This window comes from Marmota monax, unplaced genomic scaffold, assembly GCF_021218885.2.
Source record: "Marmota monax isolate L192 unplaced genomic scaffold, Marmota_monax_Labrador192_F-V1.1 WCK01_AAM20220418_F8-fsc00072, whole genome shotgun sequence".
In the NCBI taxonomy this organism is placed as follows: domain Eukaryota; kingdom Metazoa; phylum Chordata; class Mammalia; order Rodentia; family Sciuridae; genus Marmota; species Marmota monax.
The window spans coordinates 8,893,651-8,965,739 of NW_026692356.1; positions in this window are offsets into that span (position 1 = coordinate 8,893,651).

Consider the following 72,089-nt stretch of genomic DNA (forward strand, 5'->3'; position numbering starts at 1 on the left):
TTGGGGACCATTTTATGTACGGGACCTAGTGCTGGGTACAATTATAGTTCTTAAGTTTGATACTGACTACAGCATCAAATGTCAATTTTTAGCCTTGTTCTTCTGAAAGTGTCTCTTCCTAGCTTTCCAGTGGTCTGGGTTTAGCAGGAAGGAAAAAAAAAACTTAAAAATGTGTGTTATGTAGCATTTTCCCCTTCCTTTGGTATTTTTAAATTTCCATTTATTTAAGTGTAATCTGATATGTGCATAAACACATATTAACTCATCAAAATGAAGGCAATAAGAGAAGTCAGTTATTTCCAAGATGTTTTGCCAAAATTTTCCTTTCCTCTCCCCAGGGAGGCAGAACTGGGCTGTCTATTGGTATTCAGAATTCAGGTGACACTTTACAAACCCTGCCCCATCCATTTTTAATGAATTATGGCACCAAAGGAAGGACTGTGGAACACAGCTGTACCCTAAAAATAAAAGACACATAATAATCAAAATACATCTAATTAGTAGGATTTCTACATGTTGCTGTGTTTCAATCTGTTGACATCTTTACTCTTTAAGCAGCTCCAATTGACCCATCTTCAGCTAGGGGAGTCCCAAAGGCATTTTTCTATTTCTCAGTCGCCTTTAATAGCTTCCTTGCTGGTTTTATGAGATGATCTTAACTCCTCCTGTGCAGTTCCTCATTCCAGTATGAACCAACAATTTCTGCTATTTCTCCAAGGTTACCTGTCCTCTTGTACATTCTTCTTCACCTGTGGTTTCAATGTCCAGAGTCTCTAATCTGAAACACCTCTGATTTTTCTCCCACACAACAGATGTGTGTACTTACAGATAACTGAGTGTTATCATCTCTACATCCACACAACATCCCAAACTCAACTTTTTGCACATGAGGCCATCATCTCTGCCCCCAAAACTGCTCCTTATTATTCCCTGCATAGATAACGGAACCTGCAATCGGGTCAGAGCAAGACTGTTGGAACATGGAATCCAGCTACACCATCAAGAAAATGTCTTATGTATGTTCTGGCCGGGGCAGCCTTCTAACAGGACAGCATGATACTGGGCTTTGCAACATTCATGAATAGTTTAAAGACTCTGAAACAGATGCCCAGGCACATCCCTTAATTTGCATGAGCCAGTGAGACAAAAAAAAAAAAATACAAGAAGCCCAGCTGTCTCAGCAGACAGATGCAGAAAATGGAAGAGAAGATGGTTTCCTGAAAGATGAGGCTGAGCTGGTTCATATTTTGATACCATCCCTGGAAGAAGAGATTGGTATAAAAGCCAAATCAGCTCTGAACATTCCTTCTGGGCAAGCTGGCCAAGAGACATGGAAGAAATTTCTCAGCTGAATAAGAAGGCACTAGAAGGATTAAGGCTTGTAGGTGAGCATAGAAGGGGCAGCAGACATTAACCTGGGCAGGAGAGGAGCTAGAGAAGAGAGCAAAAGCGGTATAAGATAGAGAAGACCACCTTGTGCCAACACCACCTTCTACCATCAGACAACTCCAGGGGGGAGCCTGGGAGTGAGTCCCAGAAAGAGAGGGGACATCTTGCTGTCTATCATAGTAGGCCTCAGAGCACTGACTGCACTCATAGTCACTCGTGATGAAGTCCTGGGGCAGTCGAGGCCCTGCCCTCCCACCCTAGACCCACACCCCAGGGGGGACCCACTCAGACTCTCTGACTCTCAGCTGTCTCACAAGCCTTTCTCCCTCTCCACAGCTAGGCTCCTCCCTCGGTAAGGATTTCTCTGCTGGACAACTCGAGGCCTCCTGACTGGCCCTTCTGAATTTGGCCTCTCTCTCCTTCAAGACCTCATCTATTTCAGACCACTCCAAACTTTTTTTTTTGTACCCAAAATATAAAGATTAAAAACTTACACTCACCTCTAATATATTTTATTTATGTACACATTTAAAATGCTCTTTTGAACCAGAAATTATGTAAATTATGTACATTTTAGGACATGCACAAAAGAAAAACTAAAACGAGAAAAATAAACAAATGGATACACTCACTCTTTCACTACCCCAGTGAATTCTCATCCATGTCACCTGAAGACTGCCTGCAAAGTTACTGAAGGAGCTTCGGATTGGATATGCTGTTAGTGTTTTATTAGACTGGAATAGATTATTTAACCCCATAGTGAGCCTTAATTACCTAAAAAGACTATTCTACCCCATAGTGAGCCTTCATCACCTAAAAAGATTATTCTTTGGGGTGAATGCAAGAGAAAAGTGATGAATTAAAGAATCTGTTCAAGATGTCTTCTTGGATAGTGGAGAGTGAAGATAAATTAAGTTTATTTCCTGATTCTGACTCTATTAAAGTCCCTCTATTAAATATACTCTTTTGCCCACAACTAAATCCAATCTTTCTGGCTGACTTTGAAAGTTCTCATCCAGTCCTAGGATAAACACAGAATCGAGAGGTAATAAAATTGCTAGTGCTGCTCCCAAGGTGACTCTTCAAATCACACATGAATATTGGAGGTACAGAAGCACAGAACAGAGGAACTTCTTGAGCTGGGGACAGCAGTCCCACCCGATCACAGCTGTTAACTGGTAAGGAGGATGCTGATGTTTCTCCATTTCTTGCAAGATCGAAACCAACTTAGTTGACCTCGAACCTGGCTGAAAATAGGTCTAGCAAGCATAATTTAAGGCGTCTTATTGTTTTTCCATCAACGCAAATTAGCCTTAAAAATAGCATTCCACGTGGCCAAAGGTTAGAAAATTGTCCTGCGAGTGCTTTGAATTCTTTGTCACCCCCAATTTCTTTTTGCGACAGAGAGAAGTTCACTAGGGAGGGTATTGGCGAGGGGGTTAACAGCTTGAATGGCAAAACAGGATGTGTTGCCATGAGGTCCCCTCGCCTTGAAGCAATCTACTGGAATTAATTGGTCTTGGGGTTTTTTTGTTGGTGGTGGCGACAGTGGTGGTTTTTTTCCTTTTTTATTTGAGAGTCTCAAACGGGCAGACACTGAAACCACTTATTTGCATACAGCTTGGCCCGAGCAAGGGTGAACTAAGGACACGCCAGGCTCCTTCTTGCCTGGCAGAGGCAGGAAGTCTGCTGCAAGAAGCACGGCTCCTCAAGCCTGAGTGGCTTTCTTTTCTCTCTGTGTTATTCATTTTGGAAGAAAATCTAAGTTTACTTTCAAACGGGAACACAAAAGCTTAGAAAGGGGAGGAGAAGTGAAGGCAGCCCCCCACTTTCTTTTTTCTTTATTTAATTGGAGGTTCTCAAGCCATTCAACTGGAAAGGAGGTAGGAGCAGGTTGAAGGCTCAGGCCCAGAGGACAGATCTTGGTGAAGATCAAGAGTGGAAGGCAATGCCCCCAGCACCCACCACCACATGTGGGAGTCATGGAGGGGAGCCACATCCTCTCCAAGCACCCAGGGCAAAACCAAATCTACATTACTGTCATTCCACCTAGAAATGTCCCTCTTCTGTGGGCAGGAATGGTGAGAGGTTTGGGCAGAATGAGCAAACTCGGAGAGACATGGCTACATCATCTCAAAGCAATGTGGTCCTTCCTCACTGGTGACTGGATACAGTTCTACTCTCACCAACATCTTTTCTTGGGATTTGAATCTCTTTCTCAGATGACCACTTCCTTCCAGCTGGGCCGGGTAGTTTGCAACCTGCAGTCTGGTGCCAGACATCTCATGTTAAATGAGTCCAGAGACACCAATAGGTGAGTTTGCTCAGGTGTAGATGATAGGAAAGCACCAGGGAAACTATTTCTGGGCAGTATCTGGCCAGCATTCATGTCGTCTCTGTCATTTGAAACCACAAACTTCCACAGAAGCAGCAAAACTTTATAATACAGTGTATTTATAGTTTCCCTGTTCCAAGAAACAAAATGGGTAGGAAATTACAAGAGTAATAAAGTATGTGCTAATGTTTAGATATGCAAGTAAACGTCACTTTATGAGAATGCTTCATCATTTTTATGGCCATCCTGAGTTATTGTTTTCCCACATCAGAGCACAGTGGACCTTGGGCCCTGGTAGCAAATCTCTTCCCAGACCTGTAGAGAACAAAGCTCTAAATGATGGAATAGCGCTTCTGCAGGCTCCAGGCTCTTCCTACAGCTAAATGTCCACAGAGTCACCAGTCCTGTAAAAATCCCCACCCAACAAAGTAATTTTCTTTCCAAATTTTATCAATATTTTCTCCCATACCAAAGTGCTACCTCTATTTTAAACAAAAGGAGATATATTTTATCACCTGAGGAATTGTACATGGATTGCTAACCCCTTCAGTCCCTCATGAGCTAAGTGTCTCATCCCAGCAAGCATGGTGTAACAAAGCATGTGACTCAAAATTGTGCTTCTACAAAACTAAATACCTAAGTATTGTGAAAGTCAGCTGTTGATTTGAAGGTCGACACAAAAATACGACATCCTTTGAAAGGCTAGAAGTACATGCTACCCTGGGGAGCAGAGCAAATTTACAACACAGAAGTCTGGAGAAGGGACACCCTAGAAGGCACGTGCCCACCTGGCTTTCTTCCGTGTGGCTCTAAGATCTTGGCAAGAGGTGTTTTGTAAGGTAGAGACACTGAAGAACTGGAACCAGCCATAATCTAGCAAAGTTCCATTCTAAAGACCATAGAGGGTTTCATTTCATTAATCTTTGCCTCTGAAATGGTTTTCTCTTTTCTAATTTACCCAATGACTTTTAGCCTCAGACCTCTTTTCCTGGATTTTTAATCAAGCCAAGGTAAATCATGATAAGTTGTACACAAAGTCTTTTCCATCTAAGGCCATGAAATGAACGTTTTCATTGTGGTGAGCCGCTTCTGCCGTTTCTGCAGATTATGGTCGCCATTACAAGATGACGCTGGCTCCGCTGTGGTCTGTGACAAACAACTCCTTATCTGGGAAAGTTGGCACATGATTTTTCACCACCCTGTGAGAAAGCTCCACGCGGCAGCTTTGCATTGGGGCTTGGGATGCTTTATTAAGGCTGGGAGGGGCATCCGAGAGAGAGAAGAAGAAATATCCAGGGACCTGAATAAACTGTTGAAAGAAGATTCTCGAGTTGCGTCTTCCTTGCGGGCAAGGGGTCGCGACAAGTGGTGCCGAAACCCGGGAACCAGAACTTTCAACAGTCAGGGGTGGTGCACCGGTTAGTCCCAGGTAAGTGGGATCCGCGATCAAAGCGGGGTTAGTCCCAGGTAAGTGGGATCCGCGATCAAAGCGGGGTTAGTCCCTAGTAAGTGGGATCCGCGACCAAAGTGGGACAGCTCCTCTGTAATGAAAGAGAGAGCATTACATTTTATTGCAGCTGCACTGTGTACTTTCGCTTTCTTTTTTTTGTGCTTTCTTTGTTGTTGTGTCATGGGTGCCGCATCTTCAAGTCCGCTTCTCCTGGCCCTAGATGGCCTGTTACGTTCCAAGGGACTGGAAGTGAAACATAGTACTTTACAGAGATTTTTACAGAAGATAGATATCGCTGCACCGTGGTTTGCATTTTCGGGCAGCCTTACTGTGCCTAGTTGGGATAAATTAGGCAAAGATCTTGACTTTGCTTCTGAGCAGGGCATATTAGAGGGTGGGGTGATACCCCTTTGGAAAATGGTCCGTGGTTGCCTTACAGATGGTAAATGCCAGGAAGCTGTGAGTGAGGGTCAAGCTATTCTTGAGCAATTGCATGAGGAAAAATCTGAAGGATCATGTAGTGAAGTGGCAGAGAGTATTAAAAGTAACAGTAGTGAGAAGGCAAAAGAGCCTGAAGATAAAAATAGGAGAAGGTTCTACCCAGACTTGACCGAATTAAAAACGCCTGAGAACACAAGCGACTCAGAGAGTTCTGAGGACCTTGATATATTGTTACAACAACTACATAAGATAAAAATGAAAAAGAAGAAAAAGGAGACACAGGGCACGCAGGCCTACTGTAAGAAGGGGAAGGGAGTTAACATCGGTCAACAAAACTCTGAGGAGGAGGAGGTAGAATATCTAGAAGAAGATATGGTGCCGATTGCCCCACCTCCGTATGTGGGGGGGAGCCAAGGTTCCGGGAGATCTTTTCATGCACAAGTTTGGAGGACAGTTAATACAGATATGGGACTTGCATACCCTGTATTTCAGGACAATAACAGGGGAAGATATCATGAGCCTTTAGACTTTAAGATAATTAAAACCTTGGCAGAATCTGTCCGCACTTATGGCATAGATGCCGCTTTCACTCTCACTCAGGTGGAGGGACTTACTAGATTTTGCATGACTCCCTCAGATTGGGCTAGTCTAGTCCGCGCTTGTGTTTCCCCAGGGAAATATTAGGAGTCCAAAGTTGGCTGTTTAATGTTTCTGGAAGTACCCAAGACTCGGAGCGAGGTAGGAGGCTTAAAATTTCTGCAAATAATTCACAATTATCTAATGCTACATTACCCTCCGCAGCAGTCCGTCTCCAATCTCCGTTCCTGTTTCTTTTGGCTAATGTTACATTACAGGGGATGCTTAATTGTTCTAATATTACCTGTTATTTGTCTGCGTGTTGGAATGGCTCCTGGACTACGGCAGTGATTATGAAAATTCCAACTTTTGTCCCGATCCCGGTTACTGCAGATCCAGAGTCTTTTCCTATTGTTGAACTGATTAGAGCCCGTAGAGATTTTGGAATTACGGCAGCTATAGTGACAGCTGTGGCGGTGTCTGCTGCTGCAGCAGTTATAGCTGGAGTAGCCATGGCCAGCCAGGTACAAACTGCTGCCACTATTAATCAGGTTATTCAACAAACATCCACCATACTTGAATCTCAAAGTAGAATTAATCAACACACTTTATCTGGGATTCTAGCTGCTAATCAAAGGATAGATCTGCTTCAAGCTCAAGTTGAGGAATTGTCTGACCTAGTACATTTGGGTTGTATTGATCAACGTGCACATTTATGTATAACCTCTGTCAGATTTAATAATTCCAGAAATGCCTCCCGCATCATCGGAGAATATTCATCCGGAACCTGGTCCATGGAAGCAGAAAACATGATCCAGTCTCAACTAACCCAGATAGCTGTCTTGAACAGTACCCGTGTCGATCCCGTGACTTTGGGTCAATTCACCGATTGAATAAGGAAAAAGCAGAAGATATCCAAAGAGTGGGTGGGAGTAGGCATTTTTGGTGCAATGTGTTGCTTCGGTGTTGTACTTTGTTTGTGGCTTCTCTGTCGCCTTAAAACTCGCCATGCACAAGAAAAGGCTATGATCATACAAGCTCTTGCAGCTTTAGAAAATGGCAACTCGCCTCAAGTCTGGCTTGCGCATCTTAAGCAGTAAACCTTTGTCATGGTCGTTACACCCCAAGTTATTATAACATTGCACTGGGATCGACATGACTTTCCTTGTTATTCTCTTAGTGTTGGAAAGCCCTTGCACTCTGCCGGTATTACTGCCATTGCACGCAGATGGGTTTCCACACTAGTGCTTTTCTATCGCCTTAAAGTCCGTGCCTTTCTTTCAGGGTGCTGTCAACTTGTTTGTCATTATAAACAGCCACAGTTCAGCCTCAGCTATCCCCCTTCGTCCACCATCGTCACGATACAGGATGCGAGGCAAGGCACTGCACTTGAGTGATCCTTGACATGGACCTCAAGGAGAGCATGTCCTATTGCATGCGGGTTAGACGCGTTCACGCCCCGCCCCACGAAAAAAGGCGTCGGCTGATATGGCCTCAGATCTGGGGAAGGGCCCTCCTTAGGACTGAGCCATACTATGCAGCCACTTCTGCACAGTGGGATAGGACCTCTACTCTTGCCTGTATTGTTTTAAGAAAACAGAAAGGGGGAACTGTGGTGAGCCGCTTCTGCCGTTTCTGCAGATTATGGTCGCCATTACAAGATGACGCTGGCTCCGCTGTGGTCTGTGACAAACAACTCCTTATCTGGGAAAGTTGGCACATGATTTTTCACCACCCTGTGAGAAAGCTCCACGCGGCAGCTTTGCATTGGGGCTTGGGATGCTTTATTAAGGCTGGGAGGGGCATCCGAGAGAGAGAAGAAGAAATATCCAGGGACCTGAATAAACTGTTGAAAGAAGATTCTCGAGTTGCGTCTTCCTTGCGGGCAAGGGGTCGCGACATTTCATAGCATCTGTTTTGTGTCAATGTGATCAGTGTGCATTGGCTGAGATGAATTCTCTTTTTGTCTTGGGAAATATAAGCCACTACAAGCTAGCCTGGAAATATGGTTCAGTGTATAGACTTTCTTGAACCATATAGACACACCCAAATCTTATTCTGCATTTAGGTCTCTGACCGTAGGCAAAATTTATGGAATATGAATACCAGTGCTTATTGGGTTATTATAAAAATTACCTAGTTAAAGCAAATTCCTGAAACAATAAGTAATTGGATAGATGGACAGAGAGATGGACCAACAGATGGATGGATGGATGGATAGATGAATAGATTTCTAAAGATGAGTTTATTCCTCAGAGATTCTTCATGGGACAAATTATCCAATTGCCCAAATGATAAAATAATCAGTTCCCAATGTTTTTATAATAATACTATAAGGTATTTTCAATCTTCAGATCCAATTGATCATCTCTATTTTTTAATAAGACTTCCATTCATTATTTTTTTTCTGGCTGTTCTTGGTCATATCCTTTCTCCTCCATAATTCAGTTCTGTTATGATTTGAGGAAATTACATTTGTGGGAGACAATAAAGGGGCCAAAATTTTATTCCTCTCTTTGCTACTCAACTTCAGGTCACTTAGTTTATTCATCCAAATGCCTTTAGTTATTTTCTAAGAAAATGACATTGTTTGTCTAATTCAGTTAGGATAAGGGTAAAGAAAAATTAAGTAATTTTTGCACAGGGCTATTAGCTCTTAAAAATAAAAGATGTTTGTTTCACAGCATAGTCGTTACCAATGAGCCTCACAGCATTTACAACTGCTTGTACGGGTCTGTGCTCCCCTGGTCTTCTCCCTACACCGCAAAATTTATCATTGAATCAAACTCTACCTGCTTTCATTAGCATCAGTAAAGGAAGAGTTGCTGCTACTTCTGGGATATGACTCTTCATCTCCTACCAATTGCACAGGGTCACATAAGATTATGGGACCACCACTGTGTTTATGCATATGAATAAGAAGAAGTTGGCTGGGAGTTAAACAAATGAGATGACATAGAAGGTCATCTTCAACCCCTTACTATGATATTTTTTTAAATGCCCCTACAAACTACAAATTTGTGCAGCCACTATGGAAAGCTGCATGGAGATACCTCATAAAACTTGGAATGGATCCATCACTTGACCCAGCTATCCTACTCCTTGGTTTACACCCAAAAGACTTAAAATGAGCATACTACAGTGACACAGCCACATCAAAATTTATAGCAGTTCAATTCATAATAGCTAAACTATGGAACCAACGTAGATGCCCTTCAATAGATGAATGGATTAAGAAAATGTAATGGAATATTACTCAGCCTTAAAGAAGAAGGAAATTATGGCATTTGCAGGTAAATGGATGGAACTAGAGAATACCATGCTAAGTGAAATAAGATAATCCCCCCAAACTAAAAGCCAAATGTTTTCTCTGATAAGTAGATGCTGAGGCATAGTGGGGTGGGGGATGGGGAAGAATGAAGGAACTTTGGTTTATGTAGAAGGGAGTAAGGGGAGGAGTGGGACTGTGGAGATGGGAAGTACGGTAGAATGAGAAAGACATTATTACCCCATATACTTGTATGATTACACTACTGGAGTGACTCTGCACCAGAGGAATGAGAAGTTCTGCTCCATTTGTATACAATATATTGAAATGCATTCTACTGTAAAATAAAAAAAATATTTTAAAAAATTCCCCTTCAGTATTTGAGCACGTTGAAGAAGGGCATTTTATTAAACACACTCCTATGTTTATTTGTAATGAGTTATATTTCACCAAAATATAACCTTCTTATCTAGATTCTTCTTTGCCTTGAGTTTTTTTTTTATAGTCTAACCCTTTTAATTAGGTCCCATGCAAAGACCTAAGCCCAACTAAGAAAACTTGTCTGGTAGGTAGGAAAGATGGGGGAGAGACAGTAAGCTAGTATCCGAACTAGCCTGCAATGTTTTTGTCTCCTCTAAGGAGAAACTCAGAATAAAAGTGGCTTCCTCACATCAGGGGATGACTTTCTTTCACATTAATGACCAGGGATTATTGCAGGATGACTCCATGACTCCATCAGGAACCAGGTCCCTTCTATCTCTCTGCTTTACCATCTAACTCTATGGGACTTTTTGTCCTCCTGAGTACACTTCATTGTCACCAGATGGCTGCTAAAGCAACAATCATCCTCCTACATTGTAGACAGGGAAGAGAAGATAGAGGTACAAATGGCCTTTTTTTTTTTTAAGCAGGTGACAGATCTATTCAAATGGTCACTTTTACTCTCCCTTCCAAAAGACTTTCCAGAAGCCAGTCCAAAGACTTCCACTTACATCTCCTTGACCACACTTCCAGCAAAGGAGGCTGAAATATAGACTTTAGATTGGCACATTTCCCCTTCCAATTATAGTAAAAGAACAAAGAGTGGATATTGAATAAGCAAGGAACCGCCTCTTCGCCCAGTTCCTTCCCTAAAAGCTCTCTTGAAAGACCAGGTGACCTGCAATGGAGTCCTCTACTGTACTCGCAAGCACCTTGCATCTCTGCCAATCTCCTTTCCACCTTCCTTTTCTCCCATTTGGGGCTTTAAAAGCATTAATGGTTCCTTGGAGGCTGCCCTCTAGCAGGGTTTCCTTTCAGAAGTTTCACTTTAGATCCCACCCAGCTCTGTTTCACCTGGTGGAAAGGTTCATCCCCAAACTCTGAGCAAATGTGTGGTGGACCTGGAGTCAGAACAGAGGCAAAGGAAAGGGAGCAGAAACCGTCTCTGTTCATGCTCCAAGGATGGCATTCTTACCACTGCCCTTGTAATCAAACCAGGCATCTTGTTGCAATTTCCTCTCCTTGGACCACCTCAGTCCTATTGACCTTTCATAATTAGGAGGGAAAAACCACATCCCCACCAGGAAGGAAGAAGGGACTGCTCCCTCCAATCGTTTCTTCTCCCTCCTACACATGAGATCATGATATATTGGGGAATCACAAAGTAAACAAAATCCTGTCCCACCATCATTAGACCCATCTCTTATGTCTTGGCTTCATTAAAGGAAGGGCACATGCTTGTTAAGGACCCCAGTGAAGAAACGCCACTGGTGTCATTCCAATGCAGCAACCTGAAGCCTGACATGGATGGGATGGAACCAGGCCAGGCATCCATCACCTGCAAGCTTGACCCTGAAGCCACGGCTGTAAGGAGATCAGGACTCCACAGCTCGGGAGGTCCTCATTTCATCCTTCACCCCAAAGCATTCTCTGCAGAGCCACAAGTTCACTTTAAATGAAGCCTCGCTGAGAGCAGCAGCCCAGGTCTTCCCCATCCAGTCTCTCTGATGCTCCCTGCCTCCAGACACCAGCTCCTCAGCTTTGGTGCCAATGGAGATTACTATAAACCTGTCCCAACCCAAGTGTGTGACTGGTAAATTCTCCCCATCCCAAAATCCCAATTTTTAGTAGTGTTTGCTCTAAAAGAAGTTCTTACACATTTGGAAAAATCTTATCTGTTTATTCCCAAAGTAGATCCTCACTGCGCCCCATCTCCGAGCCAGACTGGAGCATGTCCAGGAAATGCAAACTAATGTAAGATCCAAAATAAGTCTCCTGCATTGGGAGAGAGAGAATTCACACCGAATACATGTGCATGTGATAGTAACTGATATTTTTATGACTCTTCTAATTTGAGACTGGCTTGATTCTCTTAAAGAGAAGAATGTTTGCAACTTTTGGCGATAGATCACTCTCATGCCTGCTACTATCAAAGCTTCAGATTAGGTGCAGGGAAAAGGGAGATTCCTCTATATCACAAATACACTGGAATTCAAAAAGCCTTCACATTTCCGGGGGATAGTGAACAGCCTAGCTGCTCCCAGTCATCATGGTTTATTCTTCTTCTGCCTTCTCCTGTTCAGTCTCTCCATGGGAAGATTTGACAGAGTAAGCTTAATAAGACCCCCCCCAGCTCAAGCCCTGACCCTGTCACTGTCACCAAAATTGCTGATCTTCTCACTTTTGCAACTTGGAGAACCAGTGTCCCTGTGACTGGCCAGTTCTTCTGAGCTCCAGTGTATGCCCAAGACCCTTGGTTTCCGTGTGTTTTGTCATATCCAGGCACTGACAACTCTTATTCAAATGCTCATGTCTCTGGTTGAAGAGAAAAACAAGCTAATTTGCTGAAATTGAAGGTTGACCTGCCAGATCTGGTATAGGCTTGTCTTATTTCTCGGACAGCAATTTTCCTCACTGGTCTGCACCCTCTGGTTGAGCAATCTCATGTATTCCTGTGGTTTCAATCACATCTCCATCCTATCATCTCCCATCTCCTCCCTAGTATGTCCTCCTGGGCTCCAGACCTGTATATACAACACCCTGTTTGACATCTGCCCTTGGTTCTTTCTTAGTCATCCTCAGGGGAATGTGTCTCCAGCCTGAACCTTTGAACTCCCCACCTGTCCACCCACCCTGCCTCCTAATGTGTTTTCCCTCCAGCATTTCGCCACTGCAATCAATGGTAATTTTATTCTTTCATGGCTTGTGCCAACAGGGAGCAGTCTGTCGCCCCTGACGCTTGGCTCTCCATCTCTCACCACCCTCCCCTTCTGGTCCATTACCAAGCCCTGGGGAGCCACCTCAACAATGAACAGGGAACTCGCTCATGTCTGCTCATCTCCACTGCTCCTTCTGCTCCAGCCAGCTGGTCTCTCTCCAGGGCAACAGCGAGAGCCTGAGGCTGATCTCCCGCATCCTGGTTTCCCTTCACAGTGTTCTCCACCCCAGTTCCCTATACAGCAACTACAACAAATGGCTTATTAGGGTAAAATATGCATAACATTTGCCATTTTAACCATATTTAAATGGTATTAAGAACATGCACATTTTTGTGCAGCCATCCTGACCGTCCACCTTCAGAACTTTTTCATCTGGCAAAACAGAAACTCGGCACTCACTAGACCATCACTTCTCAACCCCTGATACCCAAGAGTAAATCTGTCCCTAGGACCTTACATGTTCTAGGCATCTCTTCTAGAAGCATTTATGGAGTAACTGTCCTTTTCTATTTCACTTAGCATAACATCCTCAATGTTTCAATGTGCATGTTAGATCCTGTGTCAGAATTTGCTTTTCTTTTTTTTTAATTACAGCTGAATAATATTTCACTGTATGCATACATCACAGTTTGTTTATGTCTTTCTGTGTCGATGGACACCTGGATTGCTTCTACTTCTTGGCTATTATGAATAATGCTTCTGCGAACATAAGTATATAAGCATCTGAGTCCCTCCTTTTAATGGTCTCAGCTACATACCCAGGACTGCTGGATCACATGGAAATTCCATGTTCACTTTTTTAAGGAAACATAACTAACCTTTTAAAAAGATTAGCCAGTCTTTCCTCTCCTTAAAGCCTTTCTGGTGACTTCCCATTGCACCTGGACAGCAGGCGTTGGGATTCCTGATCCTCCCTGACCCTTCCATCTTGCCCCGCTTCACTCAGTCCCTTGCTCTCCTGGTTCCAGCCTCTCGGGCCTCCTTCCCACAGTCCAAGGCTCAAAGTTCTTCTGTGCATCACCTTCACACAGGCATTGTCTATGCCTGGAACTCTGTTTCTTCTACGCTTCTACTCTCCTTCACTTCTCAAATTAAATGTCACATTCTCAGGAAAGTCTGGCCTTTCCCCACCCTCCAACCCCTAAATTTGGTGCCCTAAAACAGCCTTGCCTTCCCCCCGATGGGCACAGGCTCATGCAGACAGGGGCTCTTGCCCTCCCATCTCACTCCCGTCCCCAGTATCAATTGCATAGTTGAATGAGTGAAGGGCTCCGCTTTTTAGAACTGGAATGTCCCACGATGGCTCATGTATTGAAGTCTTGGTGCCTAATCCAGCAATGTTCAGAGGTGAAGCCTTGGGGAAATGATTGGATCAGGAAGGCTCTGACCTCACCAATGGATTCACCCTTTGAGGGATACATAGTTGAATGGACTACTTGGAGATGGTGAAACTGCAGGAGGCAGGACACAGTTGGAGGGAGTGGTTCCTCGGGGATGTAACCTTGGGGACTATATTTTGTTCCCAGTTCCTTGCTCTCTCTGCTTCCTGGTTACCATGAGGTGAACAGCTTCTCTCCACAATGCCCATCCACCATGATGTTCTTCCTTAGGTCAGGACCAAAGCAATGGAGCCAGCTGACCATGAACTGAGATCTCTGAAATTGTGAGCCTAAATAAATCTTTCTTGCCTTAAGTTGATTTTATCAGTTATTTTGTTCCAGTGACAGAAAGCTGACAAGCACGGGTGGATGGTGCCTGCTGTTCTTGCTGTTGCTTTGGAGCATAAGAAAAGCTTATCATATGACAGCAAGATAGACTTGCTTCATGAAATGAAGGTCCAATTAGTGCTTGTGCATTTTTATTTGTCATGTCATCAACCTCAAACCCTTCAAGTCACACTCAACCCTTCATGTCACTTAAGGAGACTTAAAACTAGTTATAGGTGGCAATATATATTTTGGTCTCTCCTCTTATTAACCTAGTCCAGAGGAGAGTAAGCAGGCATGGTTTCAAAAAGTTGACTGAAATGATTTGCTGGCTTGGTTTGGATATATCTCTCAACATTTTATAGTTTATGAACATAAACTATTTCTAAAAGCAGTTTCAAATCAACTCAGTTTCTCCAATGTTAGATAATGGTCAAACATCTTAAATTGCTGTCTAGCCATATTGCAATTAGAGCAAACATGATATATCAGACATGCCAAGTGATCAGTATTTCAGAGGATCACATTTCATGTTCAGCATTTGGACTGTGTACTTAGATATTTAAGTGCCTGCTTGTGTATATAGATGAATATTAATAAGAACTACCATGTGTTCAATTCTTCTACCTGGAAAATCTGGAGTATTGGGTTCTTATACTATATTAAAAGTTTTATATGTAATCTTCTTGTAATCTGTAATATAAGTGTCCTTATCCTCAGTTTATGGAAAGGAAACCTGATTTTCAGAAAGACTGAAAAACCCTCTTTTTTTTGACTGAAAAACCCTCTTAAGAGTATACATAGTAGGTCTGACTCCAAAGTCCATATTTTTGCATTGTTTCATGGATAATAAGAGTCAGCTTTATCTTCATTGAAATCCTTGCTAAGCCCATTTCCTTCTTGAACACATCCTCATTAAGAAAAGAAGCAACCACATCCTATGAATTGATTTATTTCTCAAGCTGGGGAGCATCCCTGAGGACTGCAGTTACAGGTTAGGGAAAGTATCAATTGGTGTCAGGTCGTGCTACAGTGAGAAACAGCCTCAAAAGTCCCAAAATCTATAACAAAAACTGTTGATTTCTAGCTCAGATTTATGGCCATTGCTATTCAGCTAATGGCACCATGTCCAGGACCCAAACAAGTGGCAGTCTTTACCCAGAATATTGCTTATCTTAAGACAGAAGTAAACCCCACAACAACTCAAGCAAGTCACAGCTTCTGGGCTGAGCAGCACATGGCCCATTACAGAAGCATTCATTGTGGAAGAAATAGATGATTCTAAACCAGCAGGAACACATCTTATTCCACAAATCCACAGCTCTGTGCTCATCCCATCAGAACACCATGAAAATATTTTTTTAATTTAAAAAGACAATATTTAAGAATTTAGATTGTGCATCTTGCTTTTTCTAAGATTATGAAACAGAGGCCCTTTTAAGAGTTTTTTTTCTGATAAAGTGTCAGGAGAGTAAACTGATTTTGATCACCTTTTAAGAGACAGATTCACATAAATAATAAAACTAATTTTCCAAAATTGAAAAACAGACTGTTCTATCTATGTGTACACTGTATTTCCTGAGTAACAACCCTCCGTTCAAAGATTAGAAATATTTTCACCACTAATTTATGTGTGTGTGTGTGTGTGTGTGTACGTGGTACTGGAAATCGAACCCAGGGCCTCGTGCATGCAAAGCAAGAACTACACCATTGAGCGACATCCCCAGCCCTTTATTTTCTATTTTGAGACAGGATCTTACTAAGTTCCCCAAGCTGGCCTTAAACTTATGATCCTCCTACCTTGGCCTCCCAAAGAGCTAAGATTGCAGGTGTGATCTACAGTGATGAAGTTAGGCCACTATGCCTAGTTCCCCACTAAAATTTGATGTGTCTTCATTAGAGCATACTAATTTAACATTTTGGGGACTTTATCTACTTGGTGTTCAGTATCACTCTTTGGAGCTATGGGTTCAGCAGGGCCATCTCCTCTTTGTTAGCTCTTTGATGATTACTCAGCATCTCCCCATTGGTCAAGAGTTTCCTCCATGTTTAGGACTCCTTTATCTGAGAGCTTCATTCAATTTTCCTATAATCTACTATACTTATATTTGAATTCCCCACAATTTTTGCATGTAGCATCATAAGCTTCATTTAAACCATTTCAAAATTTTTTGAGTTTGCCAGCAAGACTTCATCTCAGAGCCAAATTATACACATTTTCCGACCTAATTATGCAACATGAACAAGATTCACAGAGAACTTCTAAGCAATTAACATTGCTACTACAACAAACCAGGCCATATCTGGGCCTTGTGCAAACCTTCCAAGGTCAGTGGCAGCAGACACTGCCAGTTTATGGGAAAGGTTATGTGTTTCCATCGGTGGCATGATGCTCACAGACCTGCTCACCAAACATGGGGAGTGATCACAATTTTATTCACATCCAAGTCTCAAGAGATGGGCTCCTCTGAGAAACAGATATCCTGTTTGCCACATTTGATAATCAGTAGATGGATTTGCATCCCAGCTCTGCCAGAGACTAGGTTGGGCAAATTATTTAAATATTCTCTTTCAGTTTCTATATCCATAAAAAGGGGCACTAAGAATACCTACTTCATAGAATTGCTGCAAATACCAAAATTTAAATAAGATTCTGGATAGCTTGATTGGTAGACCCTGTGGCTTTTTTTCTGATAAAGTGTCAGGAGAGTAAACTGATTTTGTTCATTGCTATATTCCAGGACCACGGCAGTGCTTAACCAGTATTTGTCGAATGAAGGTACAAGTATTTGGCTCTAAACAGCTGCAGAGTCCATAAGCCTTTGTACTCTTGGGTAGTCTGGCATCTAGTGGGGGATGTTCAAGGACAAGGTCAGAGATAAATAAGTCTGCATTGGCTTTCTCTGCTCCAGCTGAAATATTCTTGACTATAATTAAAACAAAAATGAAAAGAATCAAATAAAATGTGCAGGAGCCAAAATTTACATTCCTTAAGTTTAATAACTTGTCCCAAGTCAACTGCGGTGACACCACGCAACTTGTTACTTGAGGGAGAGTTACCTAACCTGAGCAGAGCTGACCTCTAGACCCCTTGGTTAGCCTGACTACGCTGGTTCTACACAAGGCTATCCTGATGACTGGCTTTGTGATTTCAAAACTTGAATGAGTAACTCATTATCCCCGGCTCTCAAGATCCTTATTTGTAAAAGAATCTCAATGTCTAGCTCATGCAGTCATTGTAAACATTGCAAAACTTTAAATTAGATCCTATGTATCCAAATTTCTCACTATTGACCTTCAGACCAGATAATTCTTTTTTGTCAGAGACTATCCTGTGCATCCCTGGCCTCTGTCCACTAGATGCCAGTAAGTCTTCCCCCAGGTGGAACAACAAAAAATGTCTCCAGAAGTTGCCAAACATCCCCAGGGGGAGGGTAACTACCCCTCCCCTCCATTGAGAACCACGCTGGATGTGAAGACATATGCAGCAAGCATTATCCAATGTTCATTACTATTAACATGCAATGATTTTAAAGCTACCTCAGAAATACTTCCAACTATTGATTGGTTACATTAATATTTCCAAGAGGTCAGTGGCACAGAAATGTAAAAGCCACCGGGATTCTTAGGAAATGTTTGGTGATTGTTGGGTTGCAGGCTTGAGGCCCTGATTGTTCATGTTTCTAACAGCATGAGTGCACATCAGCCATATGGAGTAGAGGCAGCCAAGGGGCCTCCGCAGCAGGAGAGAGCCAGCGGCCAAGGGCAACCATCTCTCTCTCTTTCATCTCTAACTCTGCTGCCCATCAGACTGTGTTCCCTTCAAGTACTGGGCCCATTCCTTCATCTTTGTACTTAACATTCCCTCGTGTCTCTTCTTATAAGGGTGCTAGTCCCATCATGAGGGCTTCACCCCTATGACCTAGAGTTCCCACCTCCCATACCATCACACTGGGAATTAGATTTCAACTTGTGAATTTGCACATTCATCCCATAACAGCACCCGACACAGTACCTGACACATGAAAGGCTTAACTTTAGATAGGACAGCCAAACCTTCCCGGAATATTGCAATTATTTGCTTAAAAGTAACCATCTAGGGGCTGGGGTTGTGGCTCAGTGGTAGAGCTCTTGTCTAGCATGTATGAGGCACTGGGTTCAATTCTCAGCACCACATATAAATAAATAAAATAAAGGTCCATCAACAACTAAAAAAAAGTTACCAACTACAAAAACATACCGATAAATGACCCTACTCTGGAGATTCTGTTCTGGGACACTGTCTGGACGTTAAGCCTCACTGATGATTCCAATATGTGGTCAGGGTTGAGTACCACTGGCATACAAAGAATGCAATAAAGCCTCTTGCTCCTGGGTGCCAGGTGGAAACATTCCCCAGAGGGTGCCCACTAAGGCTGCTGCCCCGCACTGGTCCAGTGGCCAAGTCCTACTTCCTCTAGGCTCAGTCTGTGCAGTCTCCAGAGCACACATGTCCACCTCTGTTTTAAATTCCCCTGAGTGGGATCTCATGAAAAAACAAGGAATGCCAATAGAGAAGAGGAAGGGGATAGAGAGGGAAGAAGGAGAGTGCATGGGGAAGCACTGGGGAATGAAGTCTACCAAACTCGCTGTCACTATTTGAAGAGACCACAATAAATCATATATACACACATGTATATAATTATAATTTGGTGATTAAAATAATAATAATAATAATAATAGAAAGGAGATCAGTAGAGCAGAAGGAGGGAGGAAGCGGGGAAGGAAAGGGAAAGTATTAGATGATGAGACTGACCAAATAATATTATGTGTATGTATGAATATAGCATAATGAATCCCACTATTATGTATAATTATAATGCACCAATTAAAATGAATGGATGAATTTTTAAAATAATGCAAAAGTATACCTATAAGAAAACAATTTAACAGAAGCAAAAGCTATCTTGGAAGTTGCTCATTGCACCCTTAGTTATAGTCGTGGGACCAAAAAGTCTAGAATCCAATTAATATCTTAAAAAGGGAAATTATGTAAATAATGATATCACTATGATATGATATAGCTAGTTTAAACAATAATCTTAATTATATACATGTATGTAGAAATTATGTATTTTTAAAAGCAAAAAAAATTATGTAATTACAAAAATATTAAATTATAGAATGAAATTACGACTTTTATCCTTCAGTATTTTCACTTAATAAAAATAAGGATCCCCTTTGTAATTAGGTGCCAGTCCACGGGTTCTAAGGAAACACTTCACGGGGAAAGCCAATTTGTGGCATGTCTATTGAATTGATCGTAAATAAAAAATTGATCCTTCATAGGCAATAAATAAATAAATCCCCCTAAGTGTACTTCTATGTCACTGGTCCTCTGTCAAGAGTCAAGGAGCACTCAGCCTCAAACCAGCTGCAGCTCCCAGGACCTGGAGAGGTCTAGAACCCTCACATAAGGATAAGGAGATGAAGAGAGGAAAGAAAGCTCATGGAGAGGGGCTTCTCATGAGCATGGTGGGAAAGAGCCTCAACTCAGAACATGGCAAAGGTAAAATTAACCAGCAAACTCACCCAAATTTAGTCATAGTTAACAGTTGCACCTGTAACTCTGGTTGCAAGCAGGGGTTTGGGGAAATCTTCATCACATCAGTGAAAGAAGATTTTGGACTTCTGGGACTTTTCACATCTTTGAAAGCCCATGACTGGTCAGCTTTCTCCTCCACGCAGGGGCAGATCTGCCTGTACCTCTCTGGAGGTTGCAGAGGTAAAAGGGAACAGAAAACAGAAAATTGCAGAAGCAGAAATAGAAGCAAATGGAGGGCTGAGTTCCCCGGTTTTGATGCTGTTGTGAAGAAACGTGCGGAGCCTGCACACAGCACACTATACTGCCCATCCTAGCCTTCCCACCAAGTCCAGCCCTATAGGCAGTTGACTTCAGAACCCCAGGATCCATATGCTGCCAGGATGCTGGGGTGCTGATTTCCTGCACATGTCAGCTAGTTGTGGTGGTGCACACCTATCTATATCCCAGCTACTTGGGAGGTCAAGGCAGGAGGTTTGCAAGTTCAAAGCTATCCTGGTAGCTCAGTAAGACACTGTCTCAAAATTAAAAAAAAAAAAAGGGTCTGGGATATAGCTCAGTGGTAGAACTTCCCTAGGTGTAATCCTTAGGAGGAGGAGGGGGGAGGGAGGAGGAGGGAGGAGGAAGGAGAAAGGAGGGAGGAGGAGGAAAAAGAAGAAAAAAGAACCTAATTTTGTACACTTTTCTTTTTCTGTTGATTTTTCCGAGGCTGTGAGGAGCCCAGGAAAGGGCAACTATCCACTATAAAACCCCTAAAGAAATAGTTGAAAGTGAAACTGAGGTCTTGCTAGTTTCTTATATTCTGCTTTGGAGAAAAGAAAGAGTATCTAAGCCATCAGGTCTGTGGAAGCTCTCAGCACACACAGGTTATTAACTGAAGCTGTCAAACTTCAGATTATTTGACAGTTGATGTATTCATTTATCCCTTTCATATTCATAGGTGCAGGGCCTTGTTTGCATGTGTACATCTGAATGAATGCACTCCAAAAAAAATAGATGAGAAATAAAAAATAATAATTTACTCAAATATGTCACAGTTATCTCTCAATTGCTTTGGAAGGACTTTTCGTAGGAATATTTTCACTTCTTAAATTTTTCATGCAGATGTTGGCTCTGGCCAAGTGCAATGGAGGGAAACAGGCATGTGTGAAGGGGTCTGAAAATTTCTCCCCAGCATGGAAGTCTTTGTTTAACTGATTGGCGAGATGGAGGACCAGGCACCACATTCTTGGTGAAAAGGCTCTTTCACAGAGAGAGTGCATTCAAGGAGAAAATCGAGCTTTGAATTGCTATGTCTAAGGGCGAGTTTGAAAGACAGAGGGAAGAACTAAGTTCCATGGGAAAGGAAAGGAGGAAAGAAAGGGAGTGGAATGGCTTGCCAAAGTAAAGCTGGCTGTGGCTGGGAGCGCTTTCAATGCTGCCAGGAACCTTGGGAGTCATATGCCTTTCTCCCCTGGGAGGAGACCCAGGCAAAATGACAGTTCAATGACTGGAAATGCCTTTTTCCAAGGCCAGAGCCCCATTCGGAGAGTGTTAAAGAATTTTGGCGAAAGCCCTTCTCTCCTGTAGCGAAGCAACTGTGGGATCAGCAAGAGACATAAAAATCATAAGCACAGTGGTCTTGATCTGGACCCCACAAAGCCTCTAGAAGGTTCCTGAATGTGCTCCAGGAGGACTGTGAATGTCCCCCCACGTTAATACGAAATCTGAGGTCAGGCCAAGTTCAGAAGGAAGGTTCTATGTGGGATCAGTCACACATTTACAAGACATTTTCATTTCATCACCAATGTCGTGTGACCACGTTCTGCTCTTCACTAATACAGAAATAGTTAACAGTGCCAAATACCTTTTTTTTTTTTTAATAGGACCAAATGCCCTTTTGAGCTATTTAGTCTTTCTTGATGTTCTGGAATGCCTGATATATATAAAGGTAGATGTAGTAAAGGAAGATATTTTCTAAATACCTTTTTTGTTAAAATCCACAGGAAATATTGTCTTTTGTAAAGGGAACGGTCACATTGCCTCTTTGGCGGGGCATATTGTATTTGTGCTCTGATTTGAGGCAAAAATATGTTCAGGGGCTTTCTGTTGATGTGTTTAGAGTAAGTCTACATTTTGTCTTACTTCACTGTGAGAATAGCGTGTGTAATTGACAAGTCCTAATTTTGCAGCATCTAGTCTTTGCAGATGTTAGAGTTTGCCAGTGTTTGATAAGCACAGTTAATTAGCTATTTTATATGTTTTTGTGCATTTTTGTGTTAAAATTTACAGGAAATTTTGTCCTTTGAAAACAGCTTGTAGAAATTATATTAAAATCACCCCCTAAGCATTACACATGCTTACAGCTACCCACAGGGTTGAGAGTATGCAGTAAGAAGGAAGGTTCTATTCAGAATACACTCTCTGGATATTGTGTGTGTGTGCCATTTCTGTGATGCTACTGTGTACACAATGGATACAGTTAGATCCCTGCCTCAGACATTTTATCTTTCCAAATATTTAGAAATGCACAACCTATGTGAAAAGCAGAGAATGCAAAATAATATACTTGAGTTTTCATTGGTATTTTTTCCTGATAATTCATAGGAATGATTATCTTTTAAGAACAGAATTGTTAAACTGAATATCCAGAATATATAGAGAACTCAAAAATACAACACCAAAAAAAAAACCCAATCAATAAATGGGTAAATGAACTAAACAGACATTTCTTAAAAGAAGAAAAGTAAATATCAAAAAAATACATGAAAAAATAATGTTCAACATCATTATCAATCAGAGAAATTCAGATCAAAATTACACTGAGATTTTCTCACTCCAGTTAGAATGACAATCATTAAGAATACAAATAACAATAAATGCTGGTGAGAATTGGGGGGAGCGGAAATGCACACTCATACATTGTTGATACATTGTTGGTGGGGCTGCAAATTAGTACAACCACTTTAGAAAAAAGTAGAGAGGTTTCTCAAAAGACTAGGAATGAACTACCATATGACCCAGTTACCCCACTCTTTGGTATTTATCTGAAAGAACTAAAATCAGCATACTATAGTAATAGATGCATACCAATATTTATAGCAGAACAATTCACAATTGCCTAGTTACAGAAGCAGCCTAGGTGCCCCTTATTAGAAAAAGAGATAAAGAAAATGTGGTGTACATATACAATGGAATTTTATTTGGCCATAAAGAAGAATATAACCACAGCATTTACTGGTAAATGGATGGAACTAGACAACATGATGCTTTGTGAAGTAAGCCAGACTTGGAAAGTCAAGGGTAAAATGCTGAAGATAGAGAAAAATAAAGAATTTTTTTAAAAGGGGAGAATCTCATAAAAATAGAAGGCAAAACAATGGAGATGGGGGGTGGGAATAGAGGAGGAAGGGAGAGGGATGGGAAAAAGGGAGAACTGCAGAATGAAATGGACCAAACGATGTCATGTGCATGTATAACTATATCACAATGAATTCCACTTTTATGTGTAACTATAATGCACCAATTAAAACATAAATTAGTAGAGGAAAGACCATTAGAGTAGAGGAAGAGGATCAGGGGAGACAGGAAGAGAGGAAAGGGAAATACTATGGGTTGATATGGAGCAGATTATGTTGTATGCATTTACGAATGTCAAAAAGGACCCCATAATTACATTAAAACTATAATGCACCAATAAAAACATAGATTAAACTTGATTCCTTAGGAGAGGGAGTGCAGAGGGAAAGATTCTATTACTACAAATTGTTAGACAATCTCTGTCATTTGACCATTGTTCTACATGTGTATTTTAGCTAATATTAGTCTCTAGGTAAAGGACAAACAAGTCCTAAGTGCCCAAGAATGGTTAAAGTGAAGTGCAAAACAACACCCTAGTAAATTTCTGTTTTAGTCAGCTTTTCACCTCTGTGACTACAAAACCAACAAGAATAATATTAGAGGAGGAAAAGTTTATTTGAGGGCTCGTGGTTTCAAAGTCTCAGTCCACAGAAGGCCAGTTCCATTCCCCAAGGGGTCCAAGTGAGGCTGAACATCATGGTGGAAGAGTGTGGCAGAGGGAAGCAGCCCACAGGGTCATCAGGAAGCAGAGAGAGAGACTCCGCTCTCCAGATACAAAATATATACCCTATAGCCACACCCCCAATGAACCACTTGCTCCAACCACAACCCACCTGCCTCCAGTCCCCACTCAGTTAATCCCATCAGGGATTAACTCACTGATTAGGTTAAAGCTATAATCCAATTATTTCTCCTCTGAACCTTCTTCCATTGTCTCACACGTGACCTTTTGGGGGACACCACATTTAAACCATAACAATGTCCTTTTGCTGGCTTATGGGAGGTTGGTCTTCTGAGAGTGAACTTTGTTCACTTGGACATCTCAAATGGAGCTAGATACATGTGTGCACTTTCTCATTGGGCTTATGGAGAAGAGAGAAGAGGACAGAGAGGGGAGGGCTCTTCACTGGTTTCTCCCTATCTAGAAGGTAGCCTTGGATTACAACCATAGTTCCAGATATGCACTATTGATTAATGCCTGTGTTGGTTGTAGACAATGTTTATTCCTCATTGCAAAGCATGGACTCCTTTTTTTTTTTAGATATCTTGAGATGGCAATGTGTGATGAAAAGTAGAACTATTGAATTAGCCAACTTGTAAACATCCTTTTTTATAACTAATAGAAAAGACACACGTTGAACATGGTATGGTTAAGCCACCTCTGAGCAGTGTACTCCAGGACATGCTTATTGTGTTGGTAGTGAAGAAGCAGAAGGTTCAGGGAAGGAACTATTGAGGTACCCTCATATTTACATCTTGACAATTACTATGACATAGGTGCATGTCACCTATGTGACATGTTTTTCATGTCATAAACACTGTTTTTCATTCAAAGGAAAAATACGTTCTTACTAAGATTTTAATAGGATAGATCTGATCATTCTCTTAGAAGTATTATACCTACTTGCACTCTGTTGCTTTATGTCTCATTTCATATTGATCATTGAGGGATGCAACATTTTCATTGTAACTCTGCAACACCTTTATTCAGAGGACCATTGCCATTTTGTGGTTCATGAAATTTTTGCCTCCATGAAAGACAGACAGGATTAGATTTTTTTCCTGACTGAGTTGGTGTAGTCTATTTTGGTCATCAAAATGCTCATTGGGACTTTGAGTTGATAAATATTCATGATGTGTGAAGAAGTGTGATACATACTCTGATTTCAATCACAGGACAACATGTGTTCAATTCACAGGGACACAAGTGAATTTGGGCTCTTAAAGGATGAGCCAAAATAAACCATCCCTCCTTTTAGGTGGATTTTCTTGGGTATTTTGTCATAGCTGACTAACAGAAAGCATACAAATTTTAAAAATATAAAGTATGTTAAGCATATACGTATGGGTATATACATACATGTATATATTTGTGAGGATTCATAGATTTATAGATTCAAAGAATTTGTGAACCCCCTAAAATTAAGATTCACTTTTCTTTCCTGATGCTTGTTCTTTTTTATTATATTAAAATACAATTTGTCATTTTGATCATTTTAAATCAGAGTTCAGTGGCACTTAATACTTTCCATTTGTTGGGTAACCATCACCACCACCCATCTCTAGAAATTTTTTCGTCCCATAAAACTGAAATTCTAGACCCACTAATTAACAACTCCCTATTGCCCTCCACCCCACAGCTCAGTCCCTACTGAGTGCTATTTCTACTTTCTGTTTCTTTGAATTGACTATTCTGGGAACTTCATATAAGTAGAATCATACAATATTTGTCTTTTTGTGTTCACCTTATTTCATTCAGCATGAAGTCCTCCAGGTTTATCCACATTTGAGCAGGTGTCAGAATTTTATTCTTTTTAAAGACTGAGTAAAATTCCACTTGTGTATATGCCACACTTAGCTTATCCCTTAAGTCTATTCATGGACACTTGAGCTATGATTAATAATGCTGCAATGGATATGAGTATACAGAACTGAGTTCTGCTTTCATTTCTTTGGGGTCTATTCAAAGAAGTCAAATTGCTGGGTCATAGAGTAATTCTATGCTTAATTTTTTGAGGAACCACCATTCTATTTGCCTATGGCCATACCATTTTATATCTATACCATCAGTGCACAGAGCTGCTTTCAAAGAGTTCACAATCTGCTGAACCAACTGAGCCTGTGAGCCAAGCTAGACAAGGAAGGCGTGCAGAAAGAAGAGCAAGGAATTGCTGAGGTAGGCTCCTTGTCAAGATTTCAAATTAGAGCATTGATGTCTCAGTGTATCGTAAACCCCTGATCCACAGCAAAGTGGTCACTAATGGGCCTTATCCATATTCACAGCCAGAGAACAAATACCCGCCCTCACTGTGGTCTGTGGTAGGGCCATTTCAGAGGCTTGTAAGCTCAGGCCCCCTTCCTCAATATCTGAAGGTTCACAAATCATGTCACTTATTATGATTTGGATGTGAGGTGTCTCCCAAAAGCTCCTATGCAAGACAATGAAAGAATGTTTAGAGGTAAAATGATAGGGTTAGGAAAGCCTTAACTTTATCAGCGCATTAAATCCCTGATAGGGATTGACTAAGTGGTAACTGTAGACAAGTAGGGTGTGACTGGAGGAGGTGGGCCCTTGGGAGCGTGATTTTGGGGTCTATATTTTATCTCTGGAGAACAGAACTCACTCTCTCCCTCACCCCCTCTGGGTGCCTTGCTCCCCACTGCTCTCCTCCACCACACACTTCTGCCATGATGTTCTGCCTCATCCCAGGCCCCAAGGAATGGAGTCAGCTGTCTATGGACCTCTAAAACTGAATTCCTATCAAACTTTTCCTCCTAAAATTGTTCTTGTCATATCTTTTGGTCACAGCAGTAAAAAAAGCTAACTAAAACATCACTCAACGAAGCATTGACATTTAGTCATATTGCCCTTTAGAATAATCAAATCATCAAAGAATCAATTTGAGTCATGGACCTTCTTGCTTAATATATTCTTCAGAGTTTCCTTGCATCTAGGGGGAAACTGGTGGATATGCAGTATCAATGAAAATCCACTAACTGGCTAACACTAACTAGCTAACATCACCTCAAATGTTGCCTATCTGGTCTGAATGTAGTTGCGAGGGCCACACTGCCTTTACTTCGGAAATGTCTTGTTGAACGGGAATAATTTAGGATTAATCTGGTTAGGCTTAGAATCACTGGCTTTGAGAATCCTCTGCTGAAGTCTATAAGATGAAGATATCTTGCCAACACTAAAACCAACCTCTTGTAAACTCAAATGGACCACTTATGTAAGAAAAAATTCAATCAGGGTGTAGGTATTCCATCAGAGCCTCCATATGCATTCCTGGAGTACTTCAGGAAATGTCCTTAACACTTCCACTTCATTATAATTAAAGACAGCTTTTGATCATTAACGATCCTAATTACTTAAAATATATTACTGAAATTTATGGACCTGTTTAACTTGACCAAATTATTCATTTGTTCGTTAAGTCAACAAATATTTATTGTTGCAGAGTACTGGGTGTTAATTACTGCAGTGCAGATAGTACTGCCCCAAAACAGTTCAGAGGCAAGTGGGAGAGACAACCAAAACCACGGTCACAATACAATGTGAATAGTGCAGTGGAAAGGTAAGTTCCGGAGCTATAGGAGTTCCCAGATCAGCCTGTTATGGGGACAGGGAAACTGAAGTTCATGCTAGGTCTTAATGATGATGAGCTGTGATGGTTAATTTTATGTGTCAACTTGACTGGAATAAGGGATGCCCAGGTAACCACTAAAACATTAACTCTAGGTGTGTCTCTGAGGGTGTTTCTGGAAGAGATTAGGCATTTGAGTAAGTAGACTATACTGATAAAGATTACTTCATCATGGCAGGTGGCCATCATCCAATCCATTGAGGTCCTGGGGAGAACAACAAGGCAGAGAAAGGGGAATTCACTCTAAGTCCTTGAGCTGAGACACCTACATACTCCTGTCCACAGTCACAAGAGCTCCTCCTTCTCCAGCCTTTAGACTGGGACCAGGAGTTACAGCATTGGTGACCCTGATTCTTAGGCCTTTGAGCTAGGACTGAATTTCACAAATAGCTTTTCCATTTCTCTAACTTGGAGACAACAGATCTTTGGACTTCTTGCCGCTTGAACTATAATCATATAAGCCAATTCCTATCATAAATAAATGTACATACATTCCATTGGTTCCATTTCTCTAGAAGACCCTGACAAATACATGAGCTAAGTCAAGAAGAGGTGGGAAGCCAAAGGAAGAGCCCATATGAGGATCCAAAGGCCCATGAGGCCATAGCCCATGACCCTCATGGTGTGCTTTCATTCACTCAACAAATGCCTGCTGAGGACCTCCTTATGTAGACTATCTTAGATCCTGGAGACACAACAGTAAACATGACTGACCAGGGTCTGTCCCAGGGAGCTAACCTTCTAATGTAAGGACTGTCAAAAAACAAATAGATAAAATAATTATAAGTTTCACTGAAGGAGCAAGAAGTCCTGACAGAGAAGAATGGGGTAAGGCACACATTAGATGAAATGGGCAGTAAGGCATCTTTTAGGTGACATTCAAGCTGGGTTTTGAAGGATAGAAGGTTTTGCTGGTGAGAAAAGACCACCGAAGACTAATCCAGGCAAAAGCCAAAGTGGAGAGAGCTTGAGGAACAGAGTTTGACTGTTCTAAGATCTGAAAAGGACACCAGCATTTTGGAGTATCATGAGTTCAAAAGAAAAGAGTGACAACAGATATGGTTTGAGAGGGAGGCAAGGGACAGGTCTTGCTGAACTTGAAGTCTTGTAGGAAGCTGTTTGACAGGTTTTACACAGGGAAGTGAGACATGCGATCTACATTTTTCAAGGATTATTCAGACTACAGGATCAAGGATGGATTAAAGTGGGGCAAATAGAGCCACAGGGAGCCTTTTAGGAATCCATTGTAATAAGTCAAGTGAGATAATGGTTTATCCTAGGATAATAGTGATGGAGAAGGAGAGCAGAAGCCGGACATGAGATAGAATCTACAAGGCTCACTGAGGGCCTGCACAGGAGGTGAAAGGAGAGAGGCGAGGGAAATGGAAACACTGAGGATGGACTTCTAGGTCTGTGGCTTTAGTAACTGAGGATGGGAACTGGGGATGGGAATAGGTTTGATATATTGAAATGAAGAACACTGGAAGAGAAAATTCAGAGGGGGTGGAGTAGAAAGGAAGATTAGAAATGCATTTGGGATACATTCCGTTTAAGAGGCCTATGAATCATCCATTGAATATGTCAACAGGCAATTTACCAGACTAGAACACCAGAGAAAATGTTGGATTAAACACAGACACTTACAAGTCATAATTACATGGAAGGTATTGCAAAGTCATGGAAATGGATGCGGGCAGGGTTGTGGAGAACAGAATGAAGAGGAAGGGAAGAGAAGGAGGTTTGAGAGGCAGCTCTGGGAATCTGTCTATAAATCAGGAAGAACCCCAAAAAAAATCAGCAAAGGGGAATGAAAAGGGGTAGCCAATAAGGTAGCCACCCTGGAAAACCTATAGTGAGGCACAGCTGAATTCCTATAGGGAGCTGAGCTCTCATTTCACGTTTGCAGTTCATTGAAATCAGGGCATGAGTTTCTCCAACCACATTCAGTAGCTGGGTCCAAGCACAAAGAAAGCACATTATTGGGTTCAACCAGGCTTGGGATTCTTGTCAGGTGATTGCAAAGAAGAAAAGGAAAAAAGCAGTTTCCCAGGAATCATCATAATGATGGGACACAATCTAAGGAAATCAGGACAGAAGGGGACAATGGATAATGACAAAGATGTGGTGTCAAAGGATTCATGATCTTTTTATGTTCAAAACACCATAGGGGATCATAACTGTCCCAGCCTTGTGTTTGTATACATGACCAGGGTAACTCTATATCATGTACAGCCACAGAGTGGGATCCTAAATAGCATAAGTTATTCTCTATGTGTGTATAATCTACCAAAATACATTTTACGGTCATGTGTAACTAAAAAGAACAAATTTTTTAAAAAACCTGTAGTGTTTGCACTTCAGAACAGTGTTTCACTTTGGCACTGGTGACATTTAGGGACTGAGAATTCTTGGTTCGGGGGCTGCTTTGCACACTGTAGTTGTTTAGCAGCACCCCTGGCCTCTACACACTGGGTGCTTATGTCACACCCCCAGCCTATGACAACTAAAAATGTCTCCTGACACTTCCAAATGTTCCCAAGGGGAAATTCTCTTGGGTAAGAGCCACTATTTTAGAGTAAGTGAACTAAAAAGAAAGATAGTACTAGACAGGACTGAGGGCATTTAAAATCAAGGTTTCAAAAGAAGTGGGGTTTCTGGTGCTGACAAGACCCAGAGAAAGACAGTGGGAATCTGTGGCTGAGGTTTAGGGAAGGAAAGGATCATTGGAGAAAAGATGATTAAGACAAAAGAAAAAAATTGAGAAGCAGAGGATTAGATTGCACACACACCATGGGGGGAGGGGGGGCGTTGATTACTTAATTAAAAGAATGAAACTAGATAGAAGGATAAAAAGGAAAGCTGAGAATTTAAAAATAAGTCACAGAGAGCATGTGACAAGGAGCTCATGAGATGATGGGGACAGGCTGAGGGAAGAACACAGGCAACAACCTCCAAGGAGAATGTGGTTTTGCAAGAGAAACAGAGAAAACCAAAAGGTCTAGAAGGAGCCACTGAGAGCAAAGAGGACATGCAACCCATTTCCTGGGCCTGAGGAATGAGAAAGAGAGGGGAGTGTGTTTCCCAGCGAGGCTTGCCGGTCCAGGGAGGGCTTGAGAAGATGGATAAAGGTCAGATGTAGATCTGGATACACAGAGCAACTTCTCTCCTTTCCCTCCCCTTATGACTTGGGGAACTGAAGGAATAGTTTAAAAGTAATGCCAATTCCGTGAATAGTGATTGGTTCAGAAATAGACATGAAACCCAAAGCTGGTCATTTAAGACCTGAGTCTAGATTTGCTGGAAGTTTCTGAAAAGTGGTTTCTCCCTCTCAAGGCCATAGAGAGCCAGCCTCTCTCCATCAGGCATGGACAGGGGAAGCAGCTCTGATGGCTACTGGCAACCCTTCCAGAACTTTGGCAAGAGCCAGAGTCAAAGTGAATATATGGCAGGATAAAGAAGACAGAGTTACTTCTTCATGCATCTTTGAGCCACTGTTCCTACTCTGAAAGTTAGCCTGGCCTCTGAACTTCCTCTTCTGAAGGTTAATATATTTCCTCATTTTTTTATATTAACATTTTTTATTTGTTCTAATTAGTTATACAGGACAGCAGAATGCACTTCATTGCCATTGTACACAAACGGAGTGCAACTTTTCATTTCTCTGGTTGTGTACAATGTAGAGTCGCACCATTCATGCAATCCTATATGTACCTACGGTAATGATGTCCTTCTCATTCCACCATCTTTCCTACCCCCATGCCCTCTCCCCTCCCCTTTGCTCAATCCAAAATTCCTCTATTCTTCCCATTTCCCTCCCCCATTATGAATTAGCATCCACTTAGCTTACTTTGCTTAGCATGACAGTCTCCAACTCCATCCATTTACCTGCAAATGCCATAATTTTATTCTTTTAATGCTAATAATTCATTGTGTGTATATACCACAGTTTCTTTATCCATTCATCTATCTAGGTTGGTTCCACGATTTAGCTATTGTGAATTGAGCTGCTATTTCCTCATTTTTAAAAGGAAGTTTGAACCAAAATTATCAGGGTATACAGTAAAGAGGACAGTCCAGGGAAAATAAGGGAAACTTAAACTTGAGGCTCTCACTTAGACAACCCTGAAATGAGGCAGGATAGAGTGAGTCCTAATGGTGTCTAGTTGAGTTGAGCCATGGTGGCTGGCATCTGGCACAGTTTCTCTTTATACAAGGTAGTACAAGGGTAAGAAAAGTGTCTTACTCCAGCCTCAATTGGCCAGAGTCAACCTTGGCCTTGAGGTAACAGCTTGGGCTGTACCTTCTGAGATCTCAGGTAACAGAATCATAAAGGAAAGAGCTTGAGATAAGAAAAGGCTGAGGGCCCGTGTTAAGAAATTCAAACTTCATCACAAAGAAGCAGATGGGGAGCCATTGAAGTATTTTAAGCAGAGAAGATCCAGGTGAGATTTGCTACTTAGAAAGATTCTGCTCTCAATGGTGATAGGCTGAGATGGGACCAAAGAGGAGGCAAAGGTATCAGTGAGGAGTGTGTTGAAATAGTCCAGAGAACAAATAATGAGGAAATGAACTAAAGCCAGTAATAATAAGAATGTAGAAAATATTATGTATTTGAGAGCCATTTGAGGAATAGGTTGGGTCACTAACAAGATGGTGGCAGGTGGGGGTGCAGAGTAGTGGGCTAGACCAGGAAGTATAGAGGAGGAAATCAGCAAGCAATCCTATTTGGAAATTCCCTGTTCATGAGAATTTACATTCTTCCATAATAAAACTTGTTATACCTTCTTTCTGCCTGCCTCCTGCTGATCCAAACCACAGACTCTGACCTTCCTAGGAACTAGGGCTTCACCTCCTTAGACATGTGTCCAACATAGCCCGTGTCTCCTAGAAGATGGATCCTTAATATAATATGTGTTTATCGACCTAAACAAGAATAGCTCTATAGGAGGGCTTTGTCCTTGTTTCTTGAAGGGAAAGAAAATCAAGTTAATTAATAGGAAAATAAAGATTATAGGCTATACCACAGAGAAAGAAAATCTGTCAAGGGAGGTCATTTATCAAGAATCACCACAGCAACTAATTTTTGTCCATTTTGTTCACTACTGAATCCCTGGCATCTAGAACATATAGGGGCTTTAAAACATCTATGGAAATATCTTCCTTTCGTGAAGATTGGTCAAGCATCTACAGAGTGTCAGACATTATGCTAGACATTGTTAAGAGATGGAAAACTGTGGGTCTCAAATGGCAAAAAGCCAGGCTTCAGGCCAGTCCACCAGTGTGACGAGGAAGCACATGGGAATGTAGGCTTGGAAAATCTTACTTGGCCCCAGACCTTGGCCGGTACCGTTCCTGTTTGGATATGACACATCCCCATTTCACGGCAAAGGGGGAGCTTGTGCAGTGGCCCAAGTTCGCAGTCCCAAGGATTGATGGCCTGCTGGGAATAATATTTTTTCCTTTTACACAAATTACCAGAGGCCTCCCACATGCTGTTCTTCAGGCTCTTGATCTGTGAGGCTCCTGGGGTTTTTCCACATTGGAGCAAGTGACATCAATCACTAAAAAAACCACAGCAGACAAATCTCAGTGGTCAGGCACAAACACAGAATAAGCATCTGTTTCAAGTCAAAACATGGCAATGAATGTTGGCAGGGATGTGACTGCAGGCAGAAGCTGGAGCACAGCTCCAGAGACAGGGAGGACTCTCTCCAGGGAACAAGGTTCGGGTCTTCCTGAAGTTCCATCCATGCCTGAGCTTCCAGTCAGGTGGGGCGTCCTGAAAACTCAAGACCATCGTGGTACCCTTACCAGCAAAAGAAAACCAATGCTGTCCTCCCCACTATGATGGGAGTTGTCCTCATAAAGAGGAACCAGTTAGGGCATTGCAAGATACACCTGCTCCCTGGGTCAGGCTTGAGAGGGGCAGGTGGCCATGAGCATGGGGCTGGGAGAGATGCTGCAGATGCCCCAGTGCTTGTCCACCCATGAAGAAATCTGGCACCATCACTTCCCCAAAATGAGGAGCACTCTGAAAACCCAGAAGGACACATCCCCAGAAACAGTAGTTATTTCCAGGGATGTGGATTTAGGATGAAGGGGATGTAGGGTGGTTAAAAAGAGACTTGCACATTTTCACTTTAAATGTGCAGATTATCTAAATTGTTGGCATGAGCATATGTGGCTTCTGTAACATTGATTTTTAAAGACCTGTTCATCTTGAGAATCAGTGACATATTTCCCAAAAATTTAGTATCACACCAATTTTAAAAAAAAAATCCACCACCCCTGAGAATATTCAGTCTTTGAAGTTTCCTCCACCATTCTGCCCCCAAGTAGGTCCCAAGTCACAAGTTCTTTGTGACTTTCAGCCATTCCCAGCTTTAGCCTCCAAGTCATAACACATTTTACACCTATCAATACATTTTCTCATATCTGCTATCATCAATCTTCTTGGAAGAAGGTGATATAGAAACAAAGCATGCTTTCTTAACTTGCTGAATTCTAGGTCTTAGGATTTTGATGTTCCCTCTTCCTGCTACCATATTCCCACCCAGCTGCCTTCCACTCCACTGGCTTGCCTGAGAGCTTACACACAGGATAGGTTATCAGTGAATGTGTACCCTTTATTAACGAACATTAAGATTTTATGGACTCCTTGCCCTGGTTGAATTGGACAATTTAGGAAGAAACTTGAAAATTGCCTACAAGGTTTTCCCTTTATCCTTTGGCCTAAGATGCCAGTTTCTGTAAATTCCAGTATAGGCTCTCCTCGTCCTCTGGAGTCAAATATGAAAGTCTCCCGTATACCAAAAGATCCTGGGGGGGGATTTGTTACCTTTTCCTTATGAAGGTTCACTATCTACATTCCAGAAGGAAGGTGATGGGAGAGCAACTCGCGGCATAGTCCACTGCCTCTCCATGTTGCTCTAACCATACAGCAACCACAGTTCCTCATTGGGGTTATTGTTCTTGAAGCTCCTAGACTAAGTCCCCCAAAGAAGAATAAAGTTCTGGAGGAGTCAAATCTGGATTAAAGGTGGGGACCATGGACTTTAGGGCAGCCATGAGTGGCTTGAACTTTTACTAGAATTTGGGGATTCCAGGTATAGTTGGCTTTTTTTGCATGGGGTGGCAAGTGAGCACTAATTTTATTGAAGCTATTTGAAGAGTCAATGTCAGTTGAGCTCTCCAGGAAGCAGCCGGAGACAGTGCTCAAAATGCAGTGGACCCTGGAAAAGAAATTGGGCAAAAGGAGCCACCATACCATGATGCAGACCCCACCAAGTATCTGCTGGTCTAACAAGGAGCTCCAAAGCAAAGGGTGCCTCTTTTTGTCAGCTTTTTTGCCACTATGTTGAAGGGACCCAACCAGAACAACTGCAGAGGAGGAAAGGTTTATTTGGGGACTCACGGTTTCAGAGTTTTCAATCCATAGACAGCAGACTCCATCCCTCAGGGCTTGAGGTGAAACAGAACATCTTGGCAGAGTGTGTGGCAGAGGGAAGCAGCTCACATGACAATCAAGAAGCAGAGAGAGACTCCACTCTCCAGATACAAAACAGATACCCCATAGTCCCGCCCCAATGAACCACTTCCTCCAGCCACACCCCACCTGCCTCCAGTTACCACTCAATTAATCCCACCAGGGATTAATTCCCTGATTAGACTATAACCCAATAATTTCCCCTCCAAACCTTCTTGCATTGTCTCACATGTGAGGTTTTGGGGGACACTACATCTAAACCATAGCAGTACCTATACCTCCAGGTGGCAACCTCGGGAAAATGTTGCTCTCGCTCTACAATTAGAAAAGTCTTGAATGAATTTTAAAAGCATAACTTTTCTGGATTTCATTTGGGATTAAACAGGAAGGCTCATACCAATGCCTTCCAAGTCATTGATCATTGGTGGCCACCCCAAGAACTGCTGCTGGCCCTTGGCTACCTCCACCTTGCTCAGTCATTGGCTAAGGCATCCCTGAGAAGAGTGTGACCTCCCCTGTGGCAGAGCACTAGAGACAGAGATGCCAGGACCCTAGAAGCGGGTAGAAAGAGATTAAATTTTTAACAAATTGCGAAAACACTGGGTAGGAGAACATAGGAATGAAGAATATTAGGAGTTACAAACCCCAAAGAGGGCTTATACCAGATATGTGGACCTTTACTGGGTATTCATAATAAGTATTGGGAACAGGAGAGGAGATCAGAAAGTGTCCCATCAGTGATGTAGGGCTGAAGGGAAAAGGCAGCTGTCTCCACTAAAAAGTCTCAAGAGTCTCATCTGGAACCTTTTTTTTTTAAGAGAGAGAGAGAGAGAATTTTTTTAATATTTATTTTTAGTTTTCAGTGGACACACAGCTTTATTTTATTTTTATGTGGTGCTGAGGATCAAACCCCGCACATGCCAGGCGAGTGCACTACCGCTTGAGCCACATCCCCAGCCCCACACCTGGAACCCTTCTTCCTACAAAATAAAATTGCTAAGCTTCTTGTGGAGGGTCAGCAGACCCTGATGCAGGTATTTAGAGGAAAGTTGAAATCTGCTGGTGGAACACAAGACATTGAGGGCAAACCCTAAGCACAAGAAAATTCCAGAGAAATTCAAAACTAGTGATGCACTGAAGATAACCATAGCAACAGCAAGACTCAAATCCTGCTTACCTCCTAATTAAATTAATTCAACCTCCAACATTAATGGCCTAGAAGAGGAGAAGTTCCCATTTCTGAGTATAAATTCACCTAATATAGACATTTCATATAGAGTCATTCCTCAGTATCTAGCAGGGATTGGTTTCAGGACCCTGCAATTTTAAGGCACATGACGGGTGATTATATTACCTTTCAACTTTTTACTATGCTTAAAATTTGCCTTAATAAATACTTAGGGGTTGGAGGTCAGGCTTTCAGCAGAAATTCAGTGCAAGAAGCTATAGAAATAGCAAAGTACTACCCAGGAATCTTTGGACTTCCCAGAAACTCTAGGGTGAGCTCCTAAGCCTTTCTCTTGAGTATTTTTAAAGTGTGCCCTGAGAACGACTGTGTTCAACTAATATTTTAAGAACTACCTGCTACCTGAAAGAATTCCCCACGCAAAGACACTTCACCGGGAGAATTCCAATTTTATTGCAAAAAGCTGTGTGCTTATATAGAACTAAGGGGGAGATGGTAGGGCTTAGATAAATGGCAGGCAACCCGTTTATTGGCAAGTTCTTCCAGATATCAGCTCCGGAGCCCAGGAATTAGTTCTCATTGGGGCTAAGGTTCCCCGCCAGGGAGATTTGAAATTGGCGCCGGTGGGAGAGTTCACACGGGCGGGAACTTTTCGCGCCACTGCAGAAAAGAAGAAGGTAGGAAGAAGAGGTCCTTAGGCGCCATGTTGGGGTTTTTTCTCTGGGGTATGGCTGCCGTTTATACTTTTCCCAACACTACCTGTCCAGTGTTCTGTATGACACTAAGTGTACACAGTAAATAAAAAAGCTCCTGCTGACCTCTGACAGAGGTCACAGTTTGGGGAATATCTGGGTATCTGGGTTTCCTGTACCTCTCTAATGGTGCTCATAATTGGTTGCTGGCAGCCTGTCCCCCACTCTGCTCACTAGTTAAGGAACTTGATTGGGTTCAGGAAGTTTGAGCCAGGCCTCCAGAGAGAGTCATGGTTGAAGGAAATCAGTCCGGAAAATCCATCCCATTTACCACTGTTTGGTCTGAGGACAGACAGGTGAACCATGTCTAGATAATGCCAGGTAAAGGTATATCTGTGGGAGCATCTGCATGGGTTTTTCCTCCTTAATAAAAGAGCAAATAAAAGAGGGAAAGGCCTTTGCTTCTGCACCCTTCCTTCCTGCTTGGGCTCAGCCATGTGAGTCCATGATGCTTTGAGCTGTGGCATCTGTCATTACCTGTGATAGGAAACATTAAAGATGACTGAGAAGAAGGAAGGGAGACCCTGGCCCTCTGGGGCTTCATTGGGGCAGGACTCCACTCCACTCTGGAGACCCCCAGCTCCAGATCAGGCTTTTTATTATGTGATGGTAACAAACCCGTGTGAACCCTCCCAGTCAGACGGTCTGTCATGCGTGGCTTCCACCCTTTGTCATCTGTTCCCACTCCTTGACCCAGCAATTCCACCTGTTGGCTTTTGTCCTAAGGATACAGCTAAGAATTTTCTCAGAGACTCACTTACGATTATAAACAGCATAGGTGGTATTCTCAAGTAAAAATAAATTGAAAACCAACTTAAATATCCAATAATAGAATGTGGGTTAAATAAATCATATAATAGAGGCTGGGGATGTGGCTCAAGCGGTAGCGCGCCCGCCTTGCATGCGTGCGACCCGGGTTCGATCCTCAACACCACATACAAACAAAGATGTTGTGTCCGCTGAAAACTAAAAAATAAATATTAAAAATTTCTCTCTCTCTCTCTCTTTAAAAAAAATAAATCATATAATTGTAAATGACAATACTGGTCAGCTATTAAATATACTAATGTAAAGAGAATATAATACCATGGGAAAATGCCAAGGACACATTATTATGTTGGAAAAAAAATGGGTCACAAATCAGGTGGACATTGGGGCTGAGGTTGTGGCTCAGTGGTAGAGTGCTAGCCTAGCACCTGGGAGGCAATAGGTTCAATCCTCAGCACCACATAAAGACAGATAAATAAAATAAAGGTATTGTGCCCAACTACAACTAAAAAACAAATTTTAAATAAGATGCACATTTTGGTTTTCTTTGTATAGAATATACATGTATGTGCATGTGTGTGCACACACACACACCACAGAGAAATAAAAAGAAATATGGCAAAGTCCCAGTGGTGATCATCTGTGGATAATAGAACTATGGGCATTTTTAAAAAAAAATTATTTCCATTTATTTGCATTTCCTAGTTTTTCTATAGTGAGCCTATGTTTCCTTCCTTGTGTTTTCCATAGAACTTACAATAACCCTAGACCACAGTCAGTATTCAACTAATCCTATAGTTAATGGAATAGGATCTCTAGGAGAGACATTGTGGCCTTTTTGCTTTCAAATACTTCTCAGCATCCTGGATGGTTGGGGAGTAAAAACACTCCACTCACATATGACTTAGCTTCAACCTGAGCTCTTCTTTGCAGAAAACAATGGCCGTGCTGCACCCAGAGTTTCAGGCTTGGTACGCTCCAACTTCTAGAAGTCTGCATTGTAGAATCCCATTCCTCTCCACTCTCATTCACACCTGTCCCCTGCTCACTCCACCTGCCCATCACCCTGGCACAGGCTGTGTGCTGGGGTCTGTGCAGCACCAGTGGAGAGTGGAAGGACAGTGGCAGGGATACCAAACTGCTGAGGGAAGGGACAGAAAAAAAGCTCATGTGAAGAATAACCTCCAAGCCAAGCCCAATCTCATAGGTACCGAGAGCCACATCATTCCTCTTCCTTCATTCCAAGAGTGGTTATTTAGTACCCATCATGTGCTGGGTGCTAGGCTCAGAACTGAGGCTGTTAAGATGAATGAGTTATGATTCTTGCTCTTCACTAGCTCATTACCTAGTAGCAAAGAGACTCACAAATAAATAATTAAGATGCAGTACTTCTACTATAGGGTTAATTAGCACATATTCAATAGTAAAGACAAAAAAAAAAGAAGGATTACTTGGCCTTTTTGGTGAGATTCAAGTTGGAAAACTTCCACAGGTAAGGTGACAGGAGAGCTGAGGTTAAAAGTGGGAATAGGAGTTCACAAGCAGGAAAAGCATTTCATGCAGAGGAACAGCAAAGGCCAAGACAGCCCCTCCCACCAGGCAGCCAGAATAGGCAGTGCACCCAGACACTTGGTGCTGGGGTGGATTGTTTTTAACACCTCCCTCCCATGTGAACTTATTTTTAGTGATAATCATGAAATTAAATGAGTAAAAATAGCTGAGATAAAAATGCAGAACATGCCATCTTCCTTTGACAGAACTTGGTGTATATAATCATACAGTTATAAAAAATAACAGCAAAATATTAAAAAATTAAAGCATTTGCAAAAGGTACAATATAGGTACCTAATAAATCATACCATGGACATTTAATTTCTTGATTCAACCTTTAGTTTTAAAACAATAACTTTAAAGTTTTCATTTTAAACATATCAAATTTAGTAAAATATTTCACACACAAGCTAAAATGTGCCCTTATCAAACAAAAAATATTAGACCTCCCAGTGCACAGTTTCACTGATTTAAAACACTAATTTAAAAATTCCAAAGAGACTTAGAGCATGACAAAGTGAAATAATTCAAGTTCTGTTTTTCTGCCTTGCCAATCACTATCACTATTAATTTGAGCCTACCATTGAAATACACAAATATGTAGCACTGTGTCCACTGTTAGCTAGGAGGATTCTGAACAAACAAAAGCATGGAGTCAGGACCACTTATATTGTATATATGTATGACTGGGAGTTCTCTAAACTAACTTCCATGTATAAAACCATTTATTAACAAACAAGTAATAAAAATCTGATAACTTGAAACATATGTGTCATTCAAATTCAGCCAAAATCACAGCAATTGTTTAGAACCCATGCCAACAAAAGATTTTTTCTGGAAGGCATATTAATAGAAAGGAGACTCAATTTTAGCCCATTATTAGGGTTTGGATATAAAGTATCCCCTACAGACTCATGTGTTAAAGCCTAAGTCCCCAGTGCAGCCATGTTCAGAGGTGGGATGTGGGGAAGTGATTGGATCCTGAGGGCTCTACTCACCAGTGGATTAACCCACCAAGGGATTCATATTTTGAACCTGTTATTGGGAAGTGGGGGAAATTGTAGGCAGTGCGTGTAGTTGGAGGAAGTAAGTCACAGAGAGCCTGTCCTTGAAGAGTCTATCTTGTCCCCAGCCCCACCCCTGTTCTCCTGGCTTCCCAGCTGCCACTAGCTGAGTGGCTTTCCTCCACCACACCCTTCTGCCATGATGTTTCTGCCTCACCTCAGCCCCAAAGCAACAGAGGTAGCTCACCGTGGACTGAAACCACTGAAGCCATGAGCCAAAATAAACCTTTCCTCCTCTAAGTTGTTTTTCTCGGGAAATTTTGTCCCAGCAACAAAAATACAACACAACTAATTTATTTTTTATTTTTTATTTTTTTTACATTTCTGTAGACCCGTTGCTGCTAGTTCCCAGGGTACATGGCTGGAACTGTCCATTCTTGGCTTCACAGTATTTCATTAGAACAAAAATTTCAGATAAGATAGAAGCCAAGATAGAGGGAACGTGGTGAGAGATGAGGACAGGTAGGTAGAGCCCAGGCAAAAAACAAGTTGGTAGGAATTTGCATTTTATTTTGCCAAGAGATAAATCATCCTGGCAGAGAAAAAAGAAGGGTCCTTCAACTCCACCTCTACATTTTTTATGGACAAGTTCAGCCAGCCTTCCCCTCACAGAAGGCTTGACAGTCAGTGCTCAACCAGCACAATCACAGAGGCCAGCCCCACCCCACCCCACCCTCAGAGACCAATCCACCTAGCTCTCCTGTAACCTGCTACTCTGGCTATGTTGTCATTTTTGAAACGAGATCTTCCTAAGATGTAGCCTATGCCTCTTCTTGCAGGAGGACATGATCCTTGGAGCTGTTTCAAAGAATGGGTTTCACACAGCAGCCTTTATACCTTATAAGGACAGAATAAGCAGAATGTACCATTTCCCAGCTGAGGGACACCTGACCTCGACACTTTCAGAGGCCTTAGAGATATGACTGCTGCAAACACGTGAGTGTTTGCCCTTTACACAGCATTCCCACCACAATTACCTGTAGCAGTTTGCTGGTGGGGTTTCCTTAGGGAACCTGAGAACTTTTGTGAGATGTGGAGGAATAGACAGAAACACATAATGCCCTGCATTAGGGACAAGTGGAAGGCAGCAGGTGACAAGAGCAAAACATTGGGGTGCTCCCCAAGATGACAGGTAACTTTATGGTCAGTGGTGGCGACTTGGTGGCGACTTAGAACAAAGAAACCCTCGAAGGAAAGGAACATCAATCAGGTGCCGGCAGAAATGCCTGTCTATCAGCCAGATCTCCTGACTAACGCCTGTCAATCAGCAGGACCCCCTGGCCAATTCTGGAGTTCAACCAACTCCCCTGACCAACTCCAAAGGGACAAGGGACCCTAAAAACACCTTTTCCTGTCCCAAGCCCTTCCCTTCCTGCTGTAAGCCCCATAAAAGTCCAGTCCGGTAGAGCTTCCATGCGGTTTCTCCTCAGACCCTTTCCCTGTCCCCTCTGTGGGTCTGATCGAGTTCCGCCCGGGAGTGATATCTCAATAAAGCCTCGTTCAGAGGCCCTTTTAAATCTGCCTCCTTTGGTCCCTGCTGCCTCGCCTGATCTGACAGTTACCTTCATAAGGACCAATGCAGGGAACCACATGAGCACCCACGATTGGAAAGAGAGAGAGAGGGAAAAAAAATGTCAAATCACATTCCCTGATTGATGGGATATTCTCCATATCTTAAGAAGAAATGTGAGTTTTCCTTTCCTTCCAGGGCAACATAAAAAGGGGTAACTGGGTGGTTGTGAAGTCAGATGTATTCTTTAGTTCTGACTTTGTTATTTACTAACTCTCCAGACTGAGAAAGTTGCCCTGTTATTTTTTTTTTATTGCCTATTGTTTAGTTATCACACATCCTGTGGAAGAGCTTCATGGAAGAGATGTGTGTCCTGATTGTTGGCCAGGCCCTGAGACCTGCTCTCATCTGCAGGGTTCAGAACAGAATTTTCCACATGAGAAGTCCTGAAAAATAATTATCACACTGAAAAGAAGCCGGAATACAGGCATCATCTCCATCCTCCACTCACTCAAATCTAAATTCATCTTTCTGGGATAGGGGCTGTACATTGCTTTGTTTTGGGTTTTGGGTTTTTGTTGTTGTCGTCGTTGTTGATTTTTTGTTTGTTTTGGTTTTGGTTTTGGTGTAATAAGTAGGGAAACCTGACTTTGGCTACTCAGCCAAGAGGCACCCATTACATCGTCACCTTCACCTTCACCTTCATCCTGGCCCATAAACTCAGAGAGAATATGCAGGAGCAGTCCATTTGCAGCATCTGAAGGAACAAATACTTTCACAGACTCTCTCAATAAAAAATAACCAAAATGCTAGGTAAACATCCAATAAACATTTCCAAACACATCTGAGATCAAAGCCAGTTGGTACCCTAATTGTCTACTTTGATTGATGGGCTTGAGAATGGGAGATAAAACCTGAGCATGCTCAAGGTACAAAGAGAGTCTACCTCAAAAAATTGATGATAGCAAAGGGCAGATCATCAAAATAAGAGCAATGAGCAATCACCCAGTACACACAAGGAAAATGAAACTAACTTGCTTGTTTTGACCTTGATACTGTGCAGAAAGGGAATAAAACAAAACCTGCCCTTAGACATTGTTACCACACACCAAATTTCATGCAGATTTTTCAGTCTGAATTCACATTATCTGTGTGATCTGAAAAAAGGCTTCTTTGGCTTTTTAAATTCAAAGTGGTCATGGACGTGAGCACTCCCAGGCAACTGGCAGAAGTAAATATTCTCTGGAGAGATGCACTTTAACCAGGCCTTAAAGAAATCTCACAGACAAATTATCCAGAAAAGTCAGCAGCCCCTGGGAAAGGGACACAAAGCCCCATGGGTGACAGCAAGCAGAAGCAACAGGCCACAGAATCTGAGGGCCAATACCTCTCAATACTGGAATTGTCTGATGTGGGATTGTTTTACAATTATGTCTACCTTGCTTAAAGAAATTAATGAGAAGCTGAAAGAATAGGAACAAGCCCATAAGAATGATGAAGAACACCTAAAAAGAAACAAACTGTATAAATGCAAGACTACCTAATTACTGAAATGTAAAATGTTAGGAGATAGCAAAGCATATTACATACAATTCCTAGCTAATTGTACTAGTGCGTGTGCTGAATGTGGGTGCCCTAAGCCATGCTGATACATTGACCCCAAATCTTAATGCTTCAAGCAACACAGGCTTGTAATTTGCCTTTAAAACAGACCAAAGCAAGTGAACTTCGCTGCCAGATTGTCAACAGAATAACTCAGGGACTCAGGATCCTTCCGTTCCGTGTCTCTGCCACTGCCCCAAGTTTGTATCTGGATTCAGCAGCACCATGATATTGAGAGCCACAGTTTAGTCAGAATGACGCCTGGCATTTTTGCCAGAGGGAATAGTTGAAAGGTGACCCTGCTCCGGGATTAGGGAGGATCCTGCTGGGAATAGGGCCCACTACTTTTGAGTTCTGGAGGGGTTCTGAGAGAATTTGCCCGCAGAGCGCGATGGAGGCAGTGTATTCCCAAGAAGTGTGTATAGAGTGCCAGTGAGAGTTCAGGAATAAAGGTTGCTTTTTGAACCTACAAGGCCGTGTGGCGGCTCGGTTATTTTGTGCCCAGACAGACTGCGGCACCATGAGTGGGAGCAGGGAGCACCCCTGGGCCTCCAAAGCCTGAGCCAGCAGATAGACACTGCACTACTGCTCCTGTCCATTGGCCAGAACTCACTGATTTCACTTATTATACATTCTCCTCTTAGAGAAGTCATGAGCTTTATTTCTCTTGTTAGACCCACGTATGTGATATTTATACTAATATAAGTTTTAATATTAAGCTATCATTGCATTCTTTGAATGAACCCTACTTGAGAGGGAGGAACAGCAGGAAAGGGGATACTGGGAAATAATATTGGTCACATTATATTGTTCTACTGTGTGCCTGTAAGAATATATAACACAATTTCCACCATTATGTACAACCATAATGCACCATTAAAAAAAATATAGAACACGATAAGCCCTACTTGTTCAGTTCAGGGGGACTATTGCTATATTATACCATGCACTCACATTTTTGGTGGAATTTTCTTTTTCTTTTTCTTTTTTTTGATAAGGGAAGATATAGCACTTTATTTATTTATTTATTTATTTATTTATTTTGAAAAGGCTTAATATTATAGGGGAAATCACTCAAGTTTTGGTGGAATTTTCAATTCTCTATTTATGCATAAAGTCAGTCTATTCTTTTGTTCTTCTTTTTCCTTTTTTTTTTCTTTTTGCATTAGGTTTCTGCTGCTTTCCTAAATAAATTAATGTATTTATTGCCTACAAAATACACAACATATTTACCAGTCTTAAAAAATCATAGCAGTTCACAAGTCATAAAGACAGTGAGCTAGAGTTTGCTTTTTAAAAATAAGATAATGAGCAAACATTTTGAAAAACAAAATATCTAAGCTTTATAAGGCCATTCATGTTTGATTCTACCAACATGCCCTGGTACAGCCACTAGGAGGCCTATGTTCAAATCCTACTTGGTTCCTTTGCTATCCTGGCATGTCCCAGTGTCATGTCACCTTGAGTGAGCTTTTTATTCATAAAGAAGGTACTAGCTATGTATAAGTCCCTTCCAATAGCCCATGGGTTTTGTTTTTTCGTTCGTTTGTTTGTTTTTAACTTTAAATCTGACTTCTTCAACTCAGAAATCAAAAAAAGAGCACATTAAAAATCAAGGTGCTTTTCCCTGACCAGGAGGCACAATTGGCACTAGTTTCCATCTGAAAGGAAGATAGGTGTGGAAAAATCACAAGGTTGTTAGTCGTGTGGAAACAACAAAATGCATATAAAGCAAAGTGATAATCTAGTCCTAAATTGTGTCATGAGGAACCTTGTGAGGCTGATCAGTCATTAATCATATCAGAGCAAATAATAAAGAAAGTGACCCTTGGTCTAGGTTTCCGTTGTAGAATAATGTGATCTTTCATTTCCTGACATATAATCATAACAAAGAGAGTGATTTGAAGTTTGGCTTCTCTTATCAAGATAAAGGTCAGATAAGATAGAACTCTGATTCCTCAACACTTGCCTCCAGTGTGCACTACAAGTCACCCTGACCTTGAGCGGAGCTGCTCCTCAGGACTGGCCTGCTGCCCCATGGGGCCAAGTGCTCCCCCTTAGTTACATTTTTTGGTGCTTTCCAAGGAAAATAAAAGAATAATCTATCTGTCATTGCATTGAGTAAGCAGTCTGAAAATCCAGATTAGTAAAATTCTGTTCAGAACATAATTCTTCACTTAAGAAATTATGTCGGTCAGGCCAGGTGGTATGGCTATAATCCCAGGGACTAGGGACGCTGAGGCAAGAGGATAACAAGTTCTGGATTAAACTCCACAACTTAGTAAGACTACCTCAAAACATAAAATAAAAAGGGCTAGAGATGTGACTCAGTAGTAAAGAGTCCCTGTGTTCAATCCCTGTACCACACACAGACACACCCAAACCAAAAAGGGGGAGAAATGATGTGCTTACTGAGAGTTCTTAAAGCAAAGTAGCTTCTAATCACATAAAAAGAGACACTACTCACATTGAAGACTCAAATAGTCCCCAGTATAATAATACTGAATAATTTAAGCTCAACTCTCTCACCATTAGATAGGTCACCCAGATATAAACTCAGTAAAGACTCTTTGGACCTCAAAAGTAATAAAAATCCAATGGATTTAGTAGCCCTCTATAGAATATTTCATCCAACAGAAACTGAATACACTTTTTTCTCAGCAGCTCATGGAAACTTCTCCAAAATAGATCATATTTTAGGCCACAAAGCAACTTTTAGCAAATAAAAAAAAAACAGATATAATTCCTTGTACCTTATAAGATCATAATAGAATTAAATTAGAAATCAACGCTACAAAAACTATAAAAACACATGAAGATCCAAAATGCCCTTTTGAATGATGAACGGGTAATAGAGGAAATTGGGGAGAAATTGAAAAATTCTTATAATTAAATGAGAAGACTGATACAACATACCAGAACCTCTAGGGCACTATAAAGGCAATTCTAAGAGGAAAGTTTATAGCTATGAGTGCCTACATGAGAAAATCAGAAAGATCCCAAATATACAATGTAACAGTGCATCTCAAGGCGCTTGAAAAGGAAGAACAAAACAATTCCAAAACCAGTAGAAGAAAGGAAATAAATAAGATCAGATCCAAAATCAATGAAATTGGGAATTTAAAAAAAAAAAATACAAAAGACCAAGAGCTGGTTCTTTGAAAAGATAAACAAGATTGATAAGCCCTTAGCCAAAAAATCAAAGGAAAGAAAAAGACCCAAATTAATAACATTAGAGATGAAAAGGGAGAAATCACTACAGATATTACAGAAATCCAGTGGATCATTAGGGACTATTTTGAAAACTTATACTCCAATAAATTGGAAAGCCTAGGAGAAATGGATACATTTATAGACAAATACAATCTTCCAAAATTGAACAAAGAGGACACAGAAAACCTAAACAGACCAATAATTGTAATGAGACAGAAGCAGTAATAAAAAGCCGTCCAATGTAGAAAAGCCCAGGACCAGATAGATTCTCAGCTGAATTCTACAAGGCCTTCAAAGAAGAAATAATGCCATACTCATCAAATTATTTCATGAAATAAAAAGGGATGGAACACTTCCAAACTTATTCTATGAAGCCAGTATCACACTCATACCAAAACCAGACAAAGACACATCAAGGAAGAAAACTATAGACCAAAAGACCTGATGATCTAAGATGCAAAAAACACTTTATAAAATATTAGCAAATTGTGTTCAATAACATATTAAGAAGATTGCACAACACAATCAGGTTGGTTTTATTCCAGAGATGCAAGGATGGTTTAACATAGACAAATCAATAAATGTAACTCATCATATAAAAAGAATTAAGAATAAATATCACTTAATAGCCAGAAAGAAGACCTTCAACAAAATTCAGCACTCATTCATGGTAAAAACACTGAAAAAAGTAGGATAGAAGGAACCTATCTCAACATCAGAAAGTCTATATATGAAAAAACCCAAAACCAACTTCATAGTAAATGGGGAAAAACTGAAAGCATTTTCTTAAAAATCTGGGACAAGACAAGGATGTCTACTCTTAACACTCCTCTAAAATATAGTGCTAGAAAGTCTAGTCAGAGAAATTAGGCAAGTTAAAAAAATAAAAGGGATAAAAATAAGAAAAGGAGAAGTCAAATTATCATTGTTGGCAGATGATCCTATACCTAGGAGATTCAAAAAAATCCATCAAAAGACTGCTAGAGCTAATAAACAAATTCATCAAAGTAGCAGGTTACAAAATCAACATACAGAAACCAATAGCTTTCCTGTATTCCAACAGTGAATCTGCTGAGAAAGAAATCAAGAAAACAATCCCATTCACATTAGCCTCAAAATAAAAAATAAAATACCTAGCAATAAATTTAACCAAGAAGGTGAAAGACCGCTAAATGAGAACTATACAACATTGAAGAAAGAAATTGAAGAAGACCTCAGAAGATGGAAAGACCTCCCATGTTCATGGATAAGCAAAATTAATATTGTTAAAATGACCATACTACCAAAAATAATATACAGATTAAATGCAATCCCCATCAAAATACCAATGATATCTTCAGAGAAGTGGGGAAAAAAAACAGTCCTAAAATTCATTTAGAAGAATAAAAAATCCAGAGGCTGGGATTGTGGCTCCTCAGTAGAGCTCTCGCCTAGCCCATAGGAAGCCCTGAGTTCAATCCTCAGCACAACATAAAAATAAATAAATACAATAAAGATATTGTGTCCAGTTACAACCAAAAAATAAATACTAAAAAAAATTAAAAAGAATAAAAAATCCAAAATAGACAAAGCAATTCTAAGCAAAAAAATAAATAAATAAACAATGCTGAAGGCATTACAGTATCTGACTCCAATTATACTACAGAGCTACAGTAACAAAAACTTCACGGTACTGCATAAAAACAGACACATACATGAATGGTACAGAATAGAACACACAGACACAAACCCACACAGATACAGTGATCTGATCCTTGACAAACATGCCAAAAACATACATGGCAGAAAAGGCAGCCATTTCAACCAAAAGTGCTAGGAAAACTGGTTATCCATACATACAAGAATGAAATTAGACCCTTATCTCTCACTCTGCACCAAAATCAACGCAAAATGGATCAAAGACCTAGGAATTAGACCAGAAACTATACAACTCTTAGAAGAAAATGTAGGATCAACGCTCCCGCACATAGGTGCAGGCAATGACTTTCTCAATTAGACCCCTGAAGCTCAGGAAATAATGCCAAGAGTTAATAAATAGGATGGCATCAAATTAAAAAGCCTATGCATAGCAACGGAAACAATTAGAATGTGAAGAGAGAACCTATAGGATGGAAGAAAATATTTGCTAGGTACTCTCTGACAGAGAATTAATCTCTAGAATATAAAAAGAACTCAAAAAAACTTAACATCAGAGGGAACTGTGACCACCCACAGAGCAGGCCCAGCGGCCTGCTGAGGGGCAGAGCCGCCCCCCACCCCCCGCGCCTGCCAGGTAGGCGGAACTGTGACCACCGACAGAAAAGGCCCAGTGGCCTGCGGAGGGGCAGAGCTTCCAATCACTCCTGCAAGGTAGGCGGGCCTGCGACCCACCGGCAGAAGAGGAGCAGTGGCCTGCTGAGAGGCAGAGCCGCCCCCTCCCCCCGCGCCTGCAAGGTAGACGGAACTGTGACCACCATCAGAACAGGCCAGACCTGCAACCGACAGACAGAACAGGCCCAGTGGCCTGAGGAAGGGTAGAGCCGCCCCCCCCACCCGCGCCTGCAAGGTAGGCGGACCTGCGACCCACCGGCAGAACAGCCCCAGAGGCCTGCAGAGGGGCAGTGCCGCTGCCTGTGCCTGCAAAGTAGGCAGAACTGCGACCACCGACAGAACAAGCCTAGCGGCCCGCAGAGAGACAGAGCCGCCGCCCGCGCCTGCAAGGTAGGCGGACCTGCTACCGACCGGCAGAGCAGGCCCAGCGGCCTGCCGACGTGGTAGGCACATTGCCCCAATTGGAGGAGGGGCAGAGCCGCAGCCCACGCCTGCGAGGGAGACTTTGCAACTATACAAGACCAATATAAATATATAGGGGGAAAATTCAATAGCACAACAGTTTCACCAAGTAGAAAGGAACGCGAACAGTATGAAGAGACAAGGAAAGAAAGGACCACAAGCAATGCAGATCAACTCAACGTTAGAAGAGGTAATACCTGCAGCAGACGGAATGTCAGATAAAGAATTCAGGATATACATGCTTCAGATGATCTGGAGTCTCAAGGAAGACATCAGACAGCAAAATCAGACAATGAAAGATCACTTCAACAATGAATTACATAAACAAATCCAAGAAGCAAAAGATCAACTATACAGGGAGATAGAGGTTATAAAAAACAAACAAACAGAAATCCTAGAAATGCAGGAAGCAATAAACCAACTTAAAAACTCAATTGAGAATACTACCAGCAGAGTAGAACACTTAGAAGATAGAACATCAGACAATGAAGATAAAGTATTTCAACTTGAAAAGAACATAGACAGCTCAGCAAGACTGTTAAGAAACCATGAGCAGAACATCCAAGAAATATGGGATAACATCAAGAGACCAAATTTAAGAGTCATTGGGATACAGGAAGGGACAGAGTTTCAAACCAAAGGAATGAGCAATCTATTCAATGAAGTAATACGACAAAACTTCCCAGACTTGAAGAATGAGACAGAATCCCAAATCCTAGAAGCCTACAGGACGCCGAATGTGCAAAATCATAAGAGACCCACACCTAGACACATTATAATAAAGATGCCCAACATACAGAATAAGGAGAGAATTTTAAAAGCTACAAGAGAAAGGAAGCAGATCACATTTAGGGGTAAGCCAATCAGGATAACAGCTGATCTTTCAACACAGACTCTGAAAGCTAGAAGATCCTGGAATAACATATTTCAAACACTGAAAGAAAATGGGTTCCAACCAAGAATTGTGTTTCCAGCGAAATTAAGCTTCAGGATGGAAGATGAAATTAAAACCTTCCACGATAAACAAAAGTTAAAAGAATTTGCAGCTAGAAAACCATCTCTTCAAAACATCCTTGGCAAAACATTACAGGAAGAGGAAATGGAAAATAAAAATGAAAACCAACAGTGGGAGGTAGGACAGTAAAGGGGGGAAAATAATCAAAGAGGAAAACAAACCATGTTTAGTAACATAAATAAACAAATATGGCTGGAAGAACAACCCATATCTCAATAATAACCCTAAATGTTAATGGCTTAAACTCACCAATCAAGAGACACAGGCTGGTAGAATGGATCACAAAACAAGACCCAACAATATGCTGCCTACAGGAGACGCATTTGATAGGAAAAGACATACATAGGCTGAAGGTGAAAGGTTGGGAAAAATCATATCACTCATATGGACTTCGGAAACAAGCAGGAGTGTCCATACTCATATCAAATAAAATAGATTTCAAGCCAAAGTTAATCAAAAGGGATAAAGAGGGACACTACATACTGCTCAAGGGAACCATACACCAACAAGACATAACAATCATAAATATATATGCCCCAAACAATGGTGCAGCTATGTTCATCAAACAAACTCTTCTCAAGTTCAAGAGTCTAATAGACCACCATACAATAATCATGGGAGACCTCAACACACCTCTCTCGCCACTGGACAGATCTTCCAAACAAAAGTTGAATAAGGAAACTATAGAACTCAATAACACAATTAATAACCTAGACTTAATTGACATATATAGAATATACCACCCAACATCAAGCAGTTACACTTTTTTCTCAGCAGCACATGGATCCTTCTCAAAAATAGATCATATATTATGTCACAGGGAAACTCTTAGACAATATAGAGGATTAGAGATAATACCATGCATCCTATCTGATCATAATGGAATGGAACTGAAAATCAACTATAAAAGAAGGAAGGAAAAAGAATACATCACTTGGAGAATGAACAATAGGTTACTGAATGATCAATGGGTTATAGAAGACATCAAGGAGGAAATTAAAAAATTCTTAGAGATTAATGAAAACACAGACACAACATATCGGAATCTATGGGACACATTGAAAGCAGTTCTAAGAGGAAAATTCATTGCTTGGAGTTCATTCCTTAAAAAAAGAAAAAACCAACAAATAAATGATCTCATACTTCATCTCAAAATCCTAGAAAAAGAAGAGCAAAACAACAGCAAAAGAAGTAGAAGGCAAGAAATAATTAAAATCAGAGCTGAAATTAATGAAATCAAAACAAAAGAAACAATTGAAAAAATTGACAAAACTAAAAGTTGGTTCTTTGAAAAAATAAACAAAATCGACAGACCCTTAGCCATGCTAGCGAAGAGAAGAAGAGAGAGAACTCAAATTACTAGCATACGGGATGAAAAAGGCAATATCACAACAGACACTTCAGAAATACAGAAGATAATCAAAAATTATTTTGAATCCTTATACTCCAATAAATTAGAAGATAGTGAAGGCATAGATAAATTTCTTAAGTCATATGATCTGCCCAGATTGAGTCAGGAGGATATAGACAACCTAAACAGACCAATATCAATTGAGGAAATAGAAGAAACCATCAAAAGACTACCAACTAAGAAAAGCCCAGGACCGGATGGGTATACAGCAGAGTTTTACAAAACCTTTAAAGAGGAACTAATACCAATACTTTTCAAGCTACTTCAGGAAATAGAAAAAGAGGGAGAACTTCCAAATTCATTCTACGAGGCCAACATCACCCTGATACCTAAACCAGACAAAGACACTTCAAAGAAAGAAAACTACAGACCAATATCTCTAATGAACCTAGATGCAAAAATCCTCAATAAAATTCTGGCCACTCGGATACAAAAACATATCAAAAAAATTGTGCACCATGATCAAGTAGGATTCATCCCTGGGATGCAAGGCTGGTTCAATATACGGAAATCAATAAATGTTATTCACCACATCAATAGACTTAAAAATAAGAACCATATGATCATCTCGATAGATGCGGAAAAAGCATTCGACAAAGTACAGCATCCCTTTATGTTCAAAACTCTAGAAAAACTAGGGATAACAGGAACATACCTCAATATTGTAAAAGCAATCTATGCTAAGCCTCAGGCTAGCATCATTCTGAATGGAGAAAAATTGAAGGCATTCCCTCTAAAATCTGGAACAAGACAGGGATGCCCTCTCTCACCACTTCTGATCAACATAGTTCTCGAAACACTGGCCAGAGCAATTAGACAGACGAAAGAAATTAAAGGCATCAAAATAGGAAAAGAAGAACTTAAATTATCACTATTTGCAGATGACATGATTCTATACCTAGCAGACCCAAAAGGGTCTACAAAGAAACTATTAGAGCTAATAAATGAATTCAGCAAAGTGGCAGGATATAAAATCAACACGCATAAATCAAAGGCATTCCTGTATATCAGCGACAAATCCTCTGAAATGGAAATGAGGACAACCACTCCATTCACAATATCTTCAAAAAAAATAAAATACTTGGGAATCAACCTAACAAAAGAGGTGAAACACTTATACAATGAAAACTACAGAACCCTAAAGAGAGAAATAGAAGAAGATCTTAGAAGATGGAAAAATATACCCTGTTCATGGATAGGCAGAACTAACATCATCAAAATGGCGATATTACCAAAAGTTCTCTATAGGTTTAATGCAATGCCAATCAAAATCCCAATGGCATTTCTTGTAGAAATAGAGAAAGCAATCATGAAATTCATATGGAAAAATAAACGACCCAGAATAGCAAAAACAATGCTAAGCAGGAAGTGTGAATCAGGCGGTATAGCGATACCAGACTTCAAACTATACTACAGAGCAATAGTAACAAAAACAGCATGGTACTGGTACCAAAACAGGCGGGTGGACCAATGGTACAGAATAGAGGACACAGAAACCAATCCACAAAACTACAACTACCTTATATTTGATAAAGGGGCTAAAAGCATGCAATGGAGGAAGGATAGCATCTTCAACAAATGGTGCTGGGAAAACTGGAAATCCATATGCAACAAAATGAAACTGAATCCCTTTCTCTCGCCATGCACAAAAGTGAATTCAAAATGGATCAAGGAGCTTGATATCAAATCAGAGACGCGCCGTCTGATAGAAGAAAAAGTTGGCTACGATCTACATACTGTGGGGTCGGGCTCCAAATTCCTCAATAGGACACCCATAGCACAAAAGTTAATAACTAGAATCAACAAATGGGACTTACTCAAACTAAAAAGTTTTTTCTCAGCAAAAGAAACAATAAGAGAGGTAAATAGAGAGCCTACATCCTGGGAACAAATCTTTACTCCTCACACTTCAGATAGAGCCCTAATATCCAGAGTATACAAAGAACTCAAAAAGTTAGACAATAAGAGAACAAACAACCCAATCAACAAATGGGCCAAGGACCTGAACAGACACTTCTCAGAGGAGGACATACAATCAATCAACAAGTACAGGAAAAAATGCTCACCATCTCTAGCAGTCAGAGAAATGCAAATCAAAACCACCCTAAGATACCATCTCACTCCAGTTAGATTGGCAGCCATTATGAAGTCAAACAACAACAAGTGCTGGCGAGGATGTGGGGAAAAGGGTACACCTGTACATTGCTGGTGGGACTGCAAATTGGTGCAGCCAATTTGGAAAGCAGTATGGAGATTTCTTGGAAAGCTGGGAATGGAGCCACCATTTGACCCAGCCATTCCCCTTCTCGGTCTATTCCCTAAAGACCTAAAAAGAGCATGCTACAGGGACACTGCTACATCGATGTTCATAGCAGCTCAATTCACAATAGCAAGACTGTGGAACCCACCTAGATGCCCTTCAATAGATGAATGGATAAAAAAAATGTGGCATTTATACACAATGGAGTATTACTCTGCATTAAAAAATGACAAAATCATAGAATTTACAGGGAAATGGATGGCATTAGAGCAGATTATGCTAAGTGAAGCTAGCCAATCCCTAAAAAACAAATGCCAAATGTCTTCTTTGATATAAGGAGAGTAACTAAGAACAGAGTAGGGTCGAAGAGCATGAGAAGAAGATTAACATTAAACAGGGATGAGAGGTGGGAGGGAAAGGGAGAGAGAAGGGAAATTGCATGGAAATGGAAGGAGACCCTCAGAGTTATACAAAAGTACATACAAGAGGAAGTGAGGGGAAGGGGAAAAATAATACAAGGGGGACAAATGAATGTCAGTAGAGGGGGCAGAGAGAGAAGAGGGGAGGGGAGGGGAGGGGAGGGGGGATAGTAGAGGATAGGAAAGGCAGCAGAACACAACAGACACTAGTATGGCAATATGTAAATCAATGGATGTGTAACTGATGTGATTCTGCAATCTGTATATGGGGTAAAAATGGGAGCTCATAACCCACTTGAATCAAAGTGTGAAATATGATATATCAAGAACTATGTAATGTTTTGAACAGCCAACAATAAAAAATTTAAAAAAAAAAAGAAACTTAACATCAAATAACCCACTTAATAAATGGGCAAATTAATTAAACAGACACTGATCAAAGAAGAAATACAAATGGCCAACAAATACATGAAAAATGTTCCACATCATTAGCAATTAGGGAAATGCAAAACAAAACTACACTGAGATTTCATCTCACTCCAGTCAGAATGGCAGTCATCAAGAATACAATTATAAATGCTAGAGAGGATGTGGAGAATAAAGAAAACCTTTACCCTGTTGGTGCAAATTTAAATTAGTACAACCACTATGGAATCCAGTATGAAGATTCCACAAGAGATTAGGAATGAAACCACCAAAGACCAGGTGATACCACTCCTTGGAATTTATTCTGAGGAATTAAAGTCACTATGCTATAATGACACATGATACCCACGTTTACAGCAGCACAATTCAGCCAAACTATGGAACTAGCCAAATGGAAGAATGGATAAAGAAAATGTAGTATATACCCATAAGAAACTGTACTAGGTGCCTCCCATATATACATATGCCATTCAGCCATAAAGAAAAGTGAAACTATGTCATTTGCAGGAAAATGGATGGATCTAGAGACCATTATGTTCAGTGAAATAAGCCAAACTCAAAAGGTCAAAGGTCTTATGGTTTCTCTCATCTGTGGAAGCTAGAGAGACAAAAGGAAAAGAAAGTTGGGGAAACATGGAATCTCATGCAAATCCAAAAGACATCAGTAAATGGAAGGGGGCAAGTGCTGGGGAGTGATGCTGGCTAAATTATATTGTCATGTTGCATGCACATACAAATATGCAACAAAAAATCCCATCATTATGTCCAACTATAATGCACCCAAAAAATGTGGAAAGAGAAAAAATTACAAAAAAAAAAAGTAAATTAAGCTAGTTTAAAAAAAAAAAAGAAAAGAAAAGAAACCTTTGATCTACTTACAATGTTTTTTAGGGATGTATTTCAAATGACCAAAGAACACACACAGACCTTTATCTCCAAATAAGATCAAAGGAAAAGAATCTTTATAAAGTTCCTTAAGCATCTAGAAACTGTGCTAGGTGCCTTCCATGAATACATGTGCAGTAGGTATGAAGCTTAAACTCTCAATCCAGGTGTGCATGAATTATCACATTATTTTATTTCCTAAATTAAAACTCCAAGTCATTTTTCCACTGTGATAATGAAAAGTCCGATTTTGTCTGCTTCCTTCCATTCAGCACTTCTCTAAGATTGTAAAAAGTGGTCACCTCCTTATCCACGCTCACATGGTCCACTGGAGCTTGGCAGTGTGTGATCAGGCTGTCCTATCATGGATTCAGCCTCTAGTAAGGGCCTCCTTGGCTTCATCCTGGCAGATGACATCATCTAGGAACATGTGCATAGAGCTTGGGCATTGGAATCTTCAGCAAGGTGGTGGCTTCAGTCATAAGGCACCAGCTTCCATGGTGTACCACAAAGTCATTCACCCCAGTGGCCTTCCCACCTTTCTGGATGTTGCCAGAAAGAGACAACAGTGTTGTCCTGTTCCCGGGTCCAGGCTCCTGTCCTCTTCCTAATCCTGAATAATTACCCTTCTCTCAAAAGACAATGGCTTCTCTCTTCTGCCTACAGCATAATCCCGAGAAGTCAAAGCTTCCAGAAATCAAAGCCAGGAAGGAATTTGGAAGGAATTCAGATATCAAGCCCAGGAAGCAATTGCATCCAGTTGCACACAACTCCTGATTTCCACCCAGTATCATAAGACTGATTTTGTTCAAGCAAGGGCTTCTGTGAGGCAGTTAATAAGACAGTATGAAAATGTGGTTTGGAATGTGAGGCTTAGTTTCCTTCTAGCTTTAGCTATCGTGGCCCCAGAGGAATAAAGGTGAATCACCTTTTGGAAAAGTCAGGTTTGACTTTTCAAGATGGTACCTACTGACAATGTTTCATACGTATAGAAAAAAGGCATTGCATGAGGACACTGATAAAACTGAACTTGATCTGAGCTCACCACATCTCTAGAATCTACTACATATTCAATCAATCCAAGTATTTATTGAACAACTGTCATGTGTCAGAAACTGTACCAAGTGATGAAAGAGAAGATGAAGAACACATAGTCTCACTTTGAAAATTTTACTGTCTTGTGGGAAAAATCTGAAAGGTTCATTGTGTGGTCTGAATGCACTAAGGGACACATTAATGGAAGTGGAGGAAATGTTAAGAAATAGATTCTCATTGATTGGCTGACATCTGACCTAAGAAGTCAAACAAGGAATTCCAAGCACTGGAGAAAGTCAGTGTTCATGGGCATGAACTCTAACTACAATGGAAATTTCTGAAAAGGCAGAAAATGTTCAGAAGTGACCTTAAGTGAAACTTAAGTCAGGTTTTACATTTAACTCTGTCAAAAAAAAAATTTTTCAGTGGAATATTATGAACAGTCACTGTGCTTGGCTCTGGAAATTCATGCCTTAAAATGCTCAGCACTTAAGAATGAAGGAGAGGGCCAAGGAGGCATAGCCACTGTATTAGTCCATTTCCATCACTATAACAAGGTATCTGGGGCTAGGTACTTGCAGTTTTGAAAGCTGACATTCCAAAATCTGGCAGCCCTGTCAACGAATTCAACTTCGAATGAGGGCTCCCTCAGCTACATCATATGATGGCAAGTGACATCATAACAGAAGCACATGCAAAAGGGAGAAATCACATAGTGAAACAGAAAGCCAGAGAATGGAAAGGGCCAGTCTTGCTCTCTTACAGCAGCTTGCACTCACAAAGAACAACTAACTCATACCAGGAGAACTTTATCAATCTTTGTAAATAGGAGTGCCCCCAGGGACCTAATAGGACTTCCCACCAGGTTCCCCACCTCTCAAAGCTTCCACAACATTCCAACATCACCACAGTGGGTACCATGCTTCCAACTTATTTATGAGCCTTAGGGAACAACCCAAATGATAACAGGGTCATCTGTGCTGCCATCAAAACATGTTCAGACATCGCTGCCTTCGAATTGGGAAGTTTCAGAAGGAAGGTGCTGCCTCTGCTGAGCTGAGAAGGAAGGGAATCAGGTTACCAGAGAAACAAGTTTCGGGGTAAGTGATCCATAATCAAGGTGACACCAAGAATCTATAAACTTGAATAAACTTCTGGGAAGCCAAGAATAACCAATTCCTGCTTAACAAACAGGTGGAGTAAAGTCAAAGAGAAGAGAAGCTGGATCCCAGATAATTATTATCCTTTATCTACCTTAAAAGGAATTAACAATGTAGCCCCATGAAAGATCAATGCCAGGGAGAGGTTCAAGTTCACCTCCAACAGCCTGTGACTCACTACACGTTGACTCAGCACTATAGAGGCACTTAAGGACAATGAGGCGGTCCCACACGTGCCAATGAGTCTTTCTGACCTGACTGTGGAAATGCCACCTTCCTTGGTCTGGTGACCCACACCTGCCTCTAAGTCCTAGTCAGGAAGGTGGGAGCAGGGTGTGTATATATATATATATATATATATATATATATATATATATACCTCTGAGTAAAGACAAAATCAAGAGCTTGGGTCATCCACTGCAATGATGCAATCATCACAGAAAAAAAAGCAAATAGCATATCTGAAAAATTCCATGCAAAATACATTCTGGCAGGGGGGTCAACTCATATGTCTCTCTGGCAATGTGAGCCACTAACCTTCAGCTAACCACAGCACTATCAAGACCATCATTGTCAGTCCCACAAAACAGAAGCCCAAGAAAAACAGAATTTAAGTTTATTTGTCAAGCTGAAAGGGAGGCAATAGATACAACTTAATTTCTTTTATGTATCAGAAAACAAAACATGAAATCACCATGCACCAACACAGGTTCTAGGCTCTGTGGCAAATACAGAGATGAGAAGTCATGTCCTCAAAGAGCTTAGGATTGAATGGAAAAAGAATATACACTTTGCAAATTATCTGAACAATGGTTGGTACATCCCAGTAAGGTCTTGGAAATGATCAGCATTGCTTACAGCCATCAGACGGTACACTTGTGGCTTGGCACCAACAGATCCAGCGTGTTTTCAGGGAGCAACTGCTTTGTGATGTATTACAGAGATCCCTCTGGAGGGCCACATAAGTCATTCAGAACCATCTGCAATCAGAATGCTCTTGAGCATCTAAGATACCCGAGATCTCCCAGAACGCCCCTGAAGATAAAGAATGCACTGAAGTGTAGAACAAGTGAACTCCAGCTCCTTTGTTCTTCACCACCCTTTCTTAAGCCAGCTTCCATGGGCAGCACCCAAGAACATTCTGTAATGTTCACTGTAGGAGGAACAGTTCTGAGCTCAGAGAACCAAAACAGAAGTGTGTTTGGCTTGACTAGGTCACAGCATGGGCTCCCATCTTTTCCTTTTAATTTTTGCTCAAGAGATCAAACTGATTTACAAGATTAATAGATCTCAAAAAAAAAAAAAAACAGATTAATAGATCTCAGGTCAATAAGTCTCCTTCTCCCCTTATTTTTGTTCTGGTAAATTCTTTACCTGAATAAAACATAGTGGCTTGTGGGACTAGCCCAATTCTTAAGAGCTACCTTAACTTCAGTATATAATGTACATGTTTAATCATCCACGTTCTTGACAGATGAGTAGACCAATGCCCCCCAGGACTTTGTCATCAGAAGGAAGAAAGACTGGTCTTTAGGAATACCAGTGACTCATGGCATTAAACAAAAGTTGGGGTGATGAAGTCAAGCTAGAAATGCTCACAGGCCTGAAAGGAGACCTCTCTGACCTCTTCTTACGAGAAGAAAAGTCAATCTACTCAGAAGTATCCTCCTGCCACTTGACACCACCTCTTGAATGCCAGAAATTATCAAGAAACTACTACTTATCTAGAATAAGAAGGCTCTTGCTCAAATGCAGCATGTGCTCTGAAATGAGTCCCCACGTGTGCTCAGAAACATCCTTCCTGCACCACAATGGGGGCATTAAGCCACAGCTCCTACATCAGGAACTATTTTCCTTCCCTCCAATGGTGCTACCAGACAGCCCTAGAGGTGCCATTTCCACAAAGTGGCTGCAAAAGACAGGAAGATTCCAATACTCAAGCTCTATGCACATGCTCCTAGATGATGTCATCTGCCAGGATGTAGCCAAGGAGGCCCTCACTAGAGGCTGAATCCATGGTAGGGCAGCCTGATCACACACTGACAAGCTCCAGTGGACCATGTGAGCGTGGACAAGGAGGTGGCCACTCAGTGACATCTCTCCTTCTGATTTTGATCTGCAGATGTCACCTGGGCCTTGGAGCATCCCTGATTTGTCATGCAAAGTGTTTAATGTGGCCTTTTCATCTTTACCTACTCCCCCTTAGCATTGAAACATTATCCCTGTGTCCTAGCTAGGGGACAGGGAACACATCCTAATTTCTTCAGGAAACTGCACAAATTATGTCCCCCATGAAAGGTCCTCCATGAATATCCACCAAGATAGATACACGGGGTTCAGGCACTGGGCCACTCTCCAATACTCAGCTTTGAATTTCACCTTACTCTGTGCTGGTACACAAAGAGATATCATCAGGCACTAAAAATCCCACTTTCTAATTATGTCCAGGCAAGCCTGATTGGTGTGGTAGAAGACCCAGATTCTACCTCAAGATTTTGCAGGTACAAGGCTCTGGTTCAATCCCCAGTGCCAAAAGAAAGAAATCTTATGCTGCTATTTTCCCCATGCCATGCATGGGTAAGTCCATGTTTTAATCCCCCCTTTGCCTCAGGTTCCTATAAACTAGATCTTGGAGTTCTTTTTTATGAATTGAAGAGCTGCCAAAGAGATCTGTCCAATACTTGCAGAGGTCAGTCTTTATTGGGTACAAATCTCAGTCTATAAACATAGGTGCAGTGAAAAAGAAAGGGAGGAAGGAGAGAAGGGAATGTCAACTTTCAGAAAAAAACTTCAGAACCCATCCCTCTTGTCCTCACCACAAGAAAAAAACTGAACAAACTGAAAACCAACAACTCTCAGATACATCAGAGAACTGAGGTCACGGGACAAATCAGTGTACCAAAAACTGGAGACAGACAGCCTCCAGGGAGCCAATGCAGAAACCTGCAGCTGGAGCCAGCATGGATAGGAACACATCAAACTGTGATTGGCTGGTTGCTGGAGGCTCAGTATAGACTACCTTGAGAATTTAAAACCCCAGAAGAGTCAGTCATGGGGGGATCTCCACACAGGGAGGAAGAAAAATAACTATTTGGAAATACAAGCCGATCTCTGCTCCCTTTAACAACATTTGCCCTCAGAGTCTAATTTCCTGGGATTTTACCAAAGCCTAACTGACCTGGGTGAAGAGAAATACCCAACTCAGGCTCTCTGAAAGACTGGCACTTAATCAAAGAACTAAAGAATGCTTCCTCTCTGCCCCATACCTTACTAACATTAATAGCACTCCTGTGTAATAACAGGGAAATGTACATTTGTTAAAAACCTGCAAGCCTGAGACCCTATTTAGGGAGTTTCTAATATCAGAGGAAGCAAAAAGAACATCAGAGGAAATTTTAGCCTTTAATACCATAGCTACAGCAAATGGTAAACACAGCTTACCTCCTAGCCAGATCAACATAAACCTCACACTAAAGTCCTATCTACTTCAGTGACTTTTACCTGAAATAACATATCTGACTTTCAGCAAAAATTACAAGGCATGATAAAAGACACACACGCACACACACACACAGCCTGAAGAGACAAAGAAAACCTCATAAAAAAAACCTCGAGTTTTGTAGAGATTTTGGAATAAGCCAACGAGGAACTTAAAAGAACTCTAACTAATATTCTAAAATAAAAAGTTGGGCAACATGCAAGAACATACAGGTAACTCTAAAGAAGGAGACAGAAACTCTAAAAAGAAGAGTCAAAAGGAAATTACTAAAATAAAAAACCACTGTAAAGAAATAAAGAATGCTTTTAAGGGACTTATCTGTAGATTAAATGCAGCTGAAGAAAGAATCGATGAACTTGAATAGGTGTCAACAGTAACTTTCAAAATTTAAATGCAAAGAGAAAAAATAATTAAAAAGATGGAGCAGAATAAGAACTGGGAAATAATTATAAATGATGCAACACACATTAAATGAGAATACTAGAAGAAAAAGAGAGAAAGGAACAGAAAAAATATTTGAAGTAGCAATAGCTGAAATAAAATCTTACCTATAGAGAAACTAGGATAAGAATTACATTGGGGGCTGGGGATGTGGCTCAAGAGGTAGTGTGCTCGCCTGGCATGCGTGCAGCCCGGGTTTGATCCTCAGCACCACATACAGACAAAGATGTTGTGTCCGCCAAATACTAAAAAATAAATATTAAAGTTTAAAAAAAATAATTATATTGGACTTTCTGAAGAAAACAATCCAGACAAGAAGAAAGTGTAACGAAATGTTTAAAACGTTAGAAGAAAAATAAACAACCTAGCATTCTGTATCCAATAAAATTTTTTTTAAATTTTTTTTAGTTGTAGTTGGACACAATGCCTTTATTTTATTTACTTTTACATGGTGCTGAGGATCAAACCCAGTGCCTCACACTCGCTAGGCGAGTGCTCTACCGCTGAGCCACAACCCTAGCCCCTATATCCAATAAAATTATCTTGCAAAAGTAAAGAAGAAATGATGACTTTCTCAGACAAATATTGGAGAAATTTGTCTCCAATAGACTTGCCTTACATAAAGAATTAAAAGAAGTTTGGAGAGGTAGAAAGTAATGTAGGTCAGAAACTCGTTCTACATAAAGAAAAATATTGGAGAAAAAATAAGTGAAGATAAATAAGATCTTTTGTTTTTCTCATTCATGATTGATCTAACTAAAATTTTTGTTCAAAATGATGGTAATAATGAATGCGGTGATTGCGTTTTGTGGATAAGTGGGGTTACTAATAGCGATGTTATAAGAGTCAGGAAGGAAGAATTGGGAACACTCTATTGTGAGGTACCCTGCACTACCTGTGAAATGGTATAATTTTTGATTAGTTGCAAAGGTATCCTGGAAATGGTAGGATAACTAACAAAGTTTAAAAAAAAAAGCATAGATATGCTAAGAGAGAAAACAGAATTATAAAATTCTCAATTGGAAACAAAGATGGCAGAAAAAAAGAGTATAAAAGATAAAGAACAAGGACAATGACACAATGAATAGAAACCAACTGTAAACAAAATGGAAAACAACAGATAAAATTAATGAAACCAAAAGCTGATTTTTTTAAAAGGTCAATAAAATTGATAAACTCCTCGACAGAGGCTAACCAAGTAAGAAAAAAAAAAGAGGGCAAAAATTAATATTATAAGAAATTAAAGAGACAACATTGCAACAGATCTCATGGACATTAAAGGGATAATACAAAAATATTATAAACAGCTTTATACACACAAATTTGATAGTTTAGATGACATGGACCAATTTCTTAAAAAGCGCACTCTACCAAACTTACACAAGGAAAAATAGATTTTTTGAATGGGCTTCTTTCTACTAAAGAAATTGAATCAATAGTTAATAACCTTTCAAAACAGAAATCACCAGGCCTAGATGGTTTTATTGATGAAAGGTATCAAGCTTTTAGGGAATAAATGATACCAATTCTCTATCACCTGTTTTTTTTAAAATATATATATATATATATATATATATATATGTTGTAGATGGACACAATATCTTTATTTATTTATTTTTATGTGGTGCTGAGGATCAAACCCAGTGCCTCACACGTGCAATGCAAGTGCTCTACCACTGAGCCACAACCCCAGTCCTCTACCATGTGTTCTTAAAAATAGAAGCAGAGGAAATTTCCTAACTCTTTCTATGAGGCCAGCATTCCCTAATACCAAAACTAAAGACACTAAAAGAAAGGAAAACTTTAGGCCGATATCTGTCATTAACAGATATGTGAAAATCCTCAACAAAATGTTAGCAGACTCCAACAAGGGTGAGGGGGTGGGAATCATACGCTACAACATAGAGGAACTTACTGCAGATAAGCAAGGTTGGTTCTACCCTGGAAAATCAATTCATATATTCCATACTGTCAACAGGCTAAAGAAAAAAATACCTATGTTTTTTTTCTAAATAAGCTTAATTTCTATTCCAATCCGTATATTTCTAGTGTGGGGAAACAACCTCAGATGATGTGGGACCCTCCCTTTTGCCTGTGCTGATGCCCATGCTCTGGGGAGAGACAGTAAGACATGGCAGGTGGGATAGGTGGACCATGTTGCAATTGATCTCCACGCTGGTATTTGCTAACTGCTCACTGGCCCCAGCTATGGACACTGATGGTCTGCCTCTGACCAGAGGCCCCTGCACAGATCCTTCTCTTGTTTCCATGGATGCCCAACGGCTCAGGAGTTATCTTGCTGCTTCTCAAAAGAACAACCATCAGAACTTTCCAGAAGCTGTCAGTGGTCCCCAGGCCCTTGATATAATGGTCAGCCACTACTTCCCTGGGGTATGGCAGCCCCTGAGACTCTAGCCCAGTGGTATGCCGAGTTCCTCTCTTGTGTACCTCATTTCTTTCCTTGCACATCCTCCACTCTCCTCTGTCCTCCAGCCCAGGGACTGTATTTTAGTCAGTAGGCATGGAGGCAGCCTGCTGTCTTTCAAGACATCTAAGCCTCCCTGACATTCCCATAAGGATATGGGCTTTGGGGAAAAAAATAATCTAAGGAAATTTTTCTCTTTCAGTCATGTTGCACCTACCCCCCCACACACACACACACACCTCCCACAGCAATAGGCACAGAATAGCACTGTTCAAATAGAACAAATAGTGCAGGAGGAAAAAACAGGGCATAGGAGAAAATCAATCACACCCACACTTGGAAGGTCTAGATTTCATGGTCTTGTGAATGTCATCAATACCAAAACAAAGACACTTACTGTCTAATTGTAATAAATGGGTACCAGAAGGACATGTAGGAAGGGCACACATGTACTGTGCTGATACCAAAAAATATATATAAATGCACTAGAAATTTTCCCCAAAACAGTCTCCTACGTAGTCACACAAGAGCAGCTAGCCCACAAGGATGACTAACCACACAAGGATCACCAGCTGCTCGCACAAGAATATTTGCCTGACACGCTGTCTCCACTAATGAAGTGACAACATCTCCGGTGATGAGTCCCTGTAACCAACACAGTCCTTATTGCTAAACTATTTTTCTTCCTCTTACCCTCTCCTCCTCAGATGTATCTGTAGTCCTCTTTAGCATATGTATCCTAGATTGTGACCACTTGGTGTTCCCAAATGAACACTTTAACTTGGAGGGCTGGTCTCTCTGTCATTATTTTAGGTTGACAGTCAAAATCTCAGACTTAGGGTGGGGGGGCACATGGAACTTAATGTACGGTTTTATACCTGCACTGAACTTGGTGCTTGAGTTCACTGGTAACAGAATAAGACATAATCTTAGGTAAACTCATCTGGATTGTTTTTTCCTCTTTTGAGAAAACACTTGTTTGCTGTGGTGCAAGAAATGGATTCGTACTTTGAGTTCCCCAGGCTTTTTGCTTTGGGCTGAAAAAAAAAAGTTTTATTTTGATTTCCTTGGATTTCAAGGTCATGAATTTGTTTTAAAGTCTTCTTAGACATTGACTTGGCCTTGGATCTGTCTGCCTTGCTGCTAAAGCAATGGAGGTGTCAGTTTGGTAGGTCTAGTTTCAGACAAAGGATCTGAGAGTGTTATGCCAAGAAATGGAGGTTGAGGGAGATTAAAGAAGTTTGTTAATCTCTCAAATTTTTCCCCACTTTGTGTTTCTTTTTTTAAGAATAGAAAATAAAATTCTGATTTGACAGCTGTTTAATTAGACCTACATGGTCTAGTGAGGATTGGGGGCTTTAACAGCAGAATATAAATATCAGTTGGAAGTGAAACCTCTTTGAAACCTCAAAGAGCTGTTTTACCTTTCACACTATGTGACCCAAATCTGTGTTATTTTCTCTTATTACTATGCCAAATTTTCAGCCTGGTATGTGGTTACTCAGAATCAAAACTATGTTTCCAAGCTTCACTTGTAGCTAGATTGAGATGATTTCTACATCTATTAGAGAAGTACTCATTAGAGAAGCATTCATTAGAGAAGTATTGCAGGCTGCTGTAGGAAACCAATCCCGATCATTCAAGAACTTCATCCATTAAAAGTATATGTCTTGCCAAGCAGGCCTGTAATCCCAGTGACTCAGGAGGCTGGGACAAGAGGCTTGCAAGTTTGAGGTCAGCCTCAGCAACTTAGTGAGACCCTGTTTCAAAATAGAAAATAAAAAGGGCTGGGGATGTCACTCAGTGGTAGAGTACCCTGAGTTCAATCCCTAGTACGAAAGAAAGAGAGAGAGAGAGAGAGAGAAGGGAGGGAGGGAGGGAGGGAGGAAGGGAGGGAGGGAGGGAGGGAGGCCTATCTGGCTTCATGTGAAGCCTATCTGGGTATTCCTGATCAGGTGCCCCTCCACCACCACCACAACCATCACCTTGTTTTCCAGGCAGGGTCTTGAATTCTTTCTTGTGGTTCTGGCCTCCTGAAGAGCATCGTGATCCTTTCTTATCAGCAAGCAGACAGAAGACAGAGTGAAGTAGTTCATACATAGGATGTTTTTCTAGATGGGGTTTGTAGTAACACAGACATAGCCCATTGGCCAGAGTTTGACGCTGTGTCCGATCTAAATGCAAAGGCGGTGAGAAAACACGATAACGTGGTCTAACTGCACACCCAGGAAGCAGAGGAGCACCAGGATGCTCATGAGCACTAACAGCTGCTGCCATGGTCCCATTCAACTGCTCCCCATAGTTCCTCCAAGAGGCCTTGCATTTCCACCCCTTTTAGAAGAGACAAATTAGCCAGCACTTGTCAGATGCCTTCCATAGGCGACCACACAAGTTTCCTAGTGAGATAACATGAACCAGTTTGGCTGTCCAGAGGCTCTCAGTCCAGAGGAGGAAGGTGGATAGTTACAAATAAAATAAAACAATGTAACAGTATGTACAGCATAACAATGAGCTATATCACCAGAGAAGGGGGGAAAATAACTCTGTCTGATAGAGGCTGGAAGTTATCATGGAGATATATAACAGAACTGGGTCTTGACAGCTGGGTGGAATGTTCCAGAGAAAGGCATTTTAGGTTGCAGGAGCAGCTGAGCAAAGATATCACAGCCTCAAGGTAACAAGTCAGATGTAGCAGCTGCGTGGTGGGGGCAGTGTGAAAAGGCTGTGAAATCCTGTGCCTTGTCACATCTGTCTATTGACATTGCTCCCACCCGCAGAGTCCGGATTCTTCCAACAAGCATTCCTTAACAACCTTCCCCACACCTGCATCCTGCCAGTCTCTGGCATGATGTCTAATTCATCCCTAGAAAGCTAATAGAGCATAGCCCAGTCCCTCCCTCACAGAAGAACCTTGAGAGGCAGCTCAATGATTCCAGCTTCATTTATGCAATGGTAAAATATCTCTGGTCTTCGTCAAACAGCTGGAAATTTTGCTCATCTCCTGCTGCCCCAGCAGCTAGTTAATGGTTAGTTTCTAATTGCTGCCTCATGCTGTCTAGTGGGAGGTTCTCTGTGACTCAGAGAGCTCTACTGACATTCTAGGAGGTCACTGGAAAGTCACTCCCCACCAGAACGTGATCCTAGGCACACAGGTTGTTGTCACAGCAGGCAAGAGGAAGAGAGCCTCCTTCCCCTCCAGGTGTTCTGCACCAACCAAATTTCTGGGGGCAGGAACCAGACACCTGCTTCTTGTTCAAGTGCATTAATAGTATTATGAAAAGGGGAAAGAAAATCTGCTCAACTCACTTCTATAAGAGCAGATGCTACTTTCCAAGGTTGGAAATCCCTGAATGGCTGTGTAGAAAAGAACATTCCATTCCTTGCAGATTTCTCTGTATAAGCATATTCTTGATAGACATTTGCATATGCTCATACTCACAAGATAATATTATAATATTAAGCTAGAATTATCACTTAAAAAAGAAGGCAGTTAAGATATTTTAAATATTTACATATATGTAAGTATAAAACTTAAATGAGCATAAATATATGCTATGTAATGGTATGTCTTAACTTGAAAGATAAAAGTATTTCAGAATAAAAGATTATTAACTATTTTATTATGAATTTGGGTGGACTAGTGGTCAATAGTAATAACTCACATTTATTTAGCAATTGCCGTATGACAGATACACACTAAGAACTTTATTCATTTCCTCCTGATTCTCACAATGACCCTATAAAGGCTGAGGCAGGAGGATCAGGAGTTCAAAGCCAGCCTCAGCAAAAGCGAGGTGCTAATAGCAGTTCTGTTATTAACTTCATCTTACAGATGAGGAACTGTACGTGGAGGAGGTGAGAAACATCAAGCCTACAGTACTAGTCTTTCCTGAGTCCAAAACCTGTGATTTTAACTCTCATACCACCATGCTGTCTGCTTGAAGGGCTCTAACACGGAATTCATTCACTCAAACCTTTTTGTGTGTCTGTGTGCAAATACTGTGCTAAATACTAGAGGATAAGAATGTGTATAAAATGTAGTCTTCCCTCAGCAAAACTTTGACCTACAAGTTTGCATCAACTTTAGCTTCAAAATTACCATGCAAATAGCAATTCTGTTCATAACAGCCCCAAACTGGAAACAATTCCAAATGTCCTTCAGAGGATAAAAGATTAAAAATAAGCAGTGACAAATACATATGGAATGCTTCCTACTCACAATTAAAAAAAGAAGTAGAAGAAGAAGAAGCCAGGCACGGTGGTACACGCTTGTAATACCAGCGGCTCAGAGGCTGAGGCAGGAGGATCACGAGTTCAAAGCCAGCCTCAGCAAAAGCAAGGTGCTAAGCAACTCAGTGACACTCTGTCTCTATACAAAAATAGGGCTGGGGATGTTGCTCAGTGGTCAGTGCTCCCGAGTTCAAACCCCAGTACCAAAAAAAGAATTATTAATACATACAATAACTTGGATGGAAATCAAATGAATTATGCCAAGAGAAAAGTCCATTGAAGGTTATGTACTATATGATTCCCTTTATGTAACATTTTTGAAATGACAAAGCCATACAGATGGAGAACAGACTATCAGTTGCCAGAAGTTAGGAATGGAAGGGGTATATAGTTGTAAAGGGGCACCTTGAATGAACCTTATCTTGGTGAAGCAGTTTCATATCTTGACTTTGGAGGTTGCTACAAAAATCTACAGTGTGATAAAATTATGTAGAACTACACACACAGGTACAAAACACACAAAATGGGAAATCTGAATAAGTTCTGTGGGCCCAATATCCTGGTGGTGGTGTTGTAATATAGTTCTATAAGATGTTACATTGGGGGTAACTAAATAAAGGGGACAAGCAACTCCCTTTTCATTTTGGTGGTGAGAGGAACAACATCTTGAATCTATAATTATTTCAAAAAATTCTAAAATTAGAATTAAAACGCTAGCATTCTCCTTCAGTGGAAACTATTTAACCCTGCCCATAGCTACAAACTCTCAGCTTGACCTGAGAAAGCAAGGATTTCATGGGTACTTAACAGAATTCAAGCTGGCGTCATAAAGCTGATGTCTGAATTAAACATGTAACTGTCCTGCCAGACTGTCAAAAGACAGCCTCCTACGCATCATTTTTTTTTCCTTTGATGAAGCATGGTCCTTTTATTAAACAGACGCACAAGCATATATTTTGTACTTTTATACATTTCTTAAATTATGGTTTAAATAATTTATGATCCATGCATACTAATAGATAATAGTTCTTCCATTCATATCCATATTGAAGAATTTTCAATTTGTTTTTTTTTTATTTATATAACATGCTACCATGATCCTGTTTCAAAGGCCAAAATCCTACAAAATAAAGGTAGCATTTAAATAATAATATGCTCTAAGTGACCAAAGATGTCTCTTAGATGAGCAAAAGCTGTAGTCCTGTTTTTACCAAAATCCTCTTGATCTCCTAAGAGCCTCCCTTACGTACTGTATTTTGTTATCTCGAATACAAAATGCCATGAATTGTAACATACATCTTTATTTCAGAGAGACTCAAGCATGAAACAAGTGTACTTAGAATCCATGGACTACGGTAATAGTGGTCCTCAAGACTGAGAACATGTAATCTCTGCATTTATTTAAAGAACAGGAGCCTCCTAAATGCCATAAAGAAATGAATTTCCTTAGATAGTGATATTATCCTTCCATTTAAAGCACAAGATCCAAACGGGTGTTTCCTTTTTGCATGGTAAGAACCTGTATGGGAAACAAGTGATTGTGTGGTTATCAGCATTCACTAGATGAGCACATAAGAAAATTCCCAGAATCCAGCACCTGGGCAATCGTATGTATGCGCATGGAGCCCAGCAGATCCAAGGCCCCTGAGTCACGGGTTGATGACTCCATCACAAGGCAAGGGATGGGGTTCCTGTGATGGATCATCAGCTACTTCCTGTCTATGCCAAGTCCAGGAAGGCCTGGCTGAGTCACACAGCAGAGCTGAAAGCCGCTCTATTGAGGTAACTGGCTCTGGGCACCACAATGCACCTCCTTCGCTGAGTCATAGACAAGCTTATGCAGAGAAATCCCCAGGAGTAGCAGCAATGGTGCATAGGTCTAAGAAAGGAGCAACTTTCCAGAAGCAAAAGAGGTCTTATTGCCATGACAAAAAGAGGGTGGGTGTAAGCTCTGGCCCCTATACAAAATCCCCAAATCCCCAGCTAAAGAGTTAGGGGGCCCCAGGCAAGGAAAAACAGGCATCTTCCTCAGAGTGGAATAACCCAGAATCATTAGTCACAGACCTCAAAAGATCTTTAGACCTCATCCAGTCCAGGAATGGATGGAATTCAAGAATAGGTTGATAAAGATCTTGGCTTCCACTAACCAATGACTGATACTTAGCATTTTATTATGAATGTAGGCAGCATCCCACATTAGCAGCATCTGTGCCTCTCACCAATAAAGATCATAATATGCTCATGTCACATTATGTTAATGCAGATATCTTAAAATCCCCTCACCCCTCCCTTCTACTATGAAGCTATGAGATTTTTTAGACTTATATCTTGCTATTTAATGTTTTTTTTTGTTTGTTGTTGTTTTTATTGGTGCATTATAATTATACATAATAGTGGGATTCATTAGGCCATATTCATACATGCATATAACATAACTGACCAATCTCATTCTCCAATACCTTCCCTTTGCCTCCCCATCTCCCTCCCCGAGTCCACTTCTCTACCTTACTGATCCTCAATGTCTGAATAAAGTGGAACATATACTACTACATCACACATTTTATGTTTGGCAATTTGCATCATTGTGTTTCACAATGGAAGTTCTTTTCTTTGTAATCCAACACATTTTATTTTACATGTTTAAACCTTTTTGTGAGAAGGGGTCCAGAGAAAACCCTAGACTACCAGAGGGGCACACGGCATGAAAGAGCTTAAGGACATTATGTTAGTGTGCTAAGTCTGCAGTGACAAAGTTCCCCAGACTGGGTGCCTTAACCAAACATCTATTGTCTGCTAGTGCTAGGTGCTGAAGGTCAAGGCCCAGGTGTGGCAGGCTCAGTTCCTCTGACACTGTGATCTATTCCAGACCTCTCTCCTTGGCCAGTAGGTGGCCATCTTCTCCCCATTCCGGCTCCATCAGTCATACTGGATTAGGGCCCATTTTAATAATCTCATTTTTAACTTAATTATCTCTACAAAGACCCTATCTCTAAATAAGGTCACTCTTTGGGGTGCTGGTGATTCAGACTCCAACATAACTTCTTTGGGGGATACTGTTCGATCCATAGCATGCTCCAGTCTGATCCCCATGTTTTCCTTATGAGGAGCCTCCAGCCCAGAGTGACTGACAGAACTGCTAGTAGGGCACAGGTTTCATGTCACCTGGTTCAGAAATGGAAGTGCTTTATACATGGCAGATGGGAGGACTTGAAGAGGAGGAAGCCAACTTTCCACGAACACATTCTGAGTGGAGGCGGAGTGACCCGATCAGAACACAGAACTCCCCACTCACCTGCAGCCAGAAAAGAAACCCTCAGGGATAGAACT